The 72,089-nt window shown below is 42.0% G+C and overlaps 2 protein-coding genes across 2 annotated transcripts; one reads left to right on the top strand and one right to left on the bottom strand.

The window, feature by feature from the left end:
* The first annotated feature begins 44,033 nt into the window (after positions 1–44,033).
* Positions 44,034–52,849, top strand: fndc5a (fibronectin type III domain containing 5a). Its single transcript, XM_041061318.1, has 6 exons — positions 44,034–44,061; positions 44,142–44,257; positions 45,601–45,799; positions 51,832–51,921; positions 52,103–52,236; positions 52,731–52,849. The coding sequence occupies exons 1-6, from the start codon at positions 44,034–44,036 to the stop codon at positions 52,788–52,790; spliced, it is 627 nt and encodes a 208-aa protein (XP_040917252.1). The 3' UTR covers positions 52,791–52,849.
* Positions 52,850–65,980: 13,131 nt separating this feature from the next.
* LOC121197360 lies at positions 65,981–70,050 on the bottom strand. The gene is made up of 8 exons (XM_041060939.1): positions 70,008–70,050; positions 69,123–69,292; positions 68,657–68,779; positions 68,321–68,348; positions 68,103–68,144; positions 67,709–67,789; positions 67,463–67,550; positions 65,981–67,371 (listed from the first exon to the last, which is right to left on the bottom strand). The coding sequence occupies exons 1-8, from the start codon at positions 70,036–70,038 to the stop codon at positions 67,293–67,295; spliced, it is 642 nt and encodes a 213-aa protein (XP_040916873.1). The 5' UTR covers positions 70,039–70,050; the 3' UTR covers positions 65,981–67,292.
* Between the last annotated feature and the right edge of the window lie 2,039 nt (positions 70,051–72,089).

Below are 72,089 nucleotides of genomic sequence, written 5' to 3'. Positions count from 1 at the left end.
ATATAGGGGCTGTATAGCATGTTTATGTAATAAAGTGTGTTTTATGTTGTAGAACAGAATATAGGTCACCCCTGTGCGCATAAATACATCCATTTTAGTAAGTGCTTGAATGAACATAAAAAAGGAGACATACACTCTTGTTGTAACAAAATAATGTATACAAATACATAGTAAATCGGTTTATTGCTGCACACATACACTCACTGAGCACTATATTTGGAACAACTATACACCTGCTTATTCAGAGCTTCAGTTAATATTAAAATCAAACATCAGAATGTGGTTTAAAAAAAAAAGTGATCTGCAATGATCACTTGGCCTCTCCAGTCTCAGGTGGCCATAAACATGAGCCCACATAAAGGATAATCTTGCTCCATAACTGATGGATATGTGAATAGGTAACTATTTGCTCACAAGTCCAACTTATAACTATATTAGTTATAGTTCCACAACTTGTCCATGCAGCCCCCAAGTGTCCATAAAAGTCAGTTAACTCCAGTTCATTGTAAATGAAGGTATTTTTTTTGCATACACAGAGAAATAAAGGGGTCATATACATATTAGTAAACTAATGTTTTTTTTTTAAGTTTTTTGAGTTCACTAAGAAACAGTCACACAGTTACTGAGAGCAAATATTTAGTAACTACGAATTTCTACCTCAGAACTAGTTTGTGTGCAACCCATTTTAATTTAGTGATGTATACAGTGAGTCTCCATTTAGTAAACACTTACACTTTAATAGGCTAAGTTGGAAAAGCTTGCTACAACCAGCTCCTGACTCCCAAAAGATGCTTCATGGCAGTTTTAAATTCTCTGTGTGGGCATAATTTAAGAAAGGCGTGATATGAACTATTTATTTGCAGTTTTCATAGTGCAATATGTTGAACAGCTCTCTCTTTCTTTCTGGTGTGTGAACTCTTGTGGTTGTTAGATGTGAGCAGCTGGTAGAGTGTTAGACTGATGAAAGAGGGATGACAGCGGGATGGAGGGATGGGAGATGGAGGCGGAGTGGAGAGCGGAGGGTGGGGGTTGAATCAAACGCTAGTCTAATGAGCCATCTGTAGTGGCAGCCCTGTGGAGGCCACTCTGACCTGCTCACTTCAAAAATTGTTAGCCACCACGCACAAGATGACACCCACACACCACCACATGTATTCAGTTTCTTGAGTTACTACAGTGGTACAGTGAATTAAGCCGGACCATTATTATGTTTTTACTACAAACAACAAAAATCAGGCAATTTCTGTTCCTTCATGCAGTCAATAGTATTATTATTTGCTTTAATATTGGCTTTGGGAGGAAATATAACGTACCTAAAATAATTATTTGTCTCTGAGGGGAGCTTTAGTGATACATGAAATAAATAGTGTTGCAGAGGCTGTGAATGCTGCTCTTGGAGAAACACCAAATCCTTTGTCTTTTGGAGTGCAAATCTGTACAAGCCTTAAAAACATACCATGGATTTTTAGACTCAATCATTTTCTTCAGTCAAGCTTTAAGTCTCATCATTACTCCCCCAACTACTTCTTTGCAACAATTTCCTGGTATCAAAGTGTTTTCTGAGGTAAACACGTAGCAGATAATAGAGGAATATGTTTTCTTTTTCCTGTTTGGACTTATTGTTTCACTTGTGATATGAGCTATGTAGATCAATGTGTATATACCTGTTAGGAGGGACTGATGAAGAGCGAATGTCTGAAAACATTTTGCCATCTGTAAATACAGTAAAGTGACTTCTTGTTGTTGAGTTTGACCCTCCTCTGTCATCATTAGTCGACAGTTAGTTAATTATAAGGATAATGCACTGATTTCTCAGAGCACAGAGGAAACTGTACATGTTTATCCAGTGATTGAAGTGACTGAAATGTTATTAGCTACAGGCGACTCAATCTCTCCTTTACACTCTCTCATATATAGGCCTGCATAAGGTATATCCATCAGCTTAAGTGAGGCGAGGTTACAACTCACTGCCAAAGAATCATTCCCCCATTAAGGTCCTAATAATCACCCTCTGGGGCACTGAACTGACAGAACACAATATAGACTGAAAGACAATTGGTTCTCAATGCACCTAAGGGGCTCTGAGTTGTTCCCAGTCAATCACTGCGGCATGAGCGCACCTCCAGAGTCCGATGAGCATCTACTGTAGGTCACTGAGTCCATGTGGAGGAGAGCAGAGGGTTAACTCTAAATTATCCAATTTGGCAACAAGCGAAGGTGTAAGTGACTGAAACTGAGTCATTATTTTTTTATGAGTATTATATAGAGATTTTGGCAAAAGAGAAAAATATAATTTTACTGCATTATATGAGCACTTAACCCGGCAGTTTCCCACTGAACCAAATGAAGAAGAACCACTGATGCATCTCCTTAAATATCAACTGCATCAGCTCCACTTTCATGGAAACATGGTTATCAGCCGTCCCCGCTGTGCATGTGCACAGGGGCAGAAACAAGTGTCTTCTCTGAGGAAGCAAATGTCGGCCTCTACACTTATACAGAGCTGAACACTTAATGGAATTATTGTGTTTGATGCGCTCCAAGAGCAGCCAACAGCCACATTATCAATGCTTAGGTTGAACAATCCGGTGCTATTTTCCATCCGGAGGCTGAATACCCCAAAGCTATGGAAATGGCAGGGATTGCACACAGTGTGGCACAAAGAGCTGCTGAGTCTTTTCTGCTTTCATCTGGAGCCACTAACATGGAGAAGAGGGGGTGAGCTGGAGGCTAAGAAGTCGATTTGTCAATTGGAGCACTGAATGGACGCCTCATCGATTGAGGAATTGTGATGATTACAGGATTCGCCGCTGTGTGGTAATGCAATAGGCAAAGCCGTCACAGCCTGTACTGTTATCAGGCCGAATGATTTAGACCCTGCCTCGTTAATGAGGGCCATCCATTCTGTTCAAATGGCTGGGAATTTATCTAACATGACTCCGGCACACATGAATAAACAGGAAAGTGCACACACACACACACACACACACACACAACCTCAGAAAAAATTAACTTGACAAGAGCACGTACTCTCACCTGCGAGTGCTGACAGTGCTTCCTGCATCCAAAAAGTCATCATCGGCCTGTAGCACTGCATGATAATGGGCAATCAGGGATATTTACAGCAGGCTAAGGACAGTTGTGTATGTTTTTAATCAAGCCATATCTTGAGTATCCACTGTGAGGCTGTCCTGCCTCTGACAACATATCATCAGTGTCAGAAGGATCTCCGAGTTAGTTTAAGATTGAGATGAACAATGATCCACGGCAGTCAAACCTCTCACACTTTCACACAGGCTTCATGACTAAACACACATCCAGTTTTTTAAACAACCTCCTCACCAATGAATTACCTTCAACCGTCAAACAGAGCAATGTATTCCCTAAAGAAAGATGAGGAAGGGAGCAGAGTGGAGGGCGTTTGAAAAATGACATATCTGCCGCATTGCTATTCATGGTTTTTGACCCGTCCATTAATTATCCTCCGGAGCGGTTCTCAAAAAACGAGCCCGCGTGAAGAGCTTCTCCATGTTCGACAAAAAAAAATGAGTGCTTCTCAGGATAAAAGCGTCGACTCACCACGGTCCACAAAGTAATTAAGGCTCAGACATTAATAACTCTGGCAAGAGGGAGAAATTAAATGAAACACAGAGAGGATTTATTTTCTCATTCCAACTTCTATAGTGAATCTTATTCAAACTCTTTCACGCTGGTGTCTATTTTAAAAATAGCTCCCTGTCTCTATTACTCACTTCCTCTTATTCTGTGGCGCCTTTAAGGGAAAGCCCCAAACATTCCTGATCAATAATGTGCCAGCAGAAAAACATAATCTGTTCTTTCTTTTTTTCTGTTTTCTGCTTTTACTTGCAGTTCCCGCGCTCAGATCGATGGATTTCAATTCCAGCAGCAAGGCATCTTTGTCTGAGGCTGTAGCACTGCCACAGTGGGAGCACAAACACCAGAATACAGTCACATTCATTTGGATAAATGGCCACAAAGATTATACACGGCTCCATATATACTGTACTGCCCTGTGTGAGAGGGCTGAAAGTTTTGTCCTGAGGCTTAATCACTAGAACTATCAACACAAAAGCCCCCCCACCCCCTCCCGTTATCATGATACCCCAGCTAAACCACCTTTATTACTGCAGGTGTAATAAGTGTATATTAAGAATAATGCCGGTGGCGATGTTCTGATGTTGCTCCCAGAGAATGTGGGAGTCGGTTATTATTTTGGGGAGCAGTCAGCTTGCAGTCCTCCCATCACAGGGTGCCATTAGCATTCCTGTGCTGATGTTGGCAGTGATTAGAGGCAGGGTGAGAGGGTGGCTGGAGAAAATGGAGGGGTGGTGCTGAGAGGTGGTGCTGAGAGGTAATGGGTGCTGACTTACAGCCAGTGACGAAGGATGGACAGCGTTAATATCAGGATTAACCAGCCCAATATCCCTGGGAACGATGTCGCTCAACACTGTCATTTCTAGATACAGCAGGGGCTTACTTCCTTCAGTAAACACAGCGAAGCATTTATAGCAGAAAAAGAGCCAGAACTTTCCCTCATGTGTGACTTTGAGACTTATAGCCATCAAAAACACAAATCCAAATGAATGCTAATAATGCTCTGTGTATGCCAGAGTATAAATATGACACTGTTTCAGAACAAGTTTTTTTTTTAATATCACTTAAAAGGTGTTCGAATGTCAGTGTATGTTTCTGCCTCCCCAAGTTGCCAAAAAATGGTTTAAAATCCATTAAAATGATTTAAAATCCATTTTCCATTTTCAGTTTAGAGTGATTCAATAGAATATATATATATATATATTTATCTCTTATGCACATTAGTCTTTTATTTTTATGTCTTCCCAATTTTTGGAGGGTTTACCGTGAGTTCAGCCCAGTGTTCACAGAGCATAAATCTGTGAGTGGGATAATACAGCCTTGCTAATAATCCCCACCATCCCTCTCAGAAAATCATGTTGTGTGGATAAGCAGCCATTCAGCTGAAAAATAATTTTAAAAATCCATCCTTTGAGCTTGCGTGAGAAGTGAGAGCCCGCTTCCTCTTTGCTGTCTGTATTTTTAACTCAGCAGCATTGCCACTGTGGTAAAAAGAGAAAAAAGCCTGATCTATTTAGAATGGCCATGTCAAATGTGACCAGGCGGAACATGGATTTGTTTTTCTTTCTGAGGGTATAAATGGCAAAGCAGCACACGAACATCTGAACCCAGAGACATACTGTACAGTAGCACACTAAGATCCTGCCAAGCCTCAAGATGCTACAAAATAAAGGCCCGACAGAAATGCAAAGCTGTCTTTTATGTGCCTTCTGCAGCATCACCTGTGTGTAGATCTATTTCCATTATGCTGCATTGTCTTACACTTGATGCTGCCTTTGTAAACATTATGAAACAAAACGTTCCCATATAAAAGTCTGTGTGAACAAACATGCAAACAAGAACTACAGTCACCCTGAAGTGTGCGCACAAACAGACGCTCTCTCTGACAGAGCCACACTTTACTGAAATAACATGGTGCTGTAATACAGAGAACACACACACACACCTACACATCTTGTAACAACAACAGACACGGTTCATTTCATTAGATTCGTCCACTGGTTCATTGGTTCATAAAATTGCACCAACGATCACAGCTACCGCAGTTTAAAAATCCTACGGGATGACAGGCATACAGAACAGCTTAAAGTCTAAGAGGATCATCGTAAGCATATTAAACACTCACCTTTTAATGTAGAGCAGTAATGTTATTAGATACTATTGTATAATTAGATTGTGCGTGTTTTTAGTTCGTGCTACAACAATGTGGAACAAATAGGACACATCGACACATCAATCACCGGTGTGCTGATAAGAAAAAGCACAATGTACAAGTATAAGTAAGTTCTGTCACACATGGATGGACGCATGGATAAATAAAAGAAAAGAAACTGCTGCTTCATTCACATTTTCTTCCCGAGAAGAACAGCAGCATCAGTCATTTCAGCAAAGTGTCCAGAAAACGACTTGTGTTTATGTTCAAGTGACAAAACCTTGTATCAGCAATTATAAAGGAGGCAAGGGAGGAGGTAAAAAGCAAAAAGACATTGTTCAGTCCATGAAGGGAGGAGGCTGAGGTGGATGGATGGGCCAACAAAACATCAGAGTTTAACATGGGAGGCTGCTGTCGACTTTTTCGTTCGGTTAACAGTGGTCATGTGCATTCTACACAAATTAAAGGAATCATTAGATGAGTGGATGAGAATATTTAAACCATTCTCATCCCTGTATCCGAAATCACCAAGAGACAATTAGCTTAGCTTAGCATAAAAACAGAAAGAAGGGAGAAACTTCTCATCTGGCTCTGTTAAAGAAAACAACCTACACCTAGATACATTTAACCCACCAAAGCTATAGATTAGCAGGTTATATGTATTTTATGAAATATAAAAATGACAGGTTGTGATCAGTTTGAGTAATTATGTACTGGGCTATGTCTTGGCTGGATTCAGTGACAGCACCCACCCCATGTGAATCCACAACTAGTTGTTTTTACACTTTGCATACTTTTTTACCTGTTTCCTCCTGATTCCAGTCTACACGCTACTCTAAGCTACTCTTGTACTGGCTGTAGCTTCGTATTGATCGAGCAGATATTAGAGTGGGATTGATCTCTGTATCTTACTCTTGGCAAGAAAGAGAATCAGCGTATTTCCCAAAATGTTGAACTAGCCCTTTAAGCTACACTGAAGACTTTTCTGTGAGCCACAGCAGATATCACTGAATCTATAGTACATTACTTTGCAGTCAAAGAGACTAGCTGCTGCAACTGCAAAGCAACACAAGATCAATACTACAAAACTACAACAACTCTTTTCACAAGTTTATTACAGTCCTGTCATTCACTTTAAATAAAAATAATTTCACACTTATGCTTTTGTTTCAGAGGAAACGTTAGGTAGAAGCTTTAAGGTTTAAAATCTGATGTTCTACGTCATCACAACCCTTTATTTAAAAACCAAAAATCTCATTTGGACTCAATATGATCCAATTTATACAGTGACACCACTTCAGTTTATTCACTGATTGAACAAATGCAAGGGAATTTCCTTTGAAACCCGCCAGCACCTCTGTGTATGACTTCCATCCCAAGCAGCATTTTCCTTCAGGCAGTGGCCTATTGGCGCTGTGTCACCACACCACAATCTTCCTCTGGACTGCAATTAAATAAAGCTGGGCATAGCCGGGGGCCTGATGAAATCATTAAACCTGCTCTGCTCTAATTGCTAATATGTCATTAGTCATTGCCAGTTATATTCTGCAGCCGTTACAGCTGGGGAGCGTGTTACTTGCAGCACTGTGGAAAGTGCAAAGTTACAGTTTCCACGTCACTCACTCATGGCAGCTGATATTTACTCAGATGATGCACATTATTATATACAGAACTGAGTGCCGTTTGATTTTAAGCTAAAGCCGCTCCAGACTCACAGGTGAGATCATTTTTCCTCTCCATCGATCTATCCCCCCCCAGCGTGTGGAACCCATCAATAAGGAACCACCCATCAGGTCTCCATCTGGCCCAGTGGCCTTTTGATGCAGTGAGGAGGAGGCTCGTCCATCAGTGACAAACGCCTCGCTGACACCTGCCACTCTTCAGCTGGGGATGTCAAGGTTGCTGGTGGTAGCAGCACAGGTGAGGAGGATCCAAACACAGACAGGCAGGTTTGCTGAAGGCACTTTAACAGACAACAGGTAACTACTCACAGGTAGCAGGCATAAACAAACAATCTGACACTGACTGGGAATAAGGGCTGGCATACCAGGGGGCAGATGATGGAAAACAGGAACAGGTGTGTAAGTGGGCAGGGAAGCTCAGCTTCAAATGACGACACACCAACATTAACAAATGTTTGCACCTTCTCCCTCCTACTTTATATGTATGCCTTTAAATGCAAAAAAAAGAGCCCCAGCAATTGAAACAGAAGAATAACAAACCCTAAAAAATGCCACAAACTCACTCTCTATATTTATAATTCAAAGTTCAACCTGGCATTCACCGAGGCAGCAATACACTCGAACTTCCCAGCAATTAGTAAGGAGCTGGTGTAACTGGCAGGCAACAATCTAACTGTAGATTTGCGTTGTGTTGTGATTGTTGGAAAATGAAGGCTCAGGAGACAAAGCTGATTCTATCAGTCCTTTTTATCCGTGTGCGTGTCTTGTATCAGGCTCGGCTCCCTGCTTTACAGCCAGGAAAAGCTTCCATCCAAGCTCACAGGCTGACCCCATCCATGTGTACACACACACACTGTGTGGTGTAGTATTGCTGTTGCAAAGAAAACATGAAGATAAAATACTGAATTTTCAGTCTGTAATTACAGCTGAACTGCACCACATTCATCCATGTTGTACCTTGCGGACCTCATCCTGTCTCTGCAGACACTTCACCCACCTGTCACTCAAGCCAACCTCATTTCCGACTTCCTTCTCATTCCCAAGACACTCTCCCACGTGCCTTCTCCTCTGACTCTTCTCTCCCTCTCACTGTAATTCCAGCCTTTTCCATCCCATAAATCATTTTAAGTGTGTGAGAAAGTCTCATCGGCACCACAGACAGATATAGTCTGCACCGCCCCCTCCATGTAATCCCTCTAGTGAACGGAAAAGCTCTAATCCTGCTATTGTGCCACATGAATTGCATGGGGAATTGTCCACACCGTCACATGTTCTGCCCTGTGTTTCCTGTCTTACTGTTGCTTTGGGTGGAAAGGTGCCGTGCCTGTTGTATAAATACATTTGTACTGAACATTTTAAAAGCGAGCACAGTTTGTGGCTTCAGGGAAATTGAGCTGATAAAAGTTCTTCGTTGATCTTTATCAGACACATGAGACGATTGGATTCCTTCCACAGAGTTTAGCCTTTGGTGGAAAAATCTGACTGTTGTTCACATGGATCAGTGAATCCTCCTGAAAATACCACAGCTTAACAGATGTGTCACACTATCAAATCTCCCATCAGGTATTACAGAAATATTAATATACAAAATATGCTGTTAGGATATGCATGCTGGATGTCTGACAGGACAGGGACAGGAATAACAGACAGTCCTGAACGATGTGTTTGGTCTGAGTTTTACAAATTTCTCCTCCTCATGTGTGATTTATACGGTAACTTCAGGCAGAAAACAGCAAAAATTGTGCGTTTCTGAAAATGGCATTCAGATTGCAGCAGAGTGACTCTGCTCTGTACGAGCTAAAGGCTCATTCTGTTCAGCAGACCTGCCTATGGTACATCACATTTCCCAAGCTCAAAAACATCTCATTTGAATGTGAAAAAGACTTCAAGAAGCAAGTTTTTGTCCCGCAGAGTATGTCATTAACTCTGCCAGGGTTAGTTGCTCACCTCTCAATGGGAGCAATCACACTAAAAATACCTGCGTTCAGGGCTCTCTAATGTCACACTGTAAAGCCACGTTGTGTCTTAGTTGCTGTTCTCCTGGCTCAAAAGCAGCAACCGCAGAAAATGGATGGTGCTCACTTTGCATTTGCACTGATGTTTTTGACAAAGAAAAAACTCAAAATGCAGCTGTTTTTGAGTAAAGTGAAGCATCATGCATTAAAAAAATAAGACTGTGGTTGTTATTGATTCACATGCTGTTGCTGTCTTCCTGCCAAGCGGGACTCTTAGGCAGGTTTCATGTTTTTTGACAGGCGCCACCGGCTCACTAAAAGCTGCTTTTGTTGCACTTTCCAATTCATGTATTTTACACATTGCCCTGCCTTTCTTTTTTTTTTTTTTCAAAATAGTTAAAAGAAAAGTCAAAGTTTTGTTTAAGTGCCAAATAAGGAAATTATGAAGTGATTTTAGAAGTGGTACACTTCTTAAAGTGTGTGCACCAAAACCACGGGGCTTAAAGCAGAAATTCCCACAAGAACTGGACTAAAACTGTTGTTTCCAGACTGTTGTTATTGGACCTGCTGTTTCTGATGGACCTTTGAGGTTCTGTCAGTTTGCTGCTTGACATCTTAAAGCATGTCATAGTATTCCCTGTTGCACAAGATAATACAGATTTAACAAGCAAACACGTTTCATTTTGCTGCTTAGCCTTATTGACAGAATGTTTCAGCCATCTACATACAGAGATGCACATATGGATCCCGGGCTGTGTGAGCCGTATGTACAGCATAACTGACTGGTAGGGTGTTACATGTTCTCCATTAGCCTACATACAATGTGTCCATGTCAAGCTGCATTTAATATGAGCTCTGTGTTGTGCCGAGTGCAGTACAGTGTGTGCTGCTTGGGGCTACCAGATGGAGAAAGTGATGTACCAGTCTGCCTGCTGATGAGATCAGAGCAGCCAGAAGACACTGGCAGATGCTACACTGAAGAGCCACTTCTGAAAAAGCTTTTTTTTTTTTTTTTTTGGTGAGGGGGGAGGGGGGGGGAGTACACTTTATCTAAGCCTGCCTCACATAGCCACACAAAAAACTGTTTCACTGGTTGATATTGTTTAAAAAGCACTGCAAGGATTAGTCTTGTTAATTTTGCACACCTGTAAAACTTGGTGAAAGGCTCAGATATTCAGCAAAGCAAAAACTGAGGCGACACCACCTGTGCAGATTTTGAGTTGTGATGGATCACACTGTCATGTTAAAATGTTAATATTCAGCACAAAAAAAACCTGTATCTGTTTACATCACACGCTGTTCTCATCTCCTTACACTATCTGCAATTTGCTAAACTGCCCTTTTACCTTCTTCAGAATAGAATTGGTGGGTTCCCTGCTCCCGCTGCTGGATTAGATTTAGCCTGGCATGTCGCTCCTGCTCATAAATCATTTGCTTTATCATTTCTCCAGCCTCAATAAAAACTCCTCTAAATGGAAATGCACCACCATCGTCGCTGGGGCTTACTTTACGAGAATAACCATATAAATCAAGTTTGTTTAAAAAGCAGCGCGTCATCACTTGGCATTGAGCTCTGTGGCCTACAGATGATCAGAAACACACACACACACGCGCGCGCGAGGAGACTGGTAGTTTTCCTGCTCTAACCTGGCTGGTTTTCCTCTGGCATCTGTCCATACAAAAGTGAATTATCCACCGGCAGTTCAATCAGAGAGACAGCACATGGCTACAGGGAAAGTCTTGCAAGTCTGAGAACATTCCTGTGTGTGTGTGTGAGTGTGTGTGTGAGTGTACAGTATATGTGTGTGTGTGTGTGTGTAGGAGAGAGAAAGAACAGGAGGGACTATATTTAGAGCCACAATCTGGCATGAGGTGGGGCAGGGTGAGCGGTGGATGGGGGTTATATAAATGATTAATAAGCTCGATTATAATGTTGAAACTGTGCTGCAAGTAATATTCTTCAAGGCCACACATCTCAGTGCGCTTTCCCCTCATTTAAATCGAGATACATCTCAGCTAATCACTGTTTCGGAGTAACTCATCATCATTAAGTTTATCAATTTTGCTTCTATATCTAATTATAGATGGGGGAATCTCTGGCTGTTCGTCCGTCTGTATTTTGATTTTCTCAACAACCGCTCAATCGATCTACTTCAGACTTTGCAGGCGTTTTGCTGAGGAAAATTTACAGCGCGCAGATGCCAGGGATTTGAGAAACCCTCAGTAGTGAGGCAGTTTAGCCAGCTCCAGCAGTAAGAAATGACCTGAGGTTGCCAACACTGAATGCTTATGATTGGTGCTGTTTATGTGACATTATACGAAGGGTAGGCTGAGAACAAAGACGGTAGGCTGAGAACAAAGACTCTAAAAAAAAACTGTATTTACTGTACTTTTCACTCCCAAATCAAGTAATTTGGGTGCAAGATTTACAGGTATATTTTGTGCTATATTGTGTTGTGCATTGGACGTCTCACCCCTTTCATTGTGTAACCTATTTACTGTGCTTTTTACACTCAAACCAAGTCGTTTGAGCACAAGATTTCAAAGTAAATTTAGGGGACACAGCGACGGCATGGCAGGTGTACTGCTCAGGACCCAAGGACATGGGCCAAGCAATCAGCCCCTGTCGACAGGCACATGCTGAACGGGCATGGCACTAGTAGCATAAAATTCATGATCTATACTGTATGTACATAACTGTTTTATAATTCAGTTTACAGTTCTAATGTTGAATGAATTTGACTTTCCCAGTTAATGCAGAGCAGAGAAACAGCTGCCTCTGCAAAGAAATGTACATTTTGCATATGTGGAATGAGAGATTGCAAGTGTGGCGCCGGGGCCTCGGAGCACAAAGGAACCAATCACTTAAAATGAGAGCTTAATACAGTGCTGGCATATGAGAAAAAAGACCTCCCAAAAGGGAGAAATAATTCACCGCTTGACCATTTATCACAGAGCTGAATGTTAAAGTGGTCAGATTGCCACGACCGCTGAGTCCCGTCCTCTGAGCGTGCCCAATACGGAACAAAAGAGCCATTTTCATTAGGGAAAGAGTGTCTTTATTAGTACAAAGGGCCCAGGCTGAGAGTTTTCCCTTGTTTCCCTCCTGCCTCCCCTCTCACTGCCCTCCATCCTCTAGTTCATTAGGCGCCGGGTGTTGATGAAATGACCGATCTGGGCTGAGACGTGGCCTGGCCCGAACCGGATGCCGGAGGGGCAGAAGCTTTCTGAGGCTGATTAGGCCAGTGTGGAGGTGGCATCTCCAAAGACCTCAAGAGAAGGACGTGCTTCATTAGGACGATTGAAGCAGATGGCAGCGCAGCAGAGCGATGGGCAGGCAGGTCGGGGGCTTTGAGGTGACCAATCACGAGCAAAGCTCCCGTTTGTTAGAGCAGATTTTTTAGGGGGGAGAAATTATTTGTAAGAATCCAGAGCGATCTTTTGTCTCTGACTTGAAACAGAATCAAGATTACCACTGAACTTTTAATTTTGAAACTATCCTGATGGATGGATTTCAAAGATGAATCGCTTCAGATCAAACCTCCGGTCGCCACAAAATAACGCTGCTTTGATACAGCTGTCAGAAGACAGGACCACCAGACATCAAAAGAAAAGCCCTTTGTTTTGACAGACACCCTCATTAAACTCAGTGAGTCACTCAGCCACATGACACCGCTGTCCTATTGAAGTTTGGCTTTCTGCTGCTCCGTGGTGCTTTAAAGACAACAAAAAAAAAAAAACCCACACACACACACATTGCATCTGAACTGGCATGACAACAATCTATCCGATGCCATGCATTCATTATTCCTGTTTATGATCAACAATCCTCTTCTTGGACGCGACCTCCACTTGCTCCAATTACAGCAGTGGCCCTCTGCCTGGCCGGCAGCTCTCTCTTTCAGCTAAAGAGCCAGCAACAGGAGGTCACGCAGGGCTGAACTCATTCGACTGCCAAATTCCACTTTGCAATTGTGTTCCTCATCATTCACACAGCAGTCAGAGTGCACTACAGTATATTTTTCCACTGACGCTGACAGGTTGACAGCCTGGCACACTATTTCAGCAATGTGCCTTTTAGTCCTCCTCAGTGGGTTGAAATGAATGAAAGATTGATTGCCGGCCCTGATGGATGTCATATCCACGCTGTACATTGTTTATGACTCATATTAGGCTGTGGAGATGTACTTCTGATGGTTAAGAACAGCTCTTGTTATCCATCACCTGCTAATGAGTGCTTTATCGAGCTTGGACACATTAAATAAGAAGCACTTCATCCTTACTCTGATCAATCTGATCAAACTGAGACTTCACTTCCTTAATTGCTTCAGCACTTCTCGTAGTATTTGCATATTTCTGAAGGGCATTTCTTCACCTAATGGAGCGGGGGCGTGCAGGAAAGTATGTTTATGGCACTAACAGGGTTTGAGTGTATTAGTTCTGTGGGTATTTAGATTGAAGGCTTGCTGCCAAACAGAAACTCCAATCAGCGGAACACATTTTGCGGTGCGTTCGATCACGCTGTTTAAAGTTATATTTAAACGTCTGCAGAAAACCGAGGACGCTTTTTTTTTTTTTTTTTTCGTTTTCTTTCCATCTCTCTCCTCAGGAGGCTGTGCTCCATGTGACGTTTTCTCTGTGTGGAGCGGACGGGTACACAACAGCTGCTGCTGGGCCCAAATATCACAGCCTGCGTCACACAGCTCGGCCTGTGAATAATCATGTGTGTTGAAGGTTGGAGGTGGTGCTAAAGATGGCTTCTCACTTTCTGCACCCTTTTTTTTTTTCCTCTCTGTGCACACACACACATGCTTATATACACACAAGCGCACATACAGTATCTATGCAAATATGCAAATATATGCATGGCTGCATATGTACATACATCTGTGCATGTACTGTACATACTGAAATATTTATACATCTTTCATCTTTGACTCCTTCTCGAGTGCCACCAGAAGGTCACTTCAACATTTACCCAGTGGACCGGCACTGAATTTTCCCTCACAAGTCTGGTGATGTGCTAACTTTTCATTTAGCGTCATCATCAAGTCAGAATTTTCATTTGTTCAATACTTTGATTCATAATGACAGTCCCATCAGACTCAGCTGCACTTTGTGTTTAGCACTAAGCAGCAAATGCTGGTGCACGTGCTGGTACACTAATCCATTATATCTACTAATCATCAGTGAGTTAGTATGTTCACAGAGGAACTAGCAGTCTTCATGTTGTAATAAAACAAGTACTCCACTGATTTAGATTTAGAACCAGAGATGCGACCTGGTGCCTACATTACCCACACTGCAACTCAACTGCAGAAAGTTCAGCTAATGTATCCTCAAGCCTCTGGTCGCAAGCAGAGATGAGAGCAGGCACCAGAGGTCTGTGAGCTCACTTCTTTCTACCTCGACAGACCCAGAGTTTTTTATGCACATCTGTTGAGACTTTTTTTTTCTTCTGATACAAAATGGCCACAGCTTTTACTTCCCTCACACCTCCCTGAGTAAACTGACCTGACTGATACATTTATGCTTCTATAAATGCTTTGATCAGACTTGTTGTGATTGATCAGCATTACAATCACAAATAACCATCGACATCTGTCTGCACATTCTCCTCTTTGTGTTGCTATTCCATCACTGCTGAAGCTGTATGTAGATCGTATGTATTCACATATGTCACACACACACACACACGGCTCAACTGCACAGTGTGAAACTCGCTTCCCGACGGCTCAGGTTTATCTCACACACCCTCCTCTATCCCTCTTTTTGTTCATCCATCGCTCCGCAGCCGCCATCATACGTGTCACCTCAAGAACAATTCCCATCCTCTCATTTTTCACTGTCGCCCACCGTCTGTGTGCATCCATCACTGTCTGCGGCCCTTCGTCTGTCTCTCTAAGCTCTGCTATCCTCCTCTTCGCAAATCAGAATCTGTGCTTTCTCCATTGTCCACTGAAACGCCTTCACTCCTTTGTTCTCTGGCCAAGCAAAGAAAACTATTTAGATGTTGATGCTTCAATTCTTTCTGCCTTCCTCAGTTCCAACACACACACACACACACCACTGTGCTCTAAATATAAAGAGAATTTAGTGTGTGTGTGTGTGTGTGTGTGTGTGTGTGTGTGTGTGTGTGTGTGTGTGTGTGTGTGTGTGTGTGTGTGTGTGTGTGTGTGTGTGTGTGTGTGTGTGGATGGCGTAACATCAGAGAGGAGAGGCTGGAGAAGTGCTCTGTGGCTGTATCAGCCTGCAGCAGGCAGGTCTTTGTCAGCCCCATGCTGAATAAAGTCTAATAGGAATAACCTGGGAGACACAAAGACAATGAGGGAGAAAAAAAAGGACAGAAAGAGACGGACAGAGGGAGAGAGAGATACAAAGAGAGGATGATTTGGGTTTACAGCGAAGCAGCAGAAAGTGTTTACATATTTGGACATGGACATGGACTTTTTTTTTTTTTACATAAAACCAGGTGTTTATCACTGAATCAAAACAGGGTCTAGTTTGAATAGATTATGTTGGAAAAGTAGAAAATAGAAAAAAATCTTTGAAAATAAGCGGGACAGGATGTTAAAGGGAAAACATAATGAAAGATCTGACACTGACAATTAATTCTGCCATTGTTTGACTGATTAACCCTGGAACTGTCTCCTGTTAATTAACATTAAAAGTAGGCCTTTTAATGCACAATCAGCCATTATGATTACTGGAAACATCTTTTTGCTGACCAAAGAGGTTTGTGACAAAAATTATGCTCAGATAATTTTTATTCTCTTTCACAGTCCTCTGCATTTTATCAGACTATTTCACACCAGCAGGGAAACAGCTCATATCTTTTTTTTTCTTTTTTTTCTTACCATACATCATCTTCAGTACACTGAAATCAGTTGGTGGTCTTACTCTAACGATGATCATACTATTTCCCAGCATGCATTTAATGTGGGCGGTGACTCGGTTCAGTGCTAACATATAACCAATTAGGGCACGATGAAACTTCTTTTGGAGCTGTTATCAGAAACATACCTGCTCAAATGAAAAAGTGCAACATATAAAAACTACACAAAGAATAGAGCAGGAAGAGCTCCATATGTTTTGTAAACAAACTAGCAGCAAGTCTTCAGGGACTGCAATGTCCACCACTTTGGTCCAGACTAAAATAACAACAGTTACAGAATGGATTAAGATTAAATTGAAGACTGATTGAAGACACACTCATGGAGCACTTCATTAGGAACACCTCGACACCTGCTTATTCGTGCAATTAAACAATCGGCCAATCATGTGGCAGCAATGCAATGAATAAAATCATGCAGGTGCAGGTCAGGAGCTTCAGTCAATGTGCACATCAAACATCAGAATGGGGAGAAATGTGATCTCAGTGACCTGGACATGATTGTTCGTCCTGGACTCTTTACAGCTGCGGTGAGCAGAACACCAAGTGAACAACAGATCGCACATTAACGTGGATGAGCTACAAAAGCAGAGAGAAGAGAAGATGAAATGCATTTATGTCAACATGGACCAGACTCTCAGTGGAGTCTTTCCAACATCTTGTGGAAACAACCCCACAAAGAACTGAGGCTGTTTTGAGAGCAAAGGGAGGAACTACCCAGTATTAGCACTACTTCATAAAGTTCTCAGTGATTGTAAGATACATCATATTTTGGATCAACAGACAAAACCAGTTAGCAGGCATCAAGTCATGACAGTTTTGGTCTTTTCATTATAATACAACTATTATCCAGGTTCCTGTTGTTTTGTCTGCCACTGCATTTAATACACAAAACAGCAACAATCTTTAATCTTTCCAATATATTCCTACAGCTTTCGAGCACTGCTACAGACCATCATCAAAAGTTCAAATATTTTCAAGCATACCCACCCCTGAAATCAAACTCCGTTGCCAAAACACTTCCATGTCAATCGCTCAGACTACTACTACTACTACTAGTACTACTGTGCAATTGTGGCCAACACAAGTTCAATGAAGGCTGAACAACAGGGTGTTAAAGAGTGTAGGTGTGTGAAAGTGACCTGTTACATCAGAGGCTGGACTGAGGAGGCGTTTGGAGGGAGAGAGCCTTTCGATTAGAGGCCAGCGTTCAACTCAAGCTTTAAAGTGAGCATTGGTGCTTTGCCCACTGCAGCTCCCCAGTGGGCTGGCTTCCTTGAATACCCAAATGCCTCTTCCTCTCTCTCTCTCGACTGTACACACAGAGGTAGACAAACACATGTACGCTGGTGTGTCCAGCTGGAAGCAACAGAAAGAAGGAGAAAAGTGAGGAGAAGGAGAGGAAGATGAAAGACAGAGGCGCTAATATCAAGAGACAAATCATGTTCAATCACACTGAGGAAGCCATCCAAGGCATGTCGTTGGACACGAGTTTCATTTTGGATCCAAGCGACGTGCCCCAGCTCAGCTGTTTGGTTGATTTCACACAGGCTCAAAGTCCTGATGTTTAAGTCATTGGCACAAATCTGTTTTTTTTTTTCTCTTAATGTCTGCCTAAACAGGGGGGAGCCCACACAGGATTGGATTTGTCCACGGTTAGACAGCCGTGAAAAGATCAGTGTCACTAAGGCTTGTAAGTCAGGTTTTCTGTTCCTGTGTGACTACAGCTGTAGACAAACACAAAAACATACGAACTAAACACAAACACGTGCCCGTCCGCCCCGTGGCTCTGTCCTGTGAATCCACAGTCTCCCCTCGCCTTGGAGGAAATCTCTCCTCGGTGATGAACGCCGGCGCTTAGTGGTCCATTTAATTGAGAGAAGCACCGTGTGACAGGTGAAAAGGAAGATGGGGAGGCTGCTGGCAGAGTGTGGTGGGATGTGTGGGGATCCTGCTCTGCATAGATGCACTCAATTTACTGACCTGCCACAGCCGCAACGCAGAGAGAAATGGTAAGCAGATAGTTAAAGGCTGCTCCTCCAGCTTCTTTCCTGGGTGGAGTGAATTTTTTATTTGCACCGTGAGCGTCTGTCATGCCAGGGGTGTTACTTCTCAGTGTCTTTAATCACTAAACTGTGAAATTCACAGGGCAGGTTGCAAGGAAATTAGTATTAAAATGTAGTAACTGCTCCTGGAAATTGAGCATATGGCAGCTCTGAGCCTGATGAATGATCCGTGTTTTACATCCAAGTTCGTGTGTGGGTGTGTGGAAAACAGGCAATGCACTAACAGAGACAACAATAGAAGCTGGATGACATCAACGCAAGACATTTGTAAATTGTCTGCGCGTGCGTGCGAGCGGTTGTGTTTTTACGCGTGGAGGCTAAACAATGCTCCTGCTCGGCGCATGAATGTCTGAGATGGAAAAGAAGATGAGATGAAGTGAAAAGGCTGACAGAGTGGAAAAGGGCGGCCAGCAGAACACAGCTGCAGCAGCATCCTTGCAGCGTCTTCCAACAATAGGGCATAGAGCAAGACACACACACACACACACACACACAAAGGGCAGTGTTGTTTGAGTTTTTTGGGCAGCACACCAGCTCAGCAGGAAGACAAAGTATGATTTTGAGAGAGGCAGTACAGGATACAGCAGCCGATGTGCTGTTTCAGGCAAATGAGCGCCGTGGTGTGTCAGTAATTGTGTTCCTCAAGCAAGTGAGTTCGCCCACACAAGCGCAGTGTGACTGCTTACAGTGCGGCATGGAGAGTGCATTTCTATTCTCCTATAATGTGTTTTTATTCCTCCTGTGTGTCTTCTCTGCTAATCCTCAGCTTCTAGTGTGTATGTGTGTGTGTGTGTGTGTGTGTTTGTAGAGCCGGGAGGGCTTTAAAGGAAAATGGTGGTTTATTAAAACTTGGTCCTCATTTAATATGTAATTCATCTGAATGCCAACCACAAATCTTAAACTACACTGCAGAATTAATGTTGTGGTGTTCATTCACACTTCAGTGACAAGTTAACATTACTATAAGACATTTGCATTTTATAAAGTCAGTACCCTGCCTTACTTTAAGTCACAGCTTTTCCATCTGTGATGTTGAATACAAAAAGGCTTCCACATATTGCTTTACAGACGGTTTGGTGTAACAATTATGTGCTTGTTAGCTCAGTTCTGTAATAGGGCAGCAGGGCGTGAAATGGGTCAGATGGAGCAGGACTGCGAGGCACGGCCTGTTGTACTTAAGCACTGTTTTTGCACACATTTTGAATTTAGATGATTAAAGAGGGGATATTTAAATTTTTCTCACATCTGAACGCTTGGTGGAATTTCATGTAAAAAGGCAAATTACATTTTGTAATTATTTCCCATGTCTCTCGCCCTGTAGGATGTTTTTTTTTTTCCAGATCTCAGGAATTAAGCTCATGAGTACAGTTTTGTTTGTTTATATATTATAAAAAGGATCTCCAAAACAAGCAATGAAAAATAAAAATAAGTCAATTATTCATCTAACATAACATTATGTATGTTTCTGCACACATGCACAGTATTCTGTGGCAGGTGGGTGAAACTTTGTCGAGGAATTAATTTCTTTTCCAGAAAGAAAGAAAACAAAACTTGTGCTCTGAATGGCTGTTATCCATTACTGTTTATACAAAGACTTTTGGACAACAACAAAACTTCTGTGCGTGTGTGTCAGTGACGTCAGTAGATGTGACAGTCCCATCAGTGCCAAAGAGGATACGGTGACCTCTCTCCTGTCACAATCCACTGAGACGCTTGTCAAATGTGCACTTTCATCATGTCTTCCTGTTCTGTTCTGTCCACACACACACACACATACACTCATAAAATAACATCTTGATAAAGGACAGCCTTGTCCACCCAATTCCTCATGCCATGTCCAACAATGCCGCCATAACCACCAGCTTCACCACTCCTCCTGCTTCACGAATATTCATCAGACAGCAGAAGGTGATGTCAGCCTTTCTTTTCTTTTTTTTTTTCCAGCCACCGCAGTCGTTTTCCTGAGTGCTTTCTTGGAGCGCTGGAACTTCAATGACATTGCAGATCAAGAGTCGGAGTGGCAGAAACCAGATGCAGAAGCAGCTTAGGGGATTTCTCTCAATCAATCACTCCTGTTTCATCTCAGATGATCTGCGCACACTTTGAGCTTTCAGAAGTGGTGGATTTCGACGCGGCTTTGATGAACACACTCGGGAAGAATTTGCAAATGCCAGTTTTTGTTTGGATGTTAGATCATCAGCAGAGCTGGGCGTGAGGAGAACATCGTTTGGAAGACTGAGTAGCCCAGAAAGTGAGAGCTTTTACTTATTGGGCTATGAATCAGAGAGTTCAGCATTTGCACTCCTACAGAGAATTACCTAAGCTGCTGTATTTCTTCTGCTCTTCTAATGATCATTTAAGGGAACTTCTGTCACTGTAATTTGAGCATACTACTAAGTTCCACTCCTAAGAGCTATAAAAAAAATCCAAAAAAAATTTTAAAATGAAAAATGAATAAAACCATGCCTCCCTGTTAAGACAGTACTTTCACTCATCTGGGCTTATGGTGCAGTTAAAATCAATGAAAAGTTCAGAGCACATCCACCATTTCACAGGCAACACATAAAAAGGAATGGTTCCTCTTTCTAATGCACAACAGGCAGCGCATTTTCCTCTCCTCACAAAGTAAACATTAACTCTTCCTCATTAAAGTAAAGATTACGGTCTTGATAAATAGGTGCTGCAGTAGGACTCTGAAAGCATTATCCCAGTGAGGTCTGCAACTGCCTCTCATGTAAGAAAAAAAAAAAAAAAAAAACAGCTCTGCAATTGTGCTCTGTGATGCAAAACGTGGCCAATTAAATTGACTTCTCCACCAAGGGAAGAAATGCTCTGTCTCCACTGTAACTATTCCACCAAATCAAATTATTCAGCTCGGGCTAACCTGAGAGCAGGAGCCTGTGACACTCATTTCAACACAAACGGTCTCCACTATAGTTTTATCATCCGCTCGTAGGGTTAGTTAAAGGCAGAAGTGCTGACCGCTGCGCTGAATCCAGTGGCTGTCTCATTCATGGGTTGATTCATGGCGGTCATTATTTGGGTGGATGGTGTGATTGCCTCCATGAACAGGCTGAACAGCCCTGACCCAGAGACCTGCTCTAAATCCCACTGTCTCACACAGGGCAAACACTTAAAGACTGCAAGATGGTATCAGAAAGCCATTAAAAAAAAGATTACAAAACAGAAAGTGAAGATAGACTGGAAATGAAGAGATGAAGCAGTGCTGAAAATTTAGCAATGATGAAAGAAAAAACAAAGGAGGGAGGACAAAACTGAAAGAAGACAAAATCCCAAATAAAAGTCAGAGAGATAAGATGTTATTGTGGTCAAGGGGAGACACTAAATGCCATTAATGAGCCTGTAATTCCTCAGATTCAGTCAAACACAGAGGATGTAGAGCCTCAGACAGAGACAGAGACAGAGACAGGAGACAGAGGGAAGGAGGAGGCAGATGACTGTAATTGTTTCCCTGAAGCGACTTCCTTCCCCTCTGCCAAAGAGCTGGACATGGTCTCTTTGCCCGAGAGAGGAGTCAGGTCTGCTTCCTGCCTTCAGTGACTTACTGTCTTCTGCCCTTCACCTTTGTTCAGCTGCTCACACAGTGCATGGGCAGAAAAGCCAACACAAGCACACACTTACACACATACAGTCTACACTACTGTATATAAACAAGCTTTTAAAGCACTGGCAGGATGATATTCTTTGTCAAAATATACTTGCATTGGTTTGTGTGTTGGCAGCTACCATATACAACAAGAAATTTCTTTATTATTTCTATTCATTATTTAGTTATATTCATCATTTTTTTCATAGTTCTTACTTAAAGCTGTAAAATTTTGTGACACGTTCTGCTCAGAAATTTACTGTTATACTTTTACTGTCACCTTTAATAATGAGGTTCACTGTTCAGCTCTAAAATACCTTTACTTAGACAAATGTTTCTCACAAAACATGTATTTATTGTTTACATCATGATGCTTCGAGCATACATTTTTATTTTGCCTGCACAAACAAATCACAATGGGCTGATAAGTATCCTGATCACTTTGGGTGCCAGCTTCAAAGAGGTGCAACGTCTGTCCTGTACACTTATCTTGTTAGTCAAATTATATTGGAATTCTCAGATGACTCTGAAAAACGGGCTCATTAAGTCTAGATTATCTGTTTCTGCTCATGTTCCATAAAAATAGAATAAGTAATTTTCTGTGCTGAGGCATTTCATTCTTTGACATTTATTACTACAGCTATCTGGGCCCCCAGAGCCTCTCAAGTGTCAGAAACTGTCAGAAGATGCAATTAAAATGTTATTTTGTACTAATATGAGCCTGCTTGGATGCTTTCCATAAAAAAATATACTTGGAGGAGCAACATAGAGGTTAGCTTTCTTTTATTATTATTATTTTCAAACAAATAAAAAATGAGGACTATCCAGTGACTCTGGCAAATGCAACATTTTCTCATGTAATTAATTTGGCTGAACAGGGCTTTTCCGAGCATAAACTGAAACCCCACAGAATAATGTAGCTTGCAGATGATGTGCTCCTTAGTTTGAGGTGATAAAAAAATCTAAAGATTGACAGGCCGGATCTGCCTCAGTGCTGCTGCTAAAGTATGACTGGACAACCACAGTTCAGGAGAGGGGGTTAAGCAAATGGGTCAACTGAACAGTCACACACATACACACACATTTACATCCTGTACAGGCACTGCTCTCACAACCAACAAATGCCGCCAAGCAGCTCAACTCGGCAAAACCAAAAATAAGAAAAACCTGCAATCTGACACTGCCAGCCTCTGCTTTTGTATAATCCAACAGACGGGCTTTCCCACATTTCAAGAAAACATGTTGACATTGATAAAACTGCCCTTCATCAAATATTCAGAAATACTAAATCACCAAACAAGAGTAATTTGCCCCAGTTGAGAGCATGCTGACAGAGAAAGGCGTTTACTTTTTGCCCATCAGAGGTGGCTGCGCTTTCTGCTGCCGCTAAAATTCATTTTGTTTAATTTTCGGTCATTTTAAAAGCTTTAAAAGCTTCATCTTCCGTGTTCTCCCATAAGAAGCTTTGAGTCAGTGAGCTGCTGCTGCCAGTTCAGATTTTCCCCATTTTCAGACAGGAGCGTGTCTTCACACAAAGCTACAAATGAACTCTGAATCTGCAGCACTGTAATGGGATTATGAGCAGGAACTCAGTCATCCAAGAGCTACAGCTGCTCCATGTGTGAGCAGAACCAAAGCATTCGCTCCTCCTAAAGTGTCAACAGTGGATGCCAATCAAAACTTTCAGACTAAACAGGGGGAGAGAAAGTAGAAAAGTTTTTTGAACTTATTCCGTGTGTGAATTATAATTCTTCTCTTTCTCTCCCAGGTTTAATCACACCTTCCCTTGCCGTCACAGCTCAGTATTTGTTGTATCTCCTCTCCCTCTCCCTGGGCCACAGTCCCAATCCTATCAAGCTGAAACAGGAACAAAGACCGCTGTCCCTCGCTTCCTACTCCCTCGGCTCCTGCTTCCACCCCACACCAATCTCTAAAAAATCCCCTCTTGGTCCTGGTCCTCACCTCTGAGCGACCTGGCAGAGCTCATAATCCAAACTCATTTTGAAAGGCAGGAAAGTCCCCGGTAAGCTCCAATGTTGCGTCAGGAAATATTGGTGCGTGTAAAATATTCATGCCAGGGTGTCCTAGTTGCTGTTTCAGTCTGCATTAAGGAAAAAATGCTAAATCAGGATGTGGACTTTAGCTACTGTTTTGTAGTTTGTTCTTTTTTTTTTTTTTTAAATAATCCTCTGGGGCCGTAGTGCTTGGTCAGATACAGTTCTTACTTTGTGACTAAACATGATAATGGCTGAGCTTCATGCCTCAGCAATTTCAAATTAAATGTATAAATGTATAACAAAATGTCTGAATTGTCTCAAACAACCAAGGACTAATGCACCCAGCTTGCAATATACATGGGATTTTATATTTTATATTAACTAAAAATGAATATTTGTAGCATAATAGAGGTTCAGGATTGGGGCTATTTGCTGACTCACCACCAACCACTTTGGTCATGGTGGCAACAGACTAAGCAAGATGTCCAAGACCCAGCCATGTCCTGCAGCCCCTCTGGGGGTGTCCTGATAGCATGGCCATGCTGGATGGGAACATTTGAATTCAAGATATACAATTTTAGAACCAATGCTTGCATACATTAGATTTAGTTGTTACTAACAACTCACTGCCAGGTGTAACTGTTGTGTAGCTAAACAAACCAACTGACAAACTCACATGAAACATGATAAAACATGAAACTTGATAAAAGCTGTTTTACAATAAATCTTGAAGATTTTAAATTATATTTCACAAACATGACAATGCAGATAACATTTGACTAAATGAGGAAATACTGTAAGGTAGGTTAGCATAATATTTCTCACTCATTCTAAACTACATGAATACTGATTACAACAAAACACACATACTCTATTTCTCTATGTATATGTAGGTAAATAAAACAAATACCTACATTTAGAAAAGATACACTGCATCTGTGAGTCACCAAATCAGTTCTCACGTCTTACTCTTGCTTTAAGCGTATCTCAGTATATCACTAACCTGGGGCTTTCTTTCCTTACATAAGGGGGGTAGCAGTGAGGTGCTGCACAGAGTTTCCTGAAGTCAGTGTTAGCAGAAGAGACACTTCAAAGAGCTGGATAAGCTCGGCGTAACCTCTACAACTTTAGACTAGTGTTCCACATCATGGCCTTCTGCTCCTCTTTTTAAAAAAATGATTACAGTGGCCATACAAATCCTTTTTCCTGACCAAACACTGACACACACATAAACACACATACAATGAACGAGAATGTCCATAAAGACATCAGATTTATTGCTAATTTTCTGCTTGATCTGCGTTTGATGTAGAAGACTGTAAGGTATCAGTGAGGCCAATTTCCAGAAGCAAATTACTCGCTTGGGCTGAGTCCTTTATGTGTTTGCTGAGTGCTGAATTTAAAGACCATTAACATTCTGTTGGCCCAGGACTTTGAGAGATCTCTGAGAGTTCCCCACGGTGTAGAAACAGTCGACAGTTCTGTGGGCTGCTTTTGTGCTGCCTGGACTTAAAATGAATGAAGTAAATTTGTCTTAGCTGCGTGTGCCCCTGTATTCTACACCACATTTTCTGTGATTATCTGTCAAGAATTGATATCGGTGTGCTAAAACAAGGGCAAAGTCTTTTCAAAGTTTGTATCTAGAAATGGTTTAGACATGGGCAGATTAACACCCTATCACCTAAGACTTTTATTTTAATTTAGCAGTTAGTCTTCATCCCGTAGAGTTACAAACTCTCCTCCTGCCCTATTTCTTTATCCCATACTTCTACAATTCTTCTCCACACAGTGCTTCCTGAATAACCAGATGTCTGGCTGGCCAATGTCCCATCTGCTGATTGTCATGCGTCCACTTTTGTCATCCCAATGACATCTGCTCTAAAGACAAAGCCAGTCAAGTGGGAATAAGAAATAATTACCACTGTTGTGTCGCCCATCAGAGTCTTTGTTCCAACTGACCCATCCATCAACTCTCCAATCACTCAGCTGATTCCTGATTGAATAGAGGCATTCAGTACTCACTCAACCTCCCTTGCTCCACATCCAAAAGGCCACTCTATATACACTTTCCCTGAAAATCAAATACAGTACTTTGTAGTATTCCTCACTGTTGTGTATTGACACCAGAACTGCATCGATTGACTTACAGTAGTGCTGACATAAACAGGAAGAACAAGAATTACACACATTTCACCATGGCTGTCTGAAAAGGGTGGGGTTTAGTGTCCCTGTTGCAGGGATTTGCATTTGCAAAGTTGATGTTTATATGATCTTCACGCATCAGTTGCCATTCAGCTGATACAATCTATTCCCTCCACATCTTGTCATTGGATTCTTTCTCTCAAAAATCTTAGCAATCCGTGTTTTAGTCTTACTTTTGATAAGGAAGCAGGTTTAGGTTCCTGTTCTCTCTCTAGAACATGTGTGTACTGAGTCGCTCTTACCAGCACCAGTGTCCGATGTGTACATCAGTACCAGCAGAGGAAAGCCGGTAGTCATCACAACAGGACGTATAGCTCAGTGCTCACTGACTCTCACAGCACTGTACAAAGGGAATGTTATCTGGAAATGTCACAGAGTTCATCTCTGTTAGAAACAGTTTTCAGTGCCAATATATTACAGCTTACAGTGAGTCAGGCTCTGTACTTTGGTTCCATTTTCTACCCCAAATATCTCAGATAAAACTCCCTTTCTGCTCCATCTACAGAAACAAAAAGGACTCACCACAGATGCTTAATACTGATTCCTCATCTTTCCTCAGTCTGAATATCAGCCAGATCTTCACCACACTATATTACTGACTTTGTGTCCAATTAGAGGTTTGCTGTCATCAGTTTTACAGATGTCTCAGTTTTATATTTACATATAATAACAAAAGGTTTGGGGAGAATGCTCTTTTGGCTCTTTTTTCTTTTTGCAGTACTGCAGTTTGCTACTGGGTCACAATGGCAGCAATCCATCACCGAGCTGTATTTAGCTCAGTGAATTTGTACATACAACAGGGCATAGTGGGACATTATTACAGTGCAGAAAAGTGTTATACAGAGACAGTGTGGGCATAAAATACACGTAAATACTACAGACCAGACTCTATGTCCCATCCCGTGCTCCACATCAGAATTTTCTCTCGCTATGTGAAAAGAAAAGGAACTTGATCTTTCTAACTTTATCCAAGAAGATTATAATTGTTTCATCATTATTTTTTGAAAACCAGCTGGCACAACGTTCCCCCTAAAACTGTTTAGCCAGTGTGCTTTGGTTGTAAATGAATGTACTTTGTAAGAAGACAAGGAAGGAGGCAATTAAATCCATGAAGGATCCAAATTTAATGTGTTCAGATTACAAAAATATAGTGTGATATGTCCCAGAGGCAGAAGGGGGCCAAGGACGGGGCCTTGGGGAACACCACTGGTCAGAGGAGCCACAGAAGAGGACACATTCAAATATGGTTCTGTGTACAACATGTATTAAAAAGGCTTCATCTGTTTCCAAAACTGCCTGAAAATATATTATAGTCTGGTGATAACACTGCAAGCCTCAGTGAAGTGCAAAATACACTACAGCTCACACAAAACTTGTTCAAAAAAGAAAAATGTGAGTAACAACAAAACATTTTCTAAGTACTGTGCTTTAGAAATAAAAGAGCTCATTTCCTGCCCCTTTGTAACAGTATCGTACTAATTTACTTTTTCATAATTTTACAAACATCTGTCTCCACCTTGGCCAGTTACAACAATCTGATCAGAGAATATTATAATTAACAGTTAAACTAACAAAAGCCACTTCCTGCCATTATTTTTGATACTTCAAAAACATTTTGTGAATAATAAAAATGAAAATATGTTTGTGTAACATTTTAATGGAGGACTTTTAATTGCCAGGGAGCATTTATCACAGTGTGGTGTTGTTACTTTAACTCAAGTAAAGGATGCTGCTCGTCCACCACCACTGTTATTCAAGGATACATTAGAGGCATTTGATATATGCCTCTGTCCGTGTCCCTCCAAAGTCTCTTACTCTCCCTCTCTCTCTCTCTCACACACACTTACAGATGGAGGGAGAGAGCAGTAGCCCACAAGAGAGTGAAGTATGCAAATAAACAGCACAATAACCCCACCACCACCACCAACAGCGCTCCTCTGAAGCACGTCAGAGGCAGCAGGCTATGAATCGAGGTGCACAGCGGGGTGAGGAAAGAATTTCTTGGGGACACAGCTAGGGGACAGTGCCGGTCTCCTGACTTGGGACTGACACTCCCACACCCTCACACACACATATCTCGGAAAGCTTCACGGCAACAGCGAGCTGCTGGGGGGGGAAACCATCAGGTACTGTATGCAGACTTTATCCACTTCTATCCACCTCATCACACGCTCTCTCTCGGTGCTGCTGGAAAACAGTGCGAGCAGGAGGGTCAGCTCAGGAGCTAAGTCGTTACACACGTGTATGTTTTTGAAGTGGCGGGGGGGGGGGGGGGGGGGGGGAAAGCAAGTTGAAAGCAGCTCCACAGAGACTTTGTCTTTGCACAGGCGACTGTTTGCGTGGGCCAGTGTATGCATATTTAATCGATGAGTGGGCAGCAATCATTCAGAGTACTGGCTCACCAAGTGGGCAAGTAAAGCAGGAGGATGAGAGAGAAAGAGAGAGAGAGAGGGAAAGCAGAGGGCTTTTGGTGACAAGTTTCCACTTGATCAGATGTGCTCGTCCCTCGCTGTTGTTCTTCTGCTGGCCTGGAAGAAGTCCTGAATGATCACAGCTGGTTTTGTTGATGGCTGGAATGTGCGTTTGCAATGTGAACTGTGCGGGATGGAGAAGGTAGAGGACAGAACACACTGGACAAAGGCGTCTACTTATCTAAAAGTAGGCCATGACTGTTCAACTATAGGAAACGGTGGGAGGAAATCCTCAAAGTTTCAGTTTACATCCTAGTTTGTTTGTTGGGTTTTTTAAAAATATATTTATTGACTTATATTTTAGGAATTAATTATCCAGGTTGTCTCTCTCACTGTAAAGCCTTCAGGAGTCCGTGTGGCAGGCAGGGACAGACCAGGCGCTCATATACAAAGCCAGCACGTTTCACTCTGTCTGCAGCAGCCGAGCGGTGCTGAGCACCACCTCCAGCATCACCAGCAGCAGCAGCAGCAGAGGCAGATCGGGGAGGGCTTTGGAGCACACAGTTGGAGGACCGACGACGCACATCAACAGAGCCAGACTCGAGAGCAGTCAATAATGCTCACTGGCCGGTCGCCGGTCCCTGCTTGACGGCTGCTCAGGTGGGAGAAGGAGGTTGGGGGGTGGTGGCGGTGGTGGTGCGCGGACAGTGGAGGCTGTTGAATGAGCGGAGGTGTCTCTGACAGACGCTGGTCGCTGTCCCTTCTCCAGTCGAGACTGTACGCATGAACTGACGTGAATGCCGAGCAGCACAGCACAGCACCGGCGGACAGAGTAAATGGGACCGCACGTCGTCCGAGCGTTAGAAAGATGGAGAGATTTCTGCTGCTCGTCCTCAGCTGTCTCGGCGTCTCTCGAGTCACAGCGGGTAAGTTTATGTTTATGTGGAATTGGAGGGATGTCTCCGTGAATTTTAGCGCAGCAGCTCGCAGCCTGGCTCTTCGTGCCTCGCAGAGTGGTATTTTATTGCCTAATTAAACGAAGCACGGCTGCTGGTGGTGCTGGTGGGGTGGAGGGGGTTGCAGCGGCATGTGGGCAAAAATACCGCTGGATTTTACATGGAGCTGTTTTGTGGAGGCTTTAGGTTTTCACCGGTACTGCTGGGAGACGTTGCGTAGTCTGTTGTGTTTGTGGGAAGGCTGACTGTGTTCAGGGGGCGACTGGAGGCATTTCCGTGTTTTCATCTCATGAAACAAATACACGAAGGGTGACAATTCGTGGTTTGGACAACTCACATCCGAGAGATCTACACACAATCACAATCAGACAGTTGTCACGTGGACTGATTTAAGATCAGAGGGGCGAAATTGACCAATGATAAACTATGTTGTTGTCATCTCCTAAAGCTGTGTGTGTGTGTGTGTGTGTGTGTGTGTGTGTGTGTGTGTGTGTGTGTGTTTGATGTGAGCCAAGCTGACCTTTGAATCTCATTTCAGGCAGGTACTGCTGCACACAGACACACACACATTTCCAAGCTCAGTGTTGACCTGAGCGGTGTATTAACACTGTCCATCAATGTGAAAATTAGTAGTATTGCATGATCATTAGCTGACAGCTGATCACTTGTAGACATTTTAATCTGTAGAGTCCAAAATCTTGTCTGTAATGAACTGCAAGGGGCCACACGAATCACATGACTGATTGCTGAGGTCTGACAGTGGCCCTGTCACACAGATCCATGGAAACACCACTGATGCGTGCAGTGCCTGTGTGAGCGCTGCTGTCCAACATATACTGTACTGTATGTGTCCATCTATAAAACATGTCTTTTAGAGAGCCCAAAGTACACATACACATTTACACTCACTCACACACACACACACACACACACAGTTTGACCACTCACTGCGATGGAGTGCCACACTTCACTCCTGACACACTCCAGCCATCAAAATGCACCTCTGCTTCGCCCGGCATCCTCCCACTTCTCAACCTTTCCACTGACAATAAATCACTGCGTTGCTCTCCTTGCACACACACACACACACTTACTGTTATACAGTTTAATGACACCCACAATTTACAAGCATAGTCTCTCAGTCGTATGTGCTTTTGTCTTTCTCCTACAGGAGAAAACAATTTTATAGTCACACTGTTAAAAAAAAAAAAAAAAAAAAAAAAAAAAACTATATTACAAAGTGGTGTTCGGACACTTGAAGTACGCAGCATTTATACTGGTAGTCAGGAAGTGGGATGGATGTCCATAATGGATGCAAGCACTTTCATTGCTATATTATGAATGTATGAGCTCCACTATATCAAGTAGCGCCTGAGTATATAGATTATTTATGAACAGTGCACGGTAGTCTTTATGTTTTTTTGAGGTGTGCAAAAACATTTTATGCATTTTAGCTTTTCAATGGCATCGCTTTACTTTAACTCCCCGTATTTAACATTTATAAGCAGTATATTAAAACTTCATGAATGGTTCATAACACACTGCAAGCTTAGGTTGTAATGACTGCTTGATAACTCAACACAGTTATAATCTTACATAATTATATACAATTAAACACAACTAAATCTTACGGTGTGTTGTAAAGGATTTATCATCAGTTTATACACCAGTTTTAGAGGATCCATTAGAGGAGTTGGCAACAAATACATTAATAATTGCTCAAAATGCCCATGTGCTTACAGCTACTTATTCTGTTAATTAAGTGTTTACCTGCTGCTTATAAATGCTAAAGATTGGGGTAAAATAAATGTTTTTTTTTATCATTTTTTATCCACTGATGTGCACAATGTCACAAGAGCAGTCGCTGCACGAAAAGCAAAAACACAACAAAGTGCCAATAGTGACAGAGAATACAAAGAACAGGTTACATCAGGTCATCATGTGGACAAAACCTCAAGGTTCATTTAATTGCTGTTCTGGAGATTTAGCTCACATCACACGATATTCATCAAAAACGTTGACCCACAGCTTTTAAAGAGCAACTTAAAAGGGGGAGTATGTAAGTATTTTAGTTTACATCAACTGAAAAATTAAGAAAGCATATCAACAGATTATGCAGAAATAACCTCCTCCACCAGAAAAAAAAAATCCTCCACTCTTTCCTCAAGCTCAGCTACTGACGCTCACTCTCCCTCAGGTCCCTCCACATCTTGTGGCTCATCCTCTAGTCCTGCCACCGCTCAGTCTGCCCTGTCTCTCTGACAACCTACCAGTTCTATAATCAGACTACAAGGTAAACCTGTCTGGAAAAAAAGCATTCACCAATCCATGCAGGTTTGGGAACACGTCAACAACTGCTCTCTGCTGAGGTTAGATTTACTCAAGCTAACACTGGCTCAACATGAGGGTTAGGGTAGGAACTTGGTTGTCATTGGTTGCCCAAGTCCATGAGCATACATGAAGCACGCTCTCAAGTGCACCCTAAATGACAGGTACACAGAGAGGGTCTGTAAAAACTTTATGGATTTTTGGACGGTCCAGCAGCACACCAGTGAAGTGAGATTATTTTGGCAAGTGCCATTTTTAAGGTCAAGAATACATTTTGAACCTCAGTGAGTCCAAATGTTTAGAAGATGTGGCCAAAGAACCATTCAGACTGAAGTGTAACTGCATAACATTTGGATTCACAATTCAACTCGATTCAAGTTTTTCTCTCCCAGTTTATTTTAAGACTTAGTCAGACACCTGCACCGGGAAAACCAGGCCAAATCGATGTCGAGGCACAGAGGTGGACTGGCAGGAGTGAGTGGGTGCGCGCCACGGCACCATAAAATTTACACTACAGTGACGTCTTTACTGGGTCTGTGTTTATAGTGACTCATAAACAGTCAGTTGATCCCGGGAAAGGAAAGGTAATGTTTCCATTTAAAATGTAAATCGACTCTCTAACACATTCATCCAAATGAGGCCATAAATCCTTGCGGGCAATTTTCTCTGGTCCCTAACGGTTCTGAGTTTGGAGAAAGAAAGAAAAAAAAATCAATGAATCAATCAACAAACTGAACAGTGATGCAAGTGGTGGAAAGGCTCCAGGCTATTTTCTTTGTTTGTGTGACGTTTATAATCGTTAAAGAGCATAGAGGTTATTTTTTTATGCTGTAACCCAAAAAATCTTGGAAAATTTTGGCAGCCACCTGCCAGGTGATAAATTCTCTGTGAGTACAGTATATTAGGTGTCAAGTGCTAAGCCATCTAGCATCCATAGAGAGGAGTTATAGGCCTCAGTTGTGAGAGCCAAAGTTTGTAAAAGCTACCCATCTTCTCCTCTCTCTCACACCAAATTATCATCACACCAGGAACAGACTTACACATTCGATATTTCTGAGCAGACATCAAATCAGTCACAGAAATACAAAAGAAATATCAAAATTGATGTGGTTTCGTAAGATTTTCTGCTGTTTGTCTCACACATACAGCAGTCTTTCAAACACACGTTGAGCAGACAGCGTGCAGGGCTCATGTTCGTGGTCCTACGCTGAGACAATGACGTTATCAGCTTTACTGTACATTTTAGAACCATCAGCACAGTGTATTGTGGTTTATTTCCAGCCCTCTAAACTCTGCCCTGGTTTTATTCAAACGTGCGTCCTTTAGACCTGCTGGGTATCTGGGGCAGCCTCCTGATTAGGGGGCTGAATCATCACTGTTCCCTCTGAATAGGCTCTTTAACAGGGCACGGCAAGGATGGGAGGTGTGTGTGTGTGTGTGTGCATATAAGAGTAACGGTGGATACAAAACTCTATGTGTGCATGTGATTATCTGTTCATTAGGTTCCCTCTACTGAATTGTGTGAGCACAATTAGCTGTTTGTAATTATTAGATGTTTGTAATCTTGTTTGCTGTTTGTAAGTTTTTCCATGAGCTTATTACAGTAAATGTAGTCTCTGCACTCTCTTCTTACAATTATGTTGCATCAGATTTGGGGATTTTAACAGTGAAATACTGTATTATGTTGCAATTGTATGTCAGTGCTTGAACCACAGTGTGTTTTGTGACTTTCACTGACAGCATGTGTTTATTTTACAGTGCTGTTTGCTAATTATTATTATTATTTTTTATTTATGATTTAGCAGGGCAAGACATGGCAGCTCTGTGCTACTACTTTACTGAACAATCAGTCAGCAGTTTTCAAAATTTATAATGAATTAATAAATTTAGCTTTTTATTAGTGTCACGAAAAAACATTTCAAAATCATACAAGCCAGGGTCAGGTTGGACCAGCTATTCATAGTTCATAAAGTTCTTCTTAAGTTCTTCATAACCACGAGCTAACTTCAAACTAGTGATTTACTAAGCCGGGTCGCACCATTACAGCTAAAGACGTGCCTTAGTTAGTTAGTTAAAGACGTATGCAAAGAAACACCTGTAACACCGTCTTACAGAGAGCGATAAATTCTGTAAACAGAAAGTTACTGCAGCATTACAAGCTAGCATAACTTCACAAAACTACTATGAAAAGTTCAAAAACAGACGCCAAATAACTTTCAAAATCAGACCTGAGCTTCATGTCTACAGCAGAATCCATAAGTCACTGACAAAACATTTAGACTATAGCATAACGCTGAAACAACCATTCAAATGATTGATCATCTGTACACCCGAATATTTCAGAGTTTATTTTAGCCCTTTCATGGGATACTGACGTCCTTAAGTAATCATAGGATGTAAAATACAAAAGATAGTGAGATTCACGACTTGAAGGCGTTTCCCCTCTTATCCAAGAGGCCTCTTCAAATCTGGGAAGTTAAGAAATGTCTTTAGGATCTAAAACTAGTTTCCAATTTGTTTTCTTCCTCAAACTGAAATAAAAGTTTTGTTATTTGTTATCGGTACACTCATTTTTTTTTTGGGCGGTGTGCAGAGATATTTTTAGTGCACAGGTGTATGGTGATCTGTGTACAGAATGAGCTTTAGAATACAAAGATGAACCTGGAACTCATTTATTGGCCAGGTTTGACAGGGTCTGTGTATTTTTGGAGCACAGAATTGGGACTGGGAGACAAAAAAAATAAATAAAAAAAAGAAAAAGTCTGTCCTCCCCATAGCTTTGCTGTTGTTACTGTGTCAGTACTGCGCCCAGATAATCTTCCGTAATCCTTCTCACACCCTGTCACATTATAATTGTCACCTGACAAGATGAATTAAAGGAGCTGTAATGAAAATCCATTTTCACAATGTCTTTCAAATTCTCTTGACATACAGTAAGTACTGGTACTGCTGAGCGTTTGTATCAGCATACTACTGCTGCTGCTCTTTCTTCTGCCACCTCGTCACCCTCTTCTTCATTTCAAAAAGCCTCTTTCCAGTTCTCTTTTGAGAGCTCGCCAATGGCTTAGTGAGGCGTGGATGAATACAGCAATGGCCTTGTGGTTGATGGCGAGAGCTCATACGTGCTAAAGCTTTCAGATCTGGTGGCCACACCAGGATTAAGGCCGAACAGCAGGAGCTGTTGCACAGAAAATGACTGAGATTTTAATCTTTTGCCTCAGAAATGGTTTTGAATGTGTTGCTACTTGAAAGCTTTTCTTTTTGCCATGTTCACATTTGCTCTACGCTGCAAGTTTGGTTCTTTTTTTTTACACCAAAAAACAAACGGAACGAGCAGTAGAGGACAGACTGCCACAATCATCTGGACGTTGGGGCCTGTGGGAGAAAGAGATGGCAATGCCAAAAGACTGACGTGGCAGCGGCAGCTCTCTGACGTAGTCTGTCGTCTGTCCAGTGTCACGTCTAAATGTGTGCAGGTGGAGGACGGTCTGAGCTGGCGTTCGCATGGAATCAGTGCCATGGATGTGCAGGTGTTTGTGGGCTATTCTTCAGAGTTCTTTGTGTGTGCACCTGAGTGTGTGTCCTGAAGCCTCATTTATCAAAGCATGAATAAAACAAGTTCTAAAATTACGTGTAGGAACAAACGAGACAATCGTTGTTTATCAAATATGAGTACTCACACATTTACTGAACAGTGATAGATTTCTCCTGCTCTACGTCCATCGGCTTGTGCCGACACAAAAGTACCAAGAAAGATTCAAACCAAAAACACCACAGACAGTTAGGCTAAGGTGCTGCAGCGCCTCAAAAGCAGGCAAAAAATGTATCCACACAAATCTCATTTTTCTGTAAATGTGTACACAAAACAGACACAGTACTAAAACACACATTATGAATCTGCTTTGATTTTGCTTTACCTTTACAGTATAACAGGAAATATACCTGTCTCATTATATCAAATTATTATGGGTAGCAATCACTGGTAGCACCAGGAGAAAAGTTGGATTCAAAGAGTAGAAACAAACATTCATATGATTTCAGAACACAACTGTGCGTATGTCCCTGGATTCCTCCTCCTCCTCCTCCAGTTTGCCTCAGCAGCCCAGCAGAACATAAAAATAATATTTTTGTTTTGGTGCTGGGCACTCAAACCCTGTGGGAGGGGGTCCCAGATGGTGTGTTTTACATTTGAGCAGCCTGCAGAACAGGCAGGCCGCCTAGGAAGTCACCTGCACTGTCTTTACCAACACAGACGTGCACTTTTGTTCGTTTGACTCTTTTACAAAAGTTTTGTCGGCTGTTCCAGGTGCTGTGTCTGACACAGATAAGTCAGGAATGCCTTCTGCTTTTTTCTTTTATGGTAGTGTAAATATAACCACGTAGTCAGACACCTACATGTGTAAAAGTGTAAATGTGTGTGTGATTTTCAGTGTGAATGTCGGTCAGTTTCCTCTGATCGACCACTGTGCTGGGAGCTGCCAGTCTGGTTTTGGTGGGGGGGCCTCAATCCTCAGTCAGGGGCCAGTAGTCAGTCACACAGCATGTGCTCGTCTTAGGGGAATACTTGCTGGAGAGAGACACTGAGATGAAGGCGGTGATGGATAGAGAGAAAGCGAACGAAAGGAGTGCTGGTGTTAGAGCCACAAGAGTGAAACACAAACCCACAGAGAGAGAGCTAGTGGCGAAAGGAGAGAGTGAAACATGGAGGAATCAGAGAGAGTATTATTCACGTTCTCCCCCTCCACCTGCCTGTGACACCAATCCTCCCAGGAGGAAACTCCACAGAGAGAAAACTCCACAGAGAGACAGAGAGAAGCTACAGTACGTGTGAAGTGAAAGACGGAGAAAAGAGTATTATCAAGCTCTAATATCATATTCATAACCTTATATCAAGCTGTGAGCGCTTTTAGTGTTATCAGCCCCATCCCATATTACTGCTGTTTCCGTGCCTGGGTGTGGTGGGGCTGGGTGGTTGAGGGTGTGGGGGGAGGGGGGGGTCTGCCTTGGTAGCTCTTGCTTTGAGAGTAGATTTCATTAGCAGTGCGCTTGTCAAATAATCAGCCTCACGGCACTACTTTGCCTTTCTGAATTAGCTGCCTTGCATTCTCTCTGCACACAATGCTGCATTGATTTTCATACTCTGCCTTTTGACATTTAATTAGAGAAAAGCGTGTGTGTATGTGTGTGTGTGTGCACGCGTGTGTCCATCTGATGGAAAGAGAGGGAGAAAGATGCTGTTTTGCAACCCCACCCTCTCCACCTCAGCGTTCCCGTGGCCAGCGGGGCTGGAAAATTCATTTCCTATGAGTAAATAACTCATTTCTCTACAAAGGGACAAAAAGACCCTCAGGTGTGATTATTTGACGGCGCTGGGCCGCGGTGTATGGAGGCAGAACGGACCACAGAGGATGCACAGGCTCTGTTCGACATGCAGAAAACACACATCTGCAGCCTCCCACGCACACAAACAGGCGCTCTGTGGCCGTGAAAGGAAGGCATCTTAAATTAATTCAAAATTAAAAACGAAAGACGGACAATATTCCAGCCTTAAAGACAACTTCTCCTTTACTGGTGGCACATGTGCCTACACTCTAAAGCAGCTGAGTGTGTGAGTAGCATGAGGCTAATCAATAGTAGAATAGCACACGAGTGAGTCACAGCTAGGCTACCGTCTCCCCTTTTCACCCACCATCTCCTCTCTGCACCCAGATTCCCATTGAAGTGTCAGTTACAGGCAGAGAGCTGTACACACCAGGCTATGGAGGAGCTGCCAAAAAACCCCAGTGTAGTAGCTGTACAGAAATACAGTGAGCAGAGTTAGAGAGACAGAGATGAGAAGAGAGAGAGAGAACAACAGATAGACGGTGAGGGCAAGTGTGTGTGTGTGAGGGGGAGGTTTAGCATTAAGAGTCCATTATAGCCAGGAAAATAGGCGTTGAAAGCAAAAGTAAAGAGAGGAAGAAATACAGGAAACGTATGAGGTGGATTTCCTCTGACAAGGATGTGGTGGATACACAAAGGTTCTGGCAGTCGCATGAAACAAACAGACGAAGAAGAGGAAGAAAAGAGGATATCCATAAAGGAGCTCCCTTTTGTGGTTTACATAACTTTTCAAGAAGCCGTATGGAAAAGTGGTGACATGGCTGTGAAACAGTAGGCAGCCTCTACTGAAAACGGCATTATGGGCAATCAGTTATAAAAAATGACACAGCGTTACAGTGTGGCTCCGCACACATGCATTCGACAGAACTAAATTACTCACCAGATGCTTTAGCTTCTAAATGACACTCATTAACGCCTCGTGTTCACCTGTTAGTGTCACACTGTGATCCTCCTAACTTATGTGTATATGTGTGAGTGTGTGTGAGTACACTGCATGTGTGTATCCACAAGGACGAGACCACGTGCCAAGGTCTCCTCTTACACATGCAAGGGTGAACTCCAGATGAGCACAAAATCCTAATGGCTCTATCATGGCACATTAACTATGAATGAGGGGGAGCTGGTGTCCCTGCCAGCTGCATGTATGCTAACACCCCCCCCCCCCCTCCCCAGGAGCACACTGCGGCCACAGCTCACACAGCTCCAAGACTCAATAACATGTTAACGGGAGCAAACGAGCAGCAAGCAACTGCAATCCCCCAATTTATGGACGCTAATTCCCCTGTGGCTTCTAGCTTTCTAGCCATTACGGCTGTGGCGCAAGTTTTATTTCTTCCCCCTTCCCAAAGTGTTCCTTCAAAGCACCCTGGCTAGGATATCTTCTCCCACCTGCTGGTTATTACACTTTCCACACAAAGTGACTGTTTACTTACTATTAGCCGTGAAATGAGTTACAGTAGTTTAAGTTGCTAAACATGAATTAGTAGCAGCACAGGGATTCAAAGAAAAGAACAGGAAGTAACAAACACCCGAGGCCTGCGCTTGCCTCCAAAACGCCAGATAACAGAGGAACATGATGTAGCTAACAGGCAGTTTTCATGTTCGTTCACAAGCCTACAGACTTAACTCATTAGCATCCCAGGGAGCTGAGCCAGCCCAGGGGCCTGACTCTGAGAAATGCATTTCTAAGCATTAATAAGGTGGTACAAATCAGTAATATCTCCCCATGGGGGCTGATGGAAGCTGGAACACCACCCTGCTATGTAGCTTTCATGATTTCTCAGTTTTAAAGCCCCTGCTGTCTGATCAGGTTTATAAACGACTATACATTTTTCTTTAATCAGTGTATCGCAAACTAGCAGATGCATAGCAAACCTGTGGTGGGATCAGACTGCAGACGCAGTTCTGCATGTATTTACTCCTGGTCTCCACATGCATTTTTATCCATCCATGTAAAATATCCAGATACTGTACAAACTGCATGTTAATATCAGAAGTAAGTGAGATCTACCGTGCAAAATGATTGCTCACAAGAAAAATTCCATAGAGACCAACTGAGGCATCAGCATCACAAAATGAGAGTTACACATCAGGTGAAATGAAAGAAAAACAATTTGTTCTTTATAGCACATCAAGTGTTCCACATTACGTATTCCCATGTTTCCCGCAATATCTCTCCGACTGTAAATCCACTCAGAAATGCACCAGCTCAAAAGCAGTGAACTGCACTTTACCCAGCGTTGAGAAGTGTGAGGACACACAACAAACTGAAAGGAGATCCAGAGATGGAGTAAGGACGGAGGGATGGCAGCAGGCCTGGAGGAGGTGTGGGAGGACTGATCCTGTCTTTCTGAGGTCGACAACGAGATGAGGAGAACGTGTAATTAAATAATGACAGGCTTTACAGACCAGGACTGTTCGTGTCTGTGTGGTGAAACAGCAACTGTATACAGTTTCTCTCACACACACACACAAGCACACACACACGCTCCCAGTGGGTTCCCTAATGAACGGGGATATTAAGGAGCTGTCACCCTTCAAACTACTCAGCATGGGATAGACACCTAGCTGTCACTCTGATCATCATTGGACTAACAAAGACACCCCCCCCCCCCCCCCCCCCCCACACACACACACACACACACACACACACCAGGGATATTGTGGCTCAAAGTCACCCTCGTCTCTCAGGTTGAGGCAGACTGCATGTCACAGCGATGAGAGAGTTTATGAAGACATCTGTCTGGTGTTTCATTAGAGCTGACTCTCATGTCATGTGGATATTTAAGGCCCGCGGTCACGGCCTACGTCAACTCTTGTTGTCCCTGAGCGCATAACGCAGTCATATGGGGGAGCGGAGACGGACAAAGACAGACAAAAAGTGACTGGAAGCCATGGGACGTGAGGACACTCAATGAGATGTTTAACTTAGTATTTTGGAAAGCTAAGGAGAAATAACAAGGGCCTTTGTTTCTGCAGAACTCTACTCCCCACCTTGTCGCAGTCTCCTGCAATCTATAAGTCATATTTTATCCTTTTTTTCATTTACTCTAATTTAATCTTGGAGTAACAGACAGATCAAAGTCTGTTTTCCAAGAGACTTAAAAACAATAATTCACTTACACATTTCAACAGTCAGTCAGCACTAAGTACTATAAAAGGACAAAACAAAAGAAATGCTACACTCAGTAACATTAGTTACAGACATCAGTGAAAATGTGAGATATGATTATTTTAAGATCATCCAGCAGGAAAGGAGTTTCTCATTTCAAAGGGGTTTGCAGCCGGCCGCTCCATTTTAAAGACAAAAGAGAAAACGGTCTCAGAAATATAGAGGCTTTATGGAGAGCTAACCAGCTCTGTGCAAAATTATGGGATTTAAAAGACACCAGAAGAAGTGAGGTACAGAGCTTCACAAGTAGAGCTTTATAGATCAGACTGTTGTCAGGCAATTATTGAGAAGGGAGAGGGGTAGAGTGACAGCCAGACTGATCCTATTATCACTTTTGGAAGATAAAAATTTCCTATTCCATTCATGTACTCAACAAAACTCATGTTAAAAGTCTAAATCAGCTTCTGCCTGTCCCTGAGGTTCTTCAGGAGCTAAACACTGGCTGTCACTGTGTGTTTTGAGAGCGACAGAATGAAAAAAAGAGTGAGAGGAGACTAACTGAGAGATAATGAGTTTGATTTGTGACTTCTTCTGTCCCCATCAGCCCCCTCCACCCAAGACGCCCGTCCCACGGGCAAAACAAACAGCAGCCAGTAAACAAAAGCAAAGCCACTTCAAACATCAGGGACCGCCCCTGATGAAGACATGCAGCAGGTCTCCATCCTGCCGTCTACTGTTAGTCAGGCTATTCATCAAAACATCAGCAGCAGGCAGGCTGGATGCAAGTGACACAGAGGCCCTCTTGGGTACTGCGGTGCAGTTTCTGGATGTACAGTATGTCTGTGTGTACACAAGAGCTGCAGAGGCCCATCATCCTGTAATTACAGGCTGTGTGATTTGTCCCCATCAAAGGGCAAGTGAGCGTTAACCTATTCAATAACTCGATGACTGCAGTCGGTTGGCTGAATTACATTCATACCCCATTAAAGACAGCTGAGTAGCATCACTGAGAGTGACCACGTCTCATTCCTATTCATCTCTCCCAGCTCTGCTTCGCTTTACAAATATCCATCAATCCCAGAAGGCCACAGTGATTCAGAAGACGTGCTGTCAGCTGCGATGTAAAGTTGGAACGATACAGTCTTCTAACTAATATGAATGAGAGCTGTGACATTAGCTCACTGGACAGTAGTCCTCTCTCTTCCAGACAATCTTAGCTAAAATTCAGAAACTCAATGTCAGAAAGTGAATAATTCACTAGATAATAAATGTGAAAGGCAGCATTTTAAAATGTAACTACCCATTAGCATCTTTTATAATTAAGTAAAACATAGAATTGGAAAAAAAATGTCTTGAATTAAACATTAATATAAAAAGTAATAAAATTGGTCAGACATGCTTCAGAAGCCTTAGTTCAATCCAGTGTATCCAGATCAGCGGATTATTTTCTTGCCTTTCTTTCAGAAAATCAAATTGTCAAAATGTCCAGGCAGCAGTTCAGACGTCTGACAGTTCACAGTGTTAATAACACGAAATCAGCCCCTCAGGCATTAAGAGCATCTAAATAGAAACAAAGAGTAGACTATGGGAACCATGACTGAGCAGATTTACATGAGATCATGATTCATTTCTCTGCATACTGTCAAATTTTTGCATCACAATTTATATCAGGAGTCAAAAGTCTGAAGGTTCTTGTCATCATGCCATCATGGCTGACGCCTCAAATGATTTTATAAGAAAAGAAAATGAAAGTGATTGTGTAAACAATGTGAAAGAAAAATCCATTTCCCACGAATCTGAGACAAACTGAGAGGTTCTCCTTTGCTGCAGGCACTTTGATCATCTGATCTGCACACACACTCGTATAGGACTGTAGCCATTAAGTGTGTGTGTGTCTGAGTATGTGTGTGTGTGCTGTGCACCGCATACGGTAATTAAAGAGAGTCTTATTCAGAAGCAGCTGAGGCCACCAAAGTACACGTGGAAACAGACGCAGACACACACACACAGTCTCACACTTAATTATATAATGAAACCAAATCATTATTCTCAAGTCTTGTAGCCTGTGACCCTAATTAAACCGGTGGTGTATCTGGAACGTGAAGCATGACACCTAGCTGAAAACAGCCACACATACACACACACACACACACACACACACACACACATTTGCTAAACATAGAGTTTGGGATACTTTGCTAATGTTGCATGTGTCCAAATTCATTATTGCATATTTCTGTTTTCATTAAAATGTACAGTTGCACTAATGGACCAACTGCACAATGCATTTGTGATGAACAGTACAGCATAATGTGAACATTAGAGACATTTTGTAGTTTCCCTGTATTATTTGTACCAGCAGCAACAACAGAGACTTTTTCATACTATCTGTCTGTTAGTATGGGAAAGGCCAGCACTGAGCATCTGAGCTTAGGCACGTCAGCACACATTGTTCTCACAGCATTAAAGCCCAGTACACAGGCAAGAGCGATAGCAGCATCATTGCACTTTGAGGTAACATCAGACAATGACATAACAGTGTTGCTAGCTATTGTCATTTATATGCTTTGATTCAAAGTGTTGCACCAGTCTGGACCTCGCAGTGTTTCATGCTGAGGCTGCAACATATTCTGGCATCATCCTTTTTGTTTGTACAGATGTTAAATGTTGTGTTTTGTCTGACAATAAAAAAAAAAGTTCCTTCTGCTTTTAAAACACTACAGCAATTGTCCTCTTGGGTTTTGTGGGACTTAACCAAGTGAAGAAATAAGAGCGTTTCCAATAAAATAATTTGGTGTTTAGCTTGAAATCCCAGCAACCGAAGCTCAGCTCATACAGACAGAGACAGACAGAGGGACAGAATGACAAAAACAAAACGGATAGATCCAGAGTGAAGATTGAATAGGTTTTCATTCACAGTGGTGGTTGGTTGACCTTTTGTTAGTTGATATCCAGGTTAGATTTGGGCTGCTCTGTCTTTTCATATCGTTTCATCATTAAAACTGTGTTGTTAGAAATCCAAGCATGCAACACTGAAGAGAACAGTTCTGAATGTCTGAGAGGTGTGTGTCAAATGTCAAAAAGATAAGGCTTTATTTTGACATTTCTAAGCTTTTTCTTAGATGATAAGCAGGTATAATGTTTACAATGTTCATGATATTAGTTTAGCATGTCAGCATGCTAACCAACTAGGATGTCACTACTTTTGCCAAGAGATCGCCAAAGTTACTACAGTTTGTCCTGAGGGGACGTGAACGTCTGTACCAAATTTCATGGCAATCCATCCAACAGTCCTCCAATATTTCAGTCCTGGTTCAGCTGACTGACCAATCAATCAATAGAGCCATGCTGCTAATGTGGACACATTAAAATATTATTTTTAAATATTCATATACAAGTTTAAACAGTTTAAACCAGAGTTTTAACTTTAAAAATTCTAACCTTTTCAATCTCAGTTTTTTTAATCCATTTCATGGATGGTAAAATTGATTTGGACTCATACACTGCATTGATCCTTCCATATCTTACATACTGTAGTGTCTGCAGAGCCTTGGGCAGTACCACTGTAACACTCTTGAGAAATTGTTTTGTGTTTCTGCACTCTGTCATCGATTCCACCCTACATAATGGATTCCGCTGAGCCATTTACTCACACCACTCAATTTGGCTTCCTGCCATGCCGGTGGTGGCCGTTTCTGCAACCGGTGACTTAAACTTCTCCGTCTGCCTCAGTACTACAGAAGATAAAACAAGCTTTTGCTTCTCCTTCTCTCTCTGTTTGCAGATAGCTTGTCACCTCCTGTCAATGTGACCATCAAAGCGCTGAAAGCAAACTCTGCTGTGGTGACATGGGACATCCCCGAGGGAGACTCCGTCATTGGCTTTGCCATCACACAGCAGGTGAGTAACACACACATACTGGATACACACTATATGTAAATGTACGACCAGGTTTATACAAGTATAAGCTACTCACACAAACTAATTAAATCAAGCTGTGGTTCATCATTGGTTGTTTTCTGCCATGTCCAGTTCTCTTTATTGTGTCGCTCCCTTGCTCAGAGTCAGTGTGCATTATGGGTATTATCACGGGATGCCGGATCCTGTCGGACTGCCTGTCTGCTCTCTGACAACAGCAGACTATGACAGATATGCGAAAGGGGGAAAGTGATATTATTTGCTGCCATCGCGCGCACACACACATAAACATAAAAACTCAGACACATTACTCGGTTCACACCCACACTGTAATCGCATTAGTTTACGTGGGACGCGCCGGCTTCTTGTGATTTTACGGACACAAACACATACGCACACACTCATTTAAGGCAGTGGGGAGTGACATGATGGAGGAGGACAGCGGCAGGGTCAGTGTGGGTCAGCTGTTTGCAATGGTAGTGAGGTTTGTGCAGAGGAAACTGAAATGCTGAGGAAATGTGATGTTAGAAGCTACAAATACAACATCCAATATTATTTTATTTCCAAAAGAGGCAACTTAAGTGCCTGTCTACAGTGTAAACATTGCTTTGTACATCATCTTTCACTTTCTTACCTGTTGTTTGACATTTTTAGGAAATACACTTTTTCGCTTTCTTGCCCAGATTCACAAGACAATTCATACTGCACTTCAATCCTATAAATACGAAACCAAAGCCAGGAGACAGCAAGCTTAGCATAGCATACAGACAAAAAGCAAGGGATACAGGCAGTCTATCTCTTTCCCATGAAAAGACAGTCTGCCCAACACCACCTAATTTTCCCCCCTGCTTTCAGTCTTTATGCTAACCAAAGCTAACTGACTTCTGGCTCCAGCTTCATATTTAGTGTACAGACATGAGAGTGATATCAACCTTCACATTTAACTGTTACAGCAAGAAAGAAAATAAGGACATTTCCCAAAATACTGAACAAGTGCTTTAATAGTGAGGTGTTTATATATGTCTGACTTGTACATTAGTATCGCTCTCAGTCTTGTTAAGTAAAACTTTTCTTCATCCAGGCCTTCTCTGTGTCCTAAAGGGACATTATAGCATAATGCCCAAGTGTCCCTCCAGTTAGCTAGATAGCCAATCTTGTATGATTTTAAAACTTAACCATAACCCTCTCCACAGTGGGTGGTTCACCCCTGCCCCTCAGACAGCTACTGTACAGTACTGTTAGAGAGCACACGACAAAACGTAACGCCTGTCCTCTTCCTGCTGTAAACCACATTCACCGATCTCTCCTATGTCATGCTCCAACAGAAGAAAGACGTGCGCATGCTGCGATTCATCCAGGAAGTCAACACCACCACACGCTCCTGTGCATTATGGGACTTGGAGGAAGAGACAGACTACATCGTGCATGTCCAGTCCATCAGCATGTCTGGGACGAGCCCGCTGAGCGAACCGCTGCGCTTCCGAACACCGAAGGAGGCCGAAACTCAGGCCTCTAAGAGTAAAGGTAGAGTGGCACGAAGACAAAAACACACAAACACAAATACTTGTACTAAAACACTTGCCTGAGTATCCAACATGTCCACACTTACAGGAAAAAAAAAAGTGCACATTTCCTCACTCTGTTTCTGTCCTTTTCAAGACAGCAAGTGCGATTGGGGACTTGGCCTTTTGACAATGTCTTGAGTGATTTTGTCTAAACACCAATAAAAATCAATAGACACACAAAGCGTGAAATGAAATTTCACAACAGAATGCTCCTGAAGCTGGCCCCCACTGACCACGACTCGGGAATAAAACGGCCGAGGGGGGTGTATACTTCATTGTGTATTGACGTACCTCGGTGGGCTTCACCCCGCATGCACCCAGCACAACTGCACAGTAAACCAGAATGAGGAGAGGCATTTATCACACACAGAGAGGAGACAGTCAGAGCTGCGAGGGGTGGTGAATCGATGGGCTTTTGGCTGAAGCCCTGCTCCATCTATTCTTCCCCTCATTTACACTCATCTCTCATGTGAGCTGCCACTATACTCCGATACGTCCTAGTGTGTGGAGCCAGAAGGAGTCCGAATGTCTGGCATGGTGGCGAGTGGGCCGGCAGAGAAATGAAGAATACAAATACAATCATTGCAGAGCACTGAAGACATGCACACTCCACAACTGAGGCCTAATTAGAACAGGAAGTGTGGTCTGTGTCTTGTTTCACCGAGGGGAAGAATTTACAGAAATCAATAACTGCACAGACTCCAGATAAAAAAAAAGTGTACATTTCTCACACGCATTTCAGATTTCATTCTCTCTCCTGCTGTTTTCAAAAGCTATGAAGACAGAACAGAGGCTCCAGCTCATGTACAATGCATAGAAATAAACAGAAGTGCCCCATCGCTACACTACAAACACACACACTGAAGCAAACACACAGTCAGACATAGTTTTACTGACAACGGTCATTCAATTTTTTATGAGGAATAGTGAGGAATGGAAAATTATACACACCCCCTAAAGGAAAAGTTCAACATTCACTTTCTTGCCGAGAGCTACGTGAGAAGAATCGATACGGTTCTGCTAACTCTGCCGTGCTGCCACGTCTTCATGCTGAACATGAAGCATGAACCACCAGCAGCCAGCTAACCTACTTCAAGCACCTGTAAAACTTAAAGTTTTATGGGCGTACCACACTTTCTTGACCGTAATGAGAAACAGTCCAGAAAACTGATGTTTTTACACTTAGTTTTTAGTACACGTTAAAGAAATGTGACATAATGGGTTAATCTGTGACTTTAGAGGTGCTGGTCGGCAGATTTTTGTCACCTTTAGACATGCTAGCTGTTCCTCTGTGTTCACAGTCCTTGGGCTAAGCTAAATTAGAAAAAAATTTTGGATGTAGCTTCATAATGCCATGTGCATGAGAGTGGTATTGATCTTCTCATCCAACTCTCAGCAAGAGAGCAAATGTTTTTCTAAAATATCGAACTATTCCGTTAAAATGCTCAGGTCATCCCTGCGTCTCAGAGAGCGACCTTCAAGTTTTTAAAACGAGGTTGTTGAGTCGATGCCTCTGTGAGTGCTTGTTTCCTGGGTTTATTTGGAAGGTCGTTAAAAGGAAGCGACACCCTGCCTCACTTCACTCATTCATTCCCCCAAAAATGTAAGATTCACACTTATTGTCAGGCTCTGCACACACACACACACACACACACACACACACACACACACACACACACACACACACACACACACACACACACACACACACACACACACACACACACACTGAGTCAAAGTCTCTGTTCGCTGCAAAGCACAAACGATCTCCATGCTCCTCCACACATTTCCCACCATGCACATGTCTCCCAAAGCAAATCTCCACATAGAGCAGGTCTGTGATTCATCATCCTTCACTTGTACTCAACAACACCACCCTTTCAGTTCAACACAACAACAGACATCCTTCTCTGTCTCATTTGCGCTGCTTGCTCAAGGATGTCTGTTTAATTAGCTTAGCTACGTTGAAACAATGAGCGTGAACATGACAGATGAGCAGATGCTTTTCGAGTCAGTCAGTTTGTAATTCAGTGTAAAATCAGTATTGTTGGGATTTGGGATGGGGAGGGACAAAATCTGTGTTAGTTCATTTCCCATCTGAGAAAAACAGTTATTTGTTTAAATCCAGCAGGATATTTGGGGTGTTTATACTTTATTTATGCTCTGTTTTGTACAATATGCACACTGTGTTCAACTTAGATAGACAAATAGCTTGACAAATAATGGGCACTACATTATTGTTCATTTTGTTAAACTGAATTACTATAATTCACATGTCACTGAAAGAACTATGAGCACAAACACAGGGAAAGGTGATGTGTGGTTAGAGTACAAGATGGATGGATAAAATGAGTCACAACGAGAAAAACACAGTTTGTCTTTTACTGCAAATAATGGCACGGAGTAGAGAGTGTGGGAGAGAGAGAGTCTCTCAGTACAGCTGTTAGTCCTTTGTCTCGATATGACAGGCGAACGTCCCGAGAAGAAAAGAGAGGCTTTCACCATCCTCGCTCAACTGCTCAGCCCTTCTGTGTTCTGCCGTATCACGCTGATCTCAGTGGAAAGAGCAAAGGATGAGCACGAAATGCTGGATTATTCCACATTTCTTCTCATTTCCTCTTTCACAATAGGTTTAAGCTTCAGGAGATCAAAGGAAGCGAGAGAGAGATGAAAAAAAATCTAAAAAAAAAAAAAAAAACAGCACAACCTGTGCATTAATGAATCAGAGGAAGAGAGGAGGGGGAAACAGAGGGTGACTGACAGAGAGGGGAAAAAGGGAAAAAGTCACAGAGGATGCAACGTTACAGGAGAAACAGAAATCCTGACAATTAAATTCTGCTGTCAAAAACGCACAGACCATGCACGGTTTCACACAAATGTACATGAACACTCCCCCTGGACAAATTATTTGAACCAGACACACAAACATGGACAATAAAAAGTACTGCAAACAAGGCCCACTGGCCTCCTCAGATCTATTAAAGGGAGAACAGTCTCTCTCTGGCCCCACAGGAAAATTCTCAAAGACGTGGATGGAACAAAAGTTTCTCTTCTCTTCTGTCACGTACTTGTTTGATATGTATGTCAAAACAGGGCAGCAGTAAAGTACTGTTTCCCCACACAGCTCTGCCACATCCCAAAGGAGGAACAAAACCCCTGGATTTTCTTCTTACACTGTGTCCACTGAAATAAAAGTAACAATACCAAAAGACAACTGACAATGATGTGAACTGTTGCTAAGGTTCATTTAACTAGTAACATGGCATCAGTTATACAACGTCATAACAATATATAGCAACATATAGTTATTGTAGGCACATTCACGTTTGTCGAGAACCTCTACGAGCTTCAGGTTTGCATTTTAATTTTAAGAATAAAACAAAATTTTACATTTTTCAGAGCTGAAGTTTAGATTTACAATAGCAGAAATATTCTGGTGCTGAAACATAAAAAGTTAATGGAACTTTAAAGCTCTTGATTCAGAAAGCTCAGAGCCTCATCTAAAGCTTGGTCAGAGGTGTTACAGCTGACCAGTTAGCCCCAGCGAGGCCAGCTGGCAACAGTGTCAGGCACCTTTGGGCCGTTCTGCTTTGATTAGTTAATATTGGGCAACAGAGGCCAATCGATCAGCAGAATTGCTTGTTGCTAAAAGCTACTGGAGCATGGGGTTTCTGCCACACTGGGCCCACCAAATGTCACCCGCTGCATCTAATAAAAGGAAAGGAGTGCTTTCTCCGCTGTGGTGAACTTTAGATCAAGCCTCAAGACTTCAACACTCAGCAGTGCAAGAAAAAGTTACTACGTGTTGATGCTTTGTTCGATTGAAACCTGCAGGCGTCCGCGGGCAGACTGCTGCATGTGCAAACCACAAGAAAAACACACGCTGCTCTCTTTGATACCCCTCCTGATGGTCATTCGACTTCAGAGATGATGATGGGGTTTTATTGAGGTTGGTGTGAATTGATCCTAACTGCTGTGATTAACTTTTTTTCATTGCTTCATCTGTCTATCCCACTCTAATATGGGAGGGATCCCCTGTGGCCCAGATGAAGCCTTAACTATTCCCTTCATGTTCTGCCTCTGATCTTTTGACTCCATCAGGCGCTCATACATTTTGGTGTATTAATGATCACGCAAAATAACATCTCCATGGCTGCCTGTATGAAGTCAGTCTCTAGAAAATCATTACTTCTTTTAGCCAACAGCCTCTCTACTGCAGCCAAGGTCATCACCAACACCTGTGCTACTGTTCCCTGCCACCACTGTGCCACACCTGTGATTTAAGGTGTAACAGAAACAGAAGTCTAGCTAACAAGTTCCAGGTGCCAAAGGATAGACTGAGATCTGAAAGGGTAAAAGCACTCGATTCATAGAACATTTAAGGGAGTAAGATGGCTCTGAAACAGTGACACAGTCACCCTGTGAGATTCAAGAGCTAAAAGCAAGACAGTTCAAGATCTCCAGAGTAAGAATACAGCTGAAAATAAAAGCAGAAAGTACATCAATGAAACCCCCAACTGTATAAAATGACTGAGCAGTATAGTTCAGTCAGGTCTGCTTTTGCTCTACAACAATATGCACCGAGAATTTAGGAAGCAAAGACAGAGAGAATAATCCTGTCCTCTAAGGAAAGGCAGAGAACAGGGAGTTGATGGTAAAAAAGAAAAATATCACTCTTTAGTTGTTTATTGTGAAGATGGGGTGCTCAGCTGTGGTGCCTCCCAAGATGATGAGTCTAGAGTTTCAAGAGGACTCTCCAGCCTGCCCTCTGTTGGCAATTACAAATACTGCAGTAGAAGCAAAAACAACACTTGCTAAAAATGTGAAGAATTATCATAGGAAAGTGTGCCTAAGGAAAATTATGCATCCCACTATGTGGAAAAAAATGGAAAAGTCTGTTTGACTGTGAAAAAAAGTGAGAGAGACCCGGCAAATACTGAATGCACAATCAAAGTTAAAGAAGTATGCTGCTGCCAGAAACTGAGGCCAAGCCATACGACAGAACTCATTGCTATGTGGTCATGGGAGACGTGAGTAGCAGGTGCACTGACAAAATTAAAGATCTAATTAAAAAATACCATGAAATGCTTTATAGGCTTGTAAGTAAAACCATGAATTAAAAGCAATTAAAAGAGTATTACTAAAGTCCCTGTTGTTAATAGCCTGTTCACAGACTGCTGTTTAGACCCCTTTAGGGACTGTACAGAAATTACTGAGGAGGAGAGGGGGGCTGAATCTTATATTTCACTTTTTTAAAAATGGAAGACAATTTGAAGTTAGTGCCATCTAATTTACCTTTTGATATCTGCATGTTATATGAGCTTTGCCACAATTAATTGAAGATATATGGGATACAAACTTCCTGTGATAACAACACCTAGATCTGTCAACTGGTTTCCCTCTGAGGGAATGGTTGTGTGCTCATTCTGTGACAGAGCCACCTGCTAATTCTTATTACCAGAGAGACCTGCACAGCATAAAAACACTGATGGTGACTTGCTTGCCTGAAAGCTCAGTGTCATTGAAGCGTCAGTCATTAGACTCAGTGAAAACCCAGATTTTATGGAAAACATTTTGCTGATATATTGTATAATAAGCTGTTCAAAGCCAACCCTCTCTTTGTCTTCCAAACACTGACTTGGCTCAAGACTGGAAAACACAGCCACCTCGATGACGGTGTGTAAAACAGGCTGCAATGATGCAAAGTGTAAAAGGGAAACCTCAGATCATGAGGGGGCGTCTGAGACAGTGGACAGTAATTCTCAAAAAAAAAAAAATCTATCTATTAAGTTCATGTTAATTTTAGGCTCTGATGAAGCTCGGCAGCAAAAACTGACTACGGTTAGTATATGGTTTGGCAGTGTTGCCGTCTCTTCAGCAGATTTTTCGATGATACATGTTGAATAACGTCTCATTTTTCTTGTTTGGTAAATCCTAATCCACTTCCTGTAACAGATTTCTAAACATGTTGCCTCTTGACTGTGCCTTCAGACGAAGTGACGATGGAGGAAGTGGGCCAGACCACCCAGCTGAGGGCAGGGGAGCTCATCATCATCGTGGTGGTACTTATCATGTGGGCAGGTGAGAACAAAACCGATCAATAAACCAGGATTATACAGCTTCACATGCGTTGTTTCTGTTTCTAATCTTACTCAAAATAAGCAAAAATGCAGCTGCGGCTTACAAAGGCAGGTGGATTCATTTTTGCTTCATGGAGAATCAGAGTTGGATGATTGTGAATACTTTCCCTCTCTCCTCTCAGGTGTAATCGCTCTCTTCTGCCGCCAGTATGACATAATCAAAGACAACGAGCCCAACAACAACAAGGACAAAGCCAAAAACTCCTCAGAGTGCAGCACTCCTGAACACCCAACGGGGGGGCTGCTGCGCAGTAAGGTATAACCCACCCCCCTCCTCCTCCTCCTCCTCCTCCCCCTGGGTGCCTCCCCCTCAGCGGAGCCGGGCAGGTGAATGGTCCCGGCCACTTCTAGACTTTTTCCACTGACACTTCATTCACACTCATAGTGTCTGATCAGTGATCTGAACATCAGCTCCAGGCTAACGCTAAGTACTGCTTCAACATGGCACCATTATGTGCATGACGATGCTGCATTCAGCAACACCGAGCAAACACACTCGAGCCATTGCTTCTTACAAGCTTCTTTGGATCAATGCACAGAGCCCCATACCATATTCACCTCCTGTGTTCAAACCAGAGCAGAAAACAAAAGTCAAAAACAAATGTTTATTCCTTTCGCTCGCTTGCTACAGACATCAATAAAACATCCAAGTACAGAGGCATCTTCATGCTCATTGAAGAAGCTTATTGTATGATTCCTGTGAGTCCTGCAGCCTCCTCATACCTGTCATCTTCCTCTTTCCTCCCACAGTTCCCCAAGAACAACAACAACAACAATAGGATGCCATCTGTCAACATCATTGAGGTGTGACTGCCAGGACGACTTCTCTTTATCCAAAAGACTTTGTGTTCTCACAAACAAGCGGGCCCCCTTTTAAGCCCATCTGCCTGTCGGGATGAGGCTGGGACTTTGGGGCCCCTCGGCGGCGCCTACTCTCCTTTGGCACAGGGCCTGGTGCTGAAGCAAAGCCGCAGGACTCCGCAGGTCAGACACGAACTGGCCAGTGCTGGTCTGAGAGCAGAGTCGGCAGTGGAGAGACCGTGGTGAGAGCCGAGTGGCTGCACTGTGCTCAATAACTACAGTGCCATGGGGCAGCAGAGATTAGGGCCCAGTGGCTCCGGTGGTGGAGAGACTGCAGATAAACCAACCCCAGGGACCAAAGCCGATAAACAGAGCCAAACCTTTTCATTCTCTCTCTTTCTGTCACCTCTATTTTTTTCCCCCTGCCATCTTTCAGTGCGTTATCAACGACCACAAACCTGGACGTTTCCCGTTTTTGGGTGGCACTGAGATGCACCCACTCACACTGTTGAAATTGCTCCCTGTACCTTAATCTCATCCTCTACACCTTATTTTCTAACATGCTACTCTCTCTTAATTAAAGGTAAATACTGTAGATGATTCAGCTGTTTCACTGTAGTTTTACTTTACTTGATTCTTAACCAGGTGCCACCAGAACAGTCTTGTTGTTCTGGTATCGTTTTTTTCCTTTTTTTTCTTTTTCCCTTGAATTCAGATTCTGCCCTCAGGCAGAAACCACTTGCCATCCTGTGGGAAATGTTTTCATTCTGGCGAGCTCGTTTTCCCCCCTCAGGGAATCCAGACTCCACCTGGCCAATTTAGGAGCCATTTCTTAGATGTGCTGTGATGACGCCAGAACAGCTTTAGAGGGATCACTCGGCTAACCACCAGAGCTGGATCGCCCTATTTTTGTCAAAAAAAAAAGATGAAACTCATTAACTCATGCTGAAAGGCATCTCTGATCTAAACTCAGAGATACAGTGACGTCTGTAACATTTTGCTCACATTCGCTTTTTTGACATCCTCTTACTTGTTTCATGCTTTAAATATAGATTTACTGAAACGTTACATTCCACGTCCAGGATGAGCCCTTTAGTATTTCCTTGTGTCTTTCTCTGAGGGAGATGAATTTCAAAGCATTTCTGGGGAGGAAAAGGAACTGCCATAATGGAGTGCATTCATCTAATTAATGAACTTTAAAAGGGGCTGGACTCTATGGATGTCTACAGAGAAGTGGACTAAAGAGATCCCTTACATCAGCAATAACAGCCCTCAGTGGAGTGCGGAAGCAAGGACTCAAACTCTGTAGCGTCTTTGTCCAAAACCCGACCTCCCAGCATGCAACGTTCAGACAGATGAACAAACGGAACATCGAATAAGGGGAAATTAATCCTGAGCCTCGCTTGCAGGTGATCCCTCTCCTGAACTTTTCAGAGAAACGTCTTTCAGCGCTGTTGTAAAAACTTTGCTTTCTGATTCTGATGGCAAGCATGGAAAAAAAAAAAACTTTTTATGGGCCCAATCTTCAACCCTAAGACTTCTTTATGACATCCTGAACAGATGTCACCGAGACAGAAGGGCTTCTATCAAAACTTTTTCTCAATTCAAAGTCAATATTTGTGTTGAATTCCATGTTGAAGAGGCTAAACGTAATGTAAAGGGATCAACTGTGGCCATATGGTACTGTGCTCTGTATACTGTAAGGGAACTTGTTTTAAGACAGCAAATGTATCTGAGGGCTGATTCAAACTCAGTAGTACTGCCTTAAAAATAATTATATCTTATGATTTTAGCTAATAAGATGGAAAGTCTCGTATCTCATATTTGTGTCATATGCTTTACCTTTCACATAATATTTAAATGTGTGTGCTAAGTAAAAGGAAATGTCACACATTGACGACATTTAGACCGAGCTGTCTATAAAGTCTGAAACCGCTGATGAAATGACTGACATTTAATGTGTACATACATTTTATAATTCATTCTTGCTTGGTGGTGTCAGTTTAGAGAGCCTTTTATGAAATATGATAAGACTAATATGGAAAATGTATAGACTCCTAATGTAAGAGGGAATTGCTAGTCTACTGGTGAAAATGTAGGTGATTTTTATGTTAATACACAGCTGTAAAAGTCCTGTTATTAATGAGCTTTATCATAGCACTCCTCTACTATTATGTACTTTTATTACATTATGTCATTGTGCTGTTTATGTGCAATAAGAAACATTTTTTTGATGAGGAAAATTATAAAAAAAAAAAAAGTGCTGGATATTTTAAATAACCATCCAAACATAACGGTTAAGAGCCATTGAGCAGCTGGAAATCTCTACTGACGGGCAGTGGTAAACACTATTGTCCTGCACGAACTCCATCTCATTTTACGACGAACTGGCTAGTCATTTATTGTAAACACAAATACATGTGTGCACACAAACATAACAGGTCACAGCTCCCAAAGACTTGAGTGTTGTGGAGAGAGAGAGAGGCAGTACAGGCGGTTAAGAGAGCAATGAAGGTTACGCATGAGTAGAGTGGGTAGAATGATGACTAATGCAATGGCAGGCTTTTATCACTCCCTACCTCCCTCTCTGTTTCTCTCTCTCGTCTTCCACTCATAATAAGAGAGGAAAAGCTAAAGACTGCCCTCCTCCAGTAAGCACTGATTCATGTCAGAGGCAAGTGTTTTGTTTTTTTTAAAGTCAGAGAGTGAGAAAAGGGAGAGGGGCTTCTCTGACTGATTAACCCCGACGTTTAAGCTGTTGCCGGGACAAACTTGGTGAAGCCTGAAAACAGCATGTGCTGCATTACCCAGAGTGATCAGCGCTTCACCCAAAACGTCTACGGCTGAAGGCTGAATCCATTTTCCCCCAGGAACACCGCAGCAGTAGCGGGTTCTCAAATCGATAGGCATCCATCCACATGGTAACAGATAAGGATGATTGTTTCCCTGGATGATTACTAGGGCCATGCCTTAAGTTTGCCAACAAAATATTTCTCAACAGCGCTCCCTGTAGGCACTCTTTATTTACTCTCCTCCTCCCTAGTTGCTTAAATGAGTAAAACTTCAGCTAGCAACATAAGAGGTTTACTTTTAAAGCTGTGACAGATTTGACTGAATAAAGTTGATTCTCAACAGAGTGTATCATCATCATCACCACGATCATCACATTATGGTACACTCCTATGTTGCCACTGTAAATAATGTATTCCTTATTACTGATTTAAGTATAGGGCTATTGTGAACATTCACTTGTGTGGCAGGTTGTTGTCCGACTTTACTGTTACAGGAATAGTTTGACATTTTGGGAAATTCATGAGAATATCTATACCACTTTTATATCTATACCACAAATATGAAGCTACAACTAGCAGCTGGTTAGCTTAGCTTGGTACAAAGACTAGAAAACATTTTTGATACCTTAGGGCAGAGCTAAGCTAGCAGTTCCCCCCATTTCCAGTCTTTATGCTCTGCTATGCTAACCAGCTGCTGGCTGGCACTACATAGCTCATATGAGAATCATACTCTCACCTAATTCTTCACAAAAAATAAATAATAAAGATTTTCCCAAATGGTGAACTGCTCCTTTAAGGGTTGCAGCTTCTGCATTTAATCAATGTGTTCGAGTGAGCTCTCCCACATTTAGATGAGAATCCGGCAGCCTCAGATTAATGGAAAACAGCTGTGGTCTGATTTTACAAAGAAGTGGGTTTCACCATGGTAAAGAAAAACGCAGGTCTTACATGTTGGATGGATCAGCGGAAGACATCTGGGAATCTAGTTAGAGTCCACACATTTCACACCTGATGGTGTAGTGCAGAGCAGTTTGGTCAGTCAGCCATACACAGACTGTTCCTACTGCTAAAGAAACAAACTGATGGTTTGGATCCCGGCTGTTTATTGTTGTGAGGACAACCAGCCACTGCTGATTAGAACAGGTCAAGTATTTCACCAGTCAGCCGCAGATGAGAAATCTTTTTCCTTTAATCACACTCGACTAATGGTGACGACTGTAAGAACTCAACATTCCACTTGAGCCCTGTGGTGTCAAACCACTCTTAACAACACACTGAGGACTTTCTTTCAGTGTCAGAGGCCCAAGACGTTTGCTCAAGCTACTGTATGTACCATACAACGCCTGAAAAATATGCTTGGTAGCTGTACTGGACTATTTTGCGATGAGATGCCATGGCAGTAAAGAGACACAGGATTTTTCAAAACAATTTACACAATGTGTATTTTGTATTAGACTAGAAACTCAGCTAGTGGGCCACCGTTGCAGTGATAGAGAGGAGTTGGACTATTTCGTTATGGACTTATTGATATATACGAATCAGATCCACAGAGAAGCATGGTTTAGAAAATTGAACTGCTCTATTAGTGCTATCATGTTTGTATTCATCGTATGAAGTGTACAGCAGTCATTGCTTAATGAGGGCTAGCATGGTTTAACTATTATGCACAAGGTTACACAACTTCTATTATGAAGAATATGGTGTATGCTTACTTGTGTATGCTTAAATAAAATACGTAATATTTTCCACAAAAGTCTGTGTTTGATCTTAATTGGGAACAATATTACATTAAATATGAAATTGTTTAAATGTTTATGGGTGAAAAAGTCAGGGTGGAGATTTTTTTTTTTTTTTTTTTTAAAGAAACAATTTTACAAAATCCAGGAAGACGGGCTTTTTCTTTTGGTGAATTATACATGCAAACCTTAGACTTCAACAGGCTTCAACTGTCAAATGTTTCTCCACTAAAAAAAAAAGCACATAGACCCACAATTTGCTGTTTTACTGTTACCGTGGAGACACAATGGTTTGTCCAAGAAGACATCAATCGCCCTGAAAAATTCACCCAGGCACGAAAACATGTATTTGATGCACAAAAACATGTACTTGCTGCTGAATCTGCGACTTGTATAAGTAAACATTCCTGAACTTGAAATAGCAATACTCAAATAGCAAAACTTACTAAAGTCCCATAATGCATTGTTTATGTTTGCCTCTGCATAAATACAAGAGCAGTCATCTTGACTGTTTGACTTTTGTTTGTGATTGTGCATTCTGTTTAGACAAAACCTAAAACACCAGCAGAAGAACTGCGAGGCATGTCAGATCAACACAAAGTCTCCTTACTGCTGAGAATGCTGCTCATGACCCTGACGGGGCAAAACATTGTTGGAAGGTGTAGAGAGACGCTGTGGCTGCTCGGTTGCACACGTGCCTTGCAGTCTGCACAGCGTGTGTCACGAGGCCCTCCCTGACACCCACGCACCTCTGCCTTCTGGATGGCTGGCCAGGGACAGACTGCCCCACTATCAGTACCGACAGGATTACTTTAACAACCTGCATTATTCAATGGATGGGACCCGTGCTGATAACTTCCATTTTTTCATTTTTACTCCCTGGGGTCTACTCTGTCAGCCTGTACCTGTGTGCAGCACCCAGATGCTGCATGGTAGAACAAAGAATAAAGCTGACAAAGATGCAGCCTTATCCTCCCAACATTAACAGAGGGTGACAACTGTAGTGTAAGGTGGACAGAAGTTTTTTTTCACAAGCAATTTATACAGTAGGCCTGATGTATAAGGGTGGACAACGAACACTTGCACGGACACGAGGCAAGAAACAGGAAAAGATAAACTCACATTCCTGGACTGTCTTTATCATACCAGAATGAACATGAGTGGTAAATACTTTTGTACTGAACAAAAAGTGAACAAAACTTCACTGTACAAACACACTTAAATAAACTTTAAAACAGGTATACGTTCAAATCCAGTAAAAAGGCAAGGCATTTAAGATGCTTTAACACTTGTTTTTTTAGAACATCAAAAGCCCTTAACGTGTAATGTTTTAATATAAAGGCACATGCAACAAAGAAAAAAGAGCAACATTCAAAATGACAAACCAATAATAGCCACCACACATTAAGGTAGTAAAGAAAAACAGTGCCCTTTTGTAAATGCCATAATTCTTATGAAGAAGACCACAAGTCCACAAGTCCTAACTTAGGGAAGACTCCTTTTAAAAATTTTAGGGACCTTTGCAAAGCGCTTATGTGTTGTGCTGTTCTTGGCCTGCCATTCATGGAGGGCTATATTTGGTGTCATGTTTCCAAACCGTCTTTGGTAGTTCCTGAAAGTAAGTACAGATCCTGAGTGTTTTACATTGCTTGAAACGGGTCTGTCTTCACACCGTTTTTAATCCACACGTCTTCCTAACGATGAAGAACCCACATGAGAATGACATACCTGCGTGTGAGGTCCGAGGGATGCTGCCACTGTCCGCCATTAGTGCCTGGAGTCTGGTCAGCCACGTGGGTCATCAGGTTCAGAAGCTCAGACATGACATCTTGAGAAAACACAAAACGGGTTGTTTTTAACAACAGGTTCAAAGGAAAACATTTATATTTACTGTGACGGAGGCAGGTGAGCTGCCCTTCAAAAATCACAAGAACGTCAGACAACAAAACAAAGGAAATTTAAAATAAATTATCATGATATAGACTTTTATGTGATATCAACCAGACATTCATTCATATTCTCACACTAGTGGTGTATCAAAGTACCAGTGTCATTAAAGGCTGTCTCAGTGTGGTTCTCTAAGGCTTCTGGTAGAGCTCAGGTTCGTACCTTGATCTGCTCCAGGATTCTCATTTATGTGCCTGGTGACCAAATGGACATAGTGCCGCTTTTCACGCTCCCAGTCTGCCTCCCTCTCAAAGATCGCTGGCCTGAAAAGAGACAATATCGCTATACAAAACCACAGTCAACCATGCATCACGTTTCAGACAGCAGTGTACGTATGAGTACAGTGAATGTAAAACCATGCTCAATTAATATGGCCCTGTGGCCACTGACGACACAGAAAGGCAGACAGGTGGAAAATATGAAACTATAATTAAAGACAGGCACAGTCGCCTTTTCAACCATTAAACCACAAACAGAACTTTCACATTGTTGATATGGTCGTAGAGCTCCACCCAGAGGTAAAACTACTGTAGCACCTTCGATTCCTGCCACTGGTGACACACTCGTCTGGATTTGGCCTGGTAGGTTCACTGTTCTGCTTTACCAAAGGACATGGTACTGGTTTACTGGTGGTGGTGGCGAGCTGGGTGGGAGCCACCACAACAGATTTCACCTTGAAAAAGCACAGAGGGTGCGGGTAAGAACATACAGGATGCGTACTATACTGTACAAAATGAGCTCAGTAAACAAATGCAACAGCATGAGAGCAGGACCACATCATCAGCACCTGATGAGGCAGAACAGCTGAGGCTACTTACCTGTACTTTGAGAGGTAAGGTGGTTTCATAACTGGTGTCTACAGTGGCTTCCTCTTCACTAAGTGTGACCTGACACTCAAGGGTTTGCTCTTTCACACCTCCCTGCACCACCTCGGTCACATGTCTACTCTGCTCACTACCAGCACTCAACTCCACTGTGACACTGTGGCACAGCGATGATTCAAACATGGGGGGACCGATATTCCACACCTCTTCGACGTCGTCCTCTAAAGAATCTGCATCTAAGTTCACAGACCCCAATGGTGGCCCACTAGCAGTAGGACACAAGCCAACAACAGAGAAGGAAACGTGCTGTCCAGACATCACTTGTTCAGATGAACTTTCAGGATGGGATGCATCCCGTGGCTCCTCAAGCTTAACTATGTTGTGCAGGGGGCTAGAGGTGGTTGTCAGGGACTGCAGGTCTTCAGACTGAGGGGCATTCTTTCCTTTTTTATGGTCCTTTATATAAGACATTGAGAAATAACCTTTATCTTCTCCCTCATCTTTTACATCCACATACATTTCTGTCTTCAGCTCCTCTCGTCCTGCCTCCACTTGCCCATCTCCTCTTTCCAACTCTTGTCCGCGTGCCACAGTGGGAACTAAAACTGGCTTATTCTGAAATGTGTCGCTACTTTTGCAGCTCTCTACATTTTCAGAAAATCTGCCAGCAGAGTCAGTGCCAACGGGATTGAGGCACAGGATGCCTTCAATGTCACAGTCGAAAGCAGGAACCAGATTTAAGACCACGTTCTTACTGTGTGGTACTGTCCCCTTATTACCACCTGACTCTGTCAAGGCCCCACATTCCACATGCTCAGAATGCAGCTGAAAATTCACAGCTTTGTTTATTTCATTCTGGAAAGCATGTGTCTTATCTAACAATACCGAGGTGGAAAAGGGGGAGTCCTCGTCTTCCCTCCTTTCATGAGGGCTGCAGTAGTCCATGAAACACCCGAGGTCTGGGGACAAACACCCGAGGTCTGGGGACAAAGCCTTTGGATTAAAGGACTTTTTTGCCGGAAATTCATAATTGCCATCAGGACTAGAATTATCTAATTTCCTTTTCTTAATGCATTTGTTCACCACCTCAATTTTCAAATTTACAAATGGATTAGAAAGCTTTCTCAGGTGATGCAGACTGGCTTTTTGGTCAGAAGTGATCATCCTTGAATATACGGAGAGAGGTTTCAGGTGTTCGCATTTGCCTGGACTGAGCCTATTGAAAATTGGGCTCTCTGAGCATGCGTTCTCATCCATGTCTGCTGGAGGAAAAAAAAACACACACACAAAGATAACCAGTTAAATATCCCCAGTAAGATTAGCATTTGGCAAAAAAAAACAATACATAGTAATAATAATAACCATCTAACTGATAAGAGTTGAATCAAAATAATATAAATATTGCACTATATTTAAACTATTTCACCATGATCAGTAGCATATAATTACGCATTCCAAGAAAAGCAAAATTATCTCTACGCATTAGGGCCCAGATATGAATCAACCCATTGAACGGGCCATGTCAGGTATGTCCACCGCTCTTTCATAGTGAAGCCACTCCTCATTCCAGTCAAACCACATTTACAACAGTTTCATGCAAAAATTGAGTCATGTATGCGTTTTATTATTTACCCAAAAGGGCTTCAGAAAACAATCAAGAATGTCAGACAGGGATCTGATCTTAATCACAAATGAAATAGAAATAACTTTTTTTTAAATAAACAGTCCATGCTCAAAACACACACTTGCTACAGGCTGCTCATGGGCTTATATTCACAAACCCATAATGTGTGGCCAAGCTTTGCTCAAACACACAGGAATTTGCATTAAAATTCAAATTTAAAAAACAAATGATTCCCAGACACTGATTCAATTGAAACGCAGAAGAAATGGCGTCGACCTTTGTTGCCATTTGTAAGGCAACTAAAAGGCGCGGTGCATGGGAAACGTTAACTAGGTTATATTATTACACATAATGTGGATTTTTTTTTTTTCACCTGCTAAATTTACAAACACTATGTCGTAATTCTCCGGAACGAAGCTAAAAACTTCAAAGATAAACTAATAAGTTGCCAACGCTAACCAACCTATGGTTAGTGTTAAATTAGTTCCCTCCCTAGCTGAAGCACAAGCATTTAATATACGAAAAATGTTGGCGATTTTAAATAAGATTATTCTCAATGGCAGAAACGCCGCGCGGGCATTAGCATTAGCATTTCTGACTTTAGCTAATGTTAGCTAGCTAGGTCCGTCAACATTACCGATCATTTACCAAAAAAGTTTTTAAAAATCCTCTAGACTGCATGTTCAGCTACGTCTACCAAGACAAAACAGCACTAAATTAAACTCACCTCCTGTTGTAAGTCTGAACAGTGAAAACGCTACCTCCCGCTCCTCACACACACTTCGGTCTGCCAGCCACAGAGCACAGGTGCGTGCCACATGAACAGTATGCGCGCGGAGGTCATCCGGGATGGGGGCGCTCGTCAGTTTCAAACTTTCTTCTTCGTTTAACTTTATCGTTGACAGCAACTCATTGTAGAATATGAGCCACAATATGAAATCTCTCAAATCTGACATGAGCAAGACAAAGGGCGATCACTGAAAGCCACCGGAAAATATGTGGCGCTGTAGAGTTGTCTGAGCTGTTTTCAAAACACACCAGTTTTATAGGATTTGCTGATATGAACAAAGACTCTAATGTTCTCTAAGTGACAGCAAGTCTTTGCACGTTGAGCTAAAGATTCAGATCCGTAACATATTATGATTGACTGGTTAAGTATTCATCCCATTTATACTTTCAGCTGAGGGTATAAGAAACAGTATCTGAAAAGTTCTGGTGCTGGATAGTCACTTCTCCTCATCTTTACATTTTTCCCCTTCTTAACAGATGCTTCATATTATCATCAACAAGTGCCTTCTTTTTATGTGGTTAAGTCTGTGTACAAGTGAGACTCAGCGAGCCTGGACGAGCAGAGGAAAAAAAGCAACACAACAGTGACATTTGTAATTGTTAAAGTATTCATGTCAAAAATAAAGCCACAACTAAAAGATGTGGCAAAAAATACTTTCCTTATGAGGCACAGGCTTCAATCAAACTGCTGAATGAAAGCAAGGAGTTTATTTAAAAATAACAAATACATGTTTTTTCTCTTTCATCAAAGAGCTGTAAGTTGTGTGTTATAAAAAATGTCCACTGCCAGAAAACAGAAGTGCAGTCTATCACATAGCAAATATATAAACTTGTCTAAAATAAATGTTGGGACCTTGGCAAAGTGCTTACAAGTTGTGCACAATGCCAAAAATGTACCTGTGTGTTAGTTCAGAGGAATGCTACCACTGTCTGAATTCAGAGCCTGGTGTCTGATCAGTCAAATGGGTCATAGGGCTTAGCAGTTTAGACCTGACAGGTTCAGAAAACACAGATCTGCATTTATGCACTGTGCAGGCCCGACGTACCGGCTGAATATGAAAGTGTTAAAGGGTCCTAACCAGTCATAGCCAGCAATGAGAAACCACAAGAAAAAGACCCACAATTCACAGATGAGCTAAAAACTAGAGACACACAATATATCAGTGGCTGAACATTAAAAAATAAAATAACGTAGTAAATTTGTTGGAGCCACACTCAATGATATGTCTGACAATGTCTGACAAAGTGGAGCTGAGAACTAATGCAACTTGAAAACTTGTTCTGAGAGGGGAAATTTTTTTGCCTCTGTTTCTCCTCCCTTCTGCTGGGTGTGTGGGTGGGGTGGGAGCGGGGGGGTTAAATGAACAGCATTTAACCGCAAAACAAAGTCTGAGTCACCAGGGGCAAAGTGAGGAGGACAGACGACGGATGAGCCACAAAAACATTTATTCTCAGACTACACCTTCACTAGACAGTGGAGTCCGAGGATCTTAGAGGACCGTTAGTCAGTCCAATGGTGTGTAAAGTTATGGTAAGGTTTTCTGCAGCATGATTATAAGGAGATCTTGCCTGATGTTAATTAGTCAACATATTAGAAGAAATCACATTAAAATAAAAGATAGAAAATCTGGGGTTGCGACCAGTTAAATAAATCCGCACACCAAATAAGAAAACATTTTATTGATCCACAAGTGGGGATATTCAGGTGTTACAAGAGCACAAGAAACAGACCCCAGTGGTGTGTACAGTGAGGCAGTAGAAAGGTAACACATGATAAAAAAAAATCAACCACAATACTGAAAGCAGTTAATCTTGATTGTGGTAGATGACTTTTCCTTTTATTGGTCCTATTTTGAGTCATTACAGCTACTTTAACTCCTCATATGAGTCATTTTCAACACAAGTAATCTCAGAAGTGCTGTAGTGTTATTTAGGTCAGACCCGAGCTCCTACGGAAGCAGAGAATTCTGTCACTGTTTCCACCCCTGCAGGATGTTAGGTGAGAGATAATTTCTTTTGTCCTGAGACCTTCCCTTCTGCTATTCACCTCCACCCACTATGGCTTGTGTAAACAACAACATACTTTTGATGCGAGGGATATCATTCAAAATAATCTGTCCATTATATTTAAAAGGAGGAGTGAAGCCAATCAGAGTTACAGCCAGACACTGACATCACACTCAGCAAGGTTCTGAGTCCCATGACCTGCAGTAACCCCACGAGTGAAGATGGAGGGTGGAATGATTTGAGGAGTGAATGAAGGAGTTGGCTGTGATACCTGTAAACCTTTAAAGCCTTGGTTGCTGATTGATGATATCTTTGGTGTGAGAGTGAGAGTCTAATGTTCTTATAGGCACACATTCTGAGTGAGTGAGCTTCATTTAAAATGTGAACATGTGGACAGGGAAGCATTGTTTTTCTTTAGGGGGGGGGGGGGGAATTCCATATTGCACAATCATTTCCTGTGACCATAAGTCTCTTCCACACATCTTTACTGCACAAGCATGTCACACGTTTCCGTGGTCAACCTTTCATATTGCGGTAATCCATGAGATATCGCTGTTGTCTTGGCAACAAGTGCACAACACATGATTGTGTCATTTTTGATAAATGACTACACAACAGATCCCCCCACACCAAGCTGCAGCTGGGTTATGATCTTTTACCGTAACATCACAAGATCATAAACCAGGAGAGCATTACTCAGCATATTCAGTTCTTTGTAATGACCTCATATTGACAGGAATGCAGCACAGTGTACAGTGCGTTTCCGGCAGAATGCGAGGGCCGTGTGTACGACTTGCCAGCTGTGACTGGTTTGATCTAGTCGGTCGGCTCTAGTTCAGTTGCCAGCAATTCAAAATACTCACATGCAAGATTATCACAATCCCACAGCTTCCTTTAGGTTTATGTCATACTGGAATGAGTAGCAGTGATTTCACTTTTAATATGTTAGTACATATTGATAGGAGAGTAAGGATGATTAAACAACACCTTCAGATGTGTTCCTTGGGTGTGGCCCATTCAGAAATGCCCGTATTCTGTTTATCTTGGAGAAAGCCTGAGAGCTGAAACATCATCTGTCTAAATAAAGACAAAAGCAGATTATGCAACACGTCTTTCCTACTCTAAGACTCTGTTGTCGACTTTTTTTTTTTTTTACTCTTTTTACTTTTATCTTAAATGTCTGTGTGGGGAGTAAGTATGTCAGTGTCAGTAGTAGTGTCAGGTTACAGTCAGGTTTAGCTAGTGGACGAGCTGGGATGGGGAAAACCCTCTCATGACAGCTAAGGGACAGCTACTGATGTTTTGCATGAAAAAAAAAAGCCACCAGTTTCCTCAGACTATAGATCAACCTCACGTCTTCCACCCTCACTGGCTGAGACATATCACCAGATAATAAAAACAAACCCCTGTTGCTACAGGAACCTATGTGTGCTACTGCATTTAAAAACAATAAAAACAAAAACAACTCTCATTTTCAGTTTTCATTTTTAATGAAAGGATGAAACAAAGAGCTGATTCATGCATGATTTGATTAATTATATAAAATACAAATTTCATCAAGTTTCAGTAAGACAGAGTTAACAGAAGGACTCACGACGTATGACTTAAGACTTACAGACATACAATGACCTGACATTACTGCCTCACAACATAATGCTAATTCAGCTACAGTACATCTTTATTATATTTCACTTCACAAACTGCATTGGATAGAACTGCACACATTACTGCATCCAACCTTGTAGTGTATTTTTAATTATATATCTATATAAAGTGTATAAAATATAGAAAAGTTTAAAATACATTTTGGAATGTAAATATAACAAAGTGGAAATATATAAGAATATATAAATAAAAGTTATTATTTATTATTTTCTAACTACATGTTATTCATCTGTATAAATATAAATATTTTATGAAAATACAATATGCTAATATGTATACAAGATATACTATTTATATAATATATATAATATTTAATACCCCCCCTCCCCCCTTGTGGAGTGTTATGTTAAGGCTTTCAGTCTAAAGTAAACAGAGGGGTTGCTGTAATGCTGCAGGACACTGAACGGGCACGCCCTGGTGCTGCATTATGAGTCTCCTAGCTTCCACAGCTTTGGTTCATGTTGACAGTACTATGGGGTCCTGACTCAATCTGGGGAGGTTACTGTATTGCTACTGGGGCAAAGACTTGGCTTCCACAGCCTAAAGAACTTTACATCACAGGTAACTACTGGCTGTGCAACTTTCATCAAGATTGTTAAAACCCTGTTTTTGCTTTTTTTTTTTTTTTTGGCAACACAAACCTTGCTTCTGAACTGAGATGCTGCTCTGTCAAACATAAATTTAATCTGAGAATTGGGCAGATAAAAATGCTTAAAATCTTTCTTACTAAAAGTAAAAGGCCATTAGTGGTTAAAACTGATGAAAAATAATGCTTTTATGTGAGAGTCTACTATATCCAGTCATACATATGTCTAGACAGCTATGGTGAGCTTAAAATGAAGTATACCAAGATACATGGTAAACTGACTCAACGTCTGTCACACTAAGTCCAAGTCTTTGTCTGAGTCCAAAGTGATTCAATTCATAGATTATTACTCAAACAGCAAAGCGTTGGTTATTACGTAAAAGTAAAGAAAAGAAAAAGAAAATCTACACTACAAACTACAACTACGACTTTGGACCGCCCAGAGATCAGAGGGTCGCCGTTTAGATTCCTCGACCAAGCACACCATAAGGGTGATGGTGAAGGAGACCTAAAGGAAGGAAACTTAAACTTAAAAGACAAATCAGTTGGCTGACAAACTGATTTCACCCTCCTCCTCATCAGCTCTTCCTGGGGTATAACTGGCTCTGGTATGTTTGATCCTACCAATGACAAGAGAACATTATTCAAAACATGTCAGATGAGGACAATGCATGATATTATATCTACACTGACTTGAGAGGAAAAAATTACTTTTTGTGAATGTAACGTTTGTAGATCACCACAGCAAGGACCAGCAGAACAAGGACAGCAACAACAACAGCCACAATTATGAGAGTCTCTGTGAGGAGAAAATAGAGTTTGGCAGTTAATCTACCAACAGACAATTTTGATTTATCTCAAAGCTCATTCAAACAATGTGATTATCAAAAGCTACAAAAACGTTCTTTTAACTTACTACAGTGCTTATTAATGCATATTTTGAATGGAACTGTGTACCAAGTTTGATCCCTGTACCATCCACAGATCCTCTGGGTGGGGTGGTGGTGGACGACGGTGCCTCTACAGGTTGTACCGGATCTGGTTATAAGAATGATAGACAATGGGGAATGAAGGAGGCCTCTGGAAAAAAGTCAGTGTAGCTGCTTAAATCACAGCTAACTACTGAATGGAAGCTGCTGTTTGCTGTTGTAAGTCAAACAGGAAGTACAGACACATGATGCAACCTTACATTATTAGAACACACTGCTGGCTGTTCTGCTCACTTCAAATCATTTCTCATGCCTGATCCTTATCTCTTTTTAGTTAACTGTTCCTGTCTCCTGTAGCATGTGAGATATTTGTGATACATAGATAACGGTACTATAATTAATCACTGTCAGTTCATATCTACCTTTGGATGATTTCTGGGCCAAAGCATTTTCACTGCAGTTGACTGTAAAAAAAAAAAAAAAAAGCAGTGGTTAAATGGAAATACAAATTTCACTTTACTATAAATTAAGGACAAAGCTAAAGATTATGATCAAAGACCAGGGATAGGATAAACTGTTTACAATGATAGTGTCATTTAAAATGCCCGTCACATACAGAGTTACAGCAAACAATACTCACTGGTGCAGTTAACTGTGAAATGTATATCCTATAGAGAAGAAACAAAAGTAATACAGTGAGATTACTGACGTCTGGAAGTTGGCAGAATAATTATATTTTCAAATTAATTTCTTATATGTTCAGTGTTTCCCCCTAGGTTTACAGTTTTGGGGAGGGGACTATTTACTCACCTGAGCACACAGTATTATTTGGACTAAAACAGTTTATGTCACATAATTCAAAGAACCTTGTTCTTTGCTGTATTTTTTTCTTTGCATTTCTAATGTCTGCATAAAAAAAACAAATTTCATCAATTGGTCAGTGTGCAGTAACATTTTTTCACATTAAGAGTCATACCTTTAAGATACAGCCTCTTTTGTAGATGATCCTGTCAAAGCATTTTGAGGTGCTGAGGGTGCTGATGTTCTTACTCCTCACCACTTCATCATTTTGCCCCTCCTGATGGGCAATCACACTGTGCTACAGTCAACATACAAAAGGGAACAAAAGAAATCAGTCCATCACACAAACCATGTAACAAAAACCCCCAGGCTCACCTGTGAACAGCTCATTAAGCCATAGAACTACAAATGGACAGAGGTGATATTTTGTAATGTTTATCAGCTAATCTGCCTTTTCACTGCAGACAATTTGACATGTCATAGCACAATAGCAGTAATTCCTGCACTCCCTCCAGCTGTCCCCGGCTATGGTGCATGTTGACCTTACTATCATTATTGTTACTGTACTTATAACTGTCTTTTTCTTGCTGTGACAAATCAAGACATCTGTGAAGAGAACTATGAAAACAGAGAAAACTTACCCCTGTGGCGTTCTCGATGGCCCAGGAATACTCGCCGAGAGGTTCTTCCTGGCTGCAGTTTGTTCCAAATTTCTCAGGCACATATAAAAGGCTGTACGTGGTGTGGCCGAGACCCGCAGTGACAGTGCAGGTGATGTCCTGTGCAGGTGATGTTCCGCAGACAAAACCACCTGGACACAAAAGACAAACGGATCACAGAGGTCTACAGGGGCGCAGGCTGTTAGTTAGTCAGCACTAAAGCCAAATGCTCCGTGTGGAAGAATAAGTTTTGAGGAAGTAAAGATCGTCCCTTTCACCCTCCCACTCACCATGACAGCGTGTCTCTCGCTGCTGCTGTTAAAACCGCACCGTTACCAACGATAATGGCACCGACAGTGAAAACATCAAAGCTAACCAGTAATGTTTTTTCTGATTGATTTCTGTCTGATTAAAAAAACAACTTTATCCGTAATTTTAAGACTCGATATAAAAAAAAAACTCCCATATTATGACAATATGACTGACTATATATGTCTGTAAATAAAAAGCTGATGAACATATAAAGCAGATATAACGCATTTTACATATTAAATAAGTTCTCCGCTCACTGTCTCACCACATCGCTACAGGTTACACAGTGAACTCGCTGGATGCGGTTAAAGTCCCAGGACGGTCTGTGACCAGCTTTCCGTCGAGTAACACCTACACACGTTTCACTGTGTACGCTTTGATAGAAACACCGTTCCTCCCGGCTGAGTAGCTGAGATTCCAACCGACCGATGCAACACAAACCTGTCTTCGCAGACACATTTTAAAAAAGTCTTTGCTCTACACTACGCGGGGTAAAGGATTCACATGCAGATTACGTGCTTTTTCAATGAATAAGTTAAATGAGACATTACTCACAGCTAAAAGCGAGGAATACCGCTACGTGCATGGTGTCGCCTTCAATCGCTATGTGCTTCTGCTTGCCGGTGTCATACATACTATACTTTCACACAGCAGGAAGTTACTTGTTTCCTCGAAGCACTTCTGAAATAATTCAAAATAAAACGTGACTGTAGGCGCAAACTGTTGTATAGAGCAACAGTATAGACTTGGGCCAGTAAATGAGTAATACCCCAAAACCACATCATCGAGTCATAAAATCAACCATGAATATTCCGTTGTTGTTTTTTTCTTTGTTTTGTTTTCCTTACATTTCCCATGTAGACTACTATTTGCCAACCCACGTGTCACAAATCACTTAAAAATAAGTTATCATTTATAAAGAACCTCTCTGGGGGTGTATATCTTATATTTATCCAGTTAGGCTGCAGTTATTAGGTTCAGGTAAGATGTGTGGGGCGAAACAGAGATTCAGGCTGCGTTGTGTGAAGGTTTGGAAGAAGATTTAATTTCCCCTCTGCCATCACAGCTTGGACAAAACTGACTGACAGATTTTATCAGACAGTAACACATATCTTGATGAACAGCTCATCAAATGCAAACGTAAGCGTAAAACAGAAATCTCAACTAAAGCACCCGTCATATCACTAAAGCAGCGGGTTCAGTTCATAATGCTACTAAAATGGCACGATGTTCCAGCCACTGATACTGAGCAGAACTGCTTTATCACATCTTTCTGGCTATTTCCTGAGCCCTGTACTGTTATAGCTTATGCGAAGCAGAGAGATTAAGGCAATTATGGATTTAAATGTCATAAATATACTTTTGAGCCAAACACAGTTATTTCATAGCATAATCACAGCCCGCTTTGTTGTTTATCTTGTTAGCATTTATTTTCTCAGTTTTCAGTATCCTGCATGTCTTGATAATACTCTCACCCGTAGTTCACTATTTAAAAGTTCATATAAGGCTAACTTTAGCTCACACAGCTTTTATTTTGAAAGAAAACGGGAAGTGGACTGTATGAACTCCGTTTGGTGGTGATGATGCAAGGTGTGAGTAATGCTACAAAAACTTGGTCGAGGACGAGGTCGACGAAGAAACTAATCCGAAGTAACAACACTTGGACATTATTGTAGTGTTTAATAAGCAGTCCGTATGACAGCTTTAAGTTTATAAACTTTTATTAGGAACGGAGGTGGCACATACTGATACAGGTGCCGGAGAACACATGCCGCTACTTTGGCGCGCAAGCTCAGACTACTGTCAAACGCCGATCACTGCGCGGCGCCGACTAGTTCTTATCATTCATTCATTCATTCATTCATTCATTTATCTTCTATACCGCTTGATCCGTCAGGGTCGCGGGAGAGCTGGAGCCTATCTCAGCTGACTATGCGCGAGAGGCGGGTTACACCCCTGGTCGCAAGTCAACACAACCACACACGCACACTATGGGCAATTTAAAGTAGCCAATTGTTTTTTGTGTTTGTGGGAGGACACCAGAGTGCCCGGAGAAAACAGGGAGAACATGCAAACTGTGCACAGAAGAACCCAGAGACAGGATCAGTCGCTCCTGGGTGTTTCTTTTCCCACGTCAGAACATGTAGCGAAAGCTTGCGACGTTTCACACTTAACAACACAAGGTCGGCCGATTTGAACGATCGATTCACCACCAAAATCCAAGTATCGCGTATCTCAGTCTTGAATTTACGGTGAATGTGGTAGGAGACGAAGAAAGACCTCTATGTGCCTAATAAAGAAGTTTGTTTATTGTTCTGAGAATATGTGCAATGTAAAACGGGCTCGTTGCAGCCACTGTTTCTTGTTCTAAAATATGTAATTTACTGTTATAGTTATAGCAAGATAATTACGTTTCATATTTTTATTTGGAAAAAATTCTCTGAGGGAGCAATCCTGAGTTTATTTGTATTGTTCAAGCAAAAATTTGCATAACAAATTATTCAAAGAAAAGCAAAAAGAATGGTTATAATATTGACGTTTCTTTCAATAAAAGTTATGGGGGGGGCATAAAGCGGAAACATGTCTGAAATGTCTTGTGTTTCTTACAGTTACTAATTACTGCCTGTAGTAACACAC

This window comes from Toxotes jaculatrix, chromosome 17, assembly GCF_017976425.1.
Source record: "Toxotes jaculatrix isolate fToxJac2 chromosome 17, fToxJac2.pri, whole genome shotgun sequence".
In the NCBI taxonomy this organism is placed as follows: Eukaryota; Metazoa; Chordata; class Actinopteri; family Toxotidae; genus Toxotes; species Toxotes jaculatrix.
The sequence above is the reverse complement of the archived record's forward strand: the minus strand, read 5'-3'. Positions and strand labels throughout refer to the sequence as shown.

Bases quoted from the DNA above. Each gene is read 5' to 3' on its own strand.
- LOC121197360 (XM_041060939.1), bottom strand. From the start codon at position 70,038: ATGCACGTAGCGGTATTCCTCGCTTTTAGCT. The intron at 69,293-70,007 runs GTGAGTAATGTC...TTTTGTGTCCAG, and splicing joins GGTATTCCTCGCTTTTAGCT to GTGGTTTTGTCTGCGGAACA. The intron at 67,790-68,102 runs GTAGATATGAAC...TCTTATAACCAG, and splicing joins GGCCCAGAAATCATCCAAAG to ATCCGGTACAACCTGTAGAG.
- fndc5a (XM_041061318.1), top strand. From the start codon at position 44,034: ATGCCGGTGGTGGCCGTTTCTGCAACCG. The intron at 45,800-51,831 runs GTAGAGTGGCAC...CTGTGCCTTCAG, and splicing joins TCAGGCCTCTAAGAGTAAAG to ACGAAGTGACGATGGAGGAA. The intron at 51,922-52,102 runs GTGAGAACAAAA...CTCTCCTCTCAG, and splicing joins GGTACTTATCATGTGGGCAG to GTGTAATCGCTCTCTTCTGC.